The sequence below is a fragment of the Camellia sinensis genome, chromosome 4 (assembly GCF_055761805.1).
Source record: "Camellia sinensis isolate YWXY chromosome 4, ASM5576180v1, whole genome shotgun sequence".
NCBI lineage: Eukaryota > Viridiplantae > Streptophyta > Magnoliopsida > Ericales > Theaceae > Camellia > Camellia sinensis.
In genome coordinates, this window is record NC_138964.1 from 215,117,072 (window position 1) to 215,189,160 (window position 72,089).

General features: G+C 35.3%; 5 protein-coding genes, 1 long non-coding RNA gene and 1 pseudogene across 10 annotated transcripts in view; 5 read left to right on the plus strand and 2 right to left on the minus strand.

Annotated features, from left to right (window-relative positions):
- LOC114282086 (NAP1-related protein 2) overlaps positions 1-306 on the plus strand; it is an 8,708-nt gene extending 8,402 nt beyond the window's left edge. For all 3 annotated transcript variants that reach the window (XM_082867547.1, XM_082867548.1, XM_082867549.1), the window contains one exon: positions 1-306. This exon is cut by the window's left edge and continues 39 nt beyond it. In XM_082867547.1, the coding sequence (XP_082723673.1) occupies positions 1-18 (18 nt within the window). In that variant the 3' untranslated portion in view covers positions 19-306.
- A 2,610-nt stretch (positions 307-2,916) lies between these two features.
- LOC114282085 (cullin-3A) lies at positions 2,917-7,660 on the minus strand. The gene is made up of 2 exons (XM_028224724.2): positions 7,163-7,660; positions 2,917-5,090 (listed from the first exon to the last, which is right to left on the minus strand). Exons 1-2 carry the CDS (start codon positions 7,321-7,323, stop codon positions 3,050-3,052), a joined length of 2,202 nt encoding a protein of 733 aa, XP_028080525.2. The 5' UTR covers positions 7,324-7,660; the 3' UTR covers positions 2,917-3,049.
- A 2,232-nt stretch (positions 7,661-9,892) lies between these two features.
- LOC145824442 (serine/threonine-protein phosphatase 7 long form homolog) lies at positions 9,893-10,503 on the plus strand. The gene is made up of 2 exons (XM_082924101.1): positions 9,893-10,012; positions 10,102-10,503. The coding sequence occupies exons 1-2, from the start codon at positions 9,893-9,895 to the stop codon at positions 10,501-10,503; spliced, it is 522 nt and encodes a 173-aa protein (XP_082780227.1).
- A 20,803-nt stretch (positions 10,504-31,306) lies between these two features.
- LOC114296375 (transcription factor bHLH47) lies at positions 31,307-35,462 on the plus strand. Of its 2 annotated transcripts, none has more exons than XM_028240670.2 (5): positions 31,307-31,690; positions 32,603-32,703; positions 33,968-34,086; positions 34,235-34,362; positions 34,797-35,462. In XM_028240670.2, exons 2-5 carry the CDS (start codon positions 32,630-32,632, stop codon positions 35,247-35,249), a joined length of 774 nt encoding a protein of 257 aa, XP_028096471.2. In that variant the 5' UTR covers positions 31,307-31,690; positions 32,603-32,629; the 3' UTR covers positions 35,250-35,462. The 2 variants fall into 2 exon arrangements, with proteins under 2 accessions (XP_028096471.2, XP_028096472.2); XM_028240671.2 differs by having other exon boundaries at positions 31,513-31,774.
- A 428-nt stretch (positions 35,463-35,890) lies between these two features.
- Positions 35,891-37,862, plus strand: LOC114296395 (small ribosomal subunit protein uS4y pseudogene; annotated as a pseudogene). The gene is made up of 2 exons (XR_014365966.1): positions 35,891-36,287; positions 37,430-37,862. The product of XR_014365966.1 is annotated as a small ribosomal subunit protein uS4y pseudogene (transcript).
- A 13,682-nt stretch (positions 37,863-51,544) lies between these two features.
- Positions 51,545-54,142, plus strand: LOC114296372 (uncharacterized). Its single transcript, XR_003641182.2, has 2 exons — positions 51,545-52,249; positions 53,897-54,142. It is a non-coding gene; the product is annotated as an uncharacterized LOC114296372 (long non-coding RNA).
- A 914-nt stretch (positions 54,143-55,056) lies between these two features.
- Positions 55,057-57,077, minus strand: LOC114296371 (tubulin alpha chain). The gene is made up of 4 exons (XM_028240665.2): positions 56,760-57,077; positions 56,433-56,667; positions 55,982-56,352; positions 55,057-55,873 (listed from the first exon to the last, which is right to left on the minus strand). Exons 1-4 carry the CDS (start codon positions 56,850-56,852, stop codon positions 55,220-55,222), a joined length of 1,353 nt encoding a protein of 450 aa, XP_028096466.1. The 5' UTR covers positions 56,853-57,077; the 3' UTR covers positions 55,057-55,219.
- Between the last annotated feature and the right edge of the window lie 15,012 nt (positions 57,078-72,089).

Sequence of the window (72,089 nt, forward strand, 5' to 3'; positions counted from 1 at the left end):
GGCAGTGATGAGGAATAGGAGGACAGCTGAACTATCATGTCTGGCTTTCCATTAGCTTTCAAAGTTTTGTTCATGGCAGTGTCAAAGAAACTCTTTGAATTATAGTTTTTCAGTTATTTCAGATCCCTTTTTATATACAAAAAACACTTTAGCTTAGCTTGTAGTTAACTGACTGCCGCGAGAGCTGCTTTCTTCTCTGCTGTGCATGCTGGGCTTCCCGGGGGATTGATATCTATCCAGTGTTATTTTTTGGTTGGTGAAGCAAATGAAGTATTATGAGGGGAAAACCATTTCGTCGTGGGGCTATAATTATTGTTCAGGTGATGTATAGGGGGTGTTTGGCAAGTTGAATTTTACCTTTTTTTTTTTTTTTACTAAAATTCATAAAAAGGTAAAATAAGCTAAAGTAGTTAATAAAATAAAATATCACATCAAATCTATAATTATTTTTTTTTTCTTACAAATATTACATCCAATTACAAAAAATAAAAAAAATAATCATCTTTGCAAACACAAAAATTTTAACCTACTAAAATAGTTAAAAATTAAAACAGTCTAATAAAATAACAACTTTCCAAAAACTCAATCATTCCTTTTTGCCTCTTTTTTAGACTCCTTAAAAGGACTAGGGCAAATTACACAAATAGTTTTTATAGTTTGGGGTTTGTGTTACTTTGGTCTCTGACTTTTCAATTGTGGCATATTTGATTCTGAATTTTGAATCTTGTTTCAAATAAGGACAATCGAAGATATCATTAGATTTTTTAAGGATAAAATTGTCAATTTGATAAAATATAAACTAATTTGACAAAAATAAATGTCAAACAAATATTTTTGAATTTTTAAAATTATTTCTACTCATCAAAAATAAAATTATGTAAAATTGATAAATTTTTTAGATATTTTTTTTTTTTACCAAATTAATTTTTATTATGTGTTTGGATGATGAATCATGTAAAATTAATTTTAAAAAATTGATCATGTAATTTTTATTAATTTTACATAATTTTATCATTGGTGGATAAAAATAATTTTTAAAAAATTAAAAATATTTTTTTGACATTTATTTTTGTCAAATTAGTTTATATTTTATCAAATTGACGATTTTACCCTTAAAAAATCTAATGATATTTTCAATTGTCTTTATTTGGAACAAGATTCAAAATTCAGGATCAAATGTTTTATAATTGAAAAGTCAAGGACCAAAGTGATACAAGTCTCAAACTATAGAGACTATTAGTGTAGTTAATCCAAAGACTAAGAGTAGAGGGATTGATGGCTAGACTTTCATTAAATCTAAAAATTAGTGCATCTTATCCAAAAAAAAAAAAAAAAACTTTAAGAGTTTGACCTTTATAATAAAATAAATCTTAAAATTTTAATTTTATCAATTTAAATTTTAATATTTTGATTTAGATTGAAAAATTATTTATCTATTCCTGTTAAGTAAAATTGATTGAAAAATGATATTTTAATTATTAAATTCAATGTAAATATACATAAAATATTTAAAATATTATTTTTCTTGAAATATAATGATTAAAATATATTTTTCTAGTTAATTTTACTTAATAAAAATAAACAAATGATTTAATTTAAAAATAAATTAAAATATTATGTTTAAATTAATATAATTCAAAATTTAAAATTTATTTTATTATAAAGATTATAAATGCTAAGATTATTTTTTTTTTATAATCTCTTCAAAAATTAATGTCCTACTCCCATTTTGAAAATTATCTTTGTAATGTTAAAAAATAAATAACCCTTTGAAATGGTGCAATTAATGGCCTACTTCCCCATTTAAAAAAACCAGGCTACTTGGTCAAACAAGTAGAGGGTGGAAGAAATTATCAAGTGTTTATGTGTCTAATCAATGAAGGAAGATTATGTGTTTATGTGTTCAATCAATGAAATATTATAACTTGTCTAACATCTCTTTGTTATTAATTTATTGCTATTGGTTGAAGACACAATTAATATGAAATTCTTGAAAAATAAAATAATTACTCGTGGGAGAGAGTGTATGTACTTTGTACTATACAAACCACTTAACAGCATGCAATTCGGTTCCAACCACCCAACTCTAAATGAGAACTCTGTGCTTTCTTATGTGCCAAAAGTTTATAAATACCTGTCTACCCTTCAAAAGCCTTGCAGTGAAAAGAGAGGTCTCTTAAGTCAGAGTTGAAGAAAACTAAACCTCTTGATTAGAGGCTCTCTTTATCCCTTGTAAATACGGCTCAGTTTCCTCCAACCTCTCACCTACCACTTACTCTTGAACTTCAAATTTATATTTGCTATGCGTGTGTTCGATTCGTATGTGAGAATTGAAGGAAATCCAAGAGATTTATTGACGTTGCTAGTTCAAATCTGTTTGGTTTCCTCCAATATCCTATCTCCGACTTTGGACTATCATTTTTAAATGTATAATTGATATATATGAGTTTGAGTTATATGTGTTGAAATTGTATGTGAGAATTGGAGGAAACCAAATAGATTGATGTTGACTGTTTAAATCTATTTGGTTTTCTTCAATATCTCATCTCCGACTTTAAACTATCTTCCAAATTGCATCTCCCATGAAAGACGAATCCAATTCTTCTCCTAGTAGTACTTTGCAAGTAATGGATGAAGGTACGTACTATTTCACTGGAACTGAAACTCTAATCTTCTGTTCAACTTGGCTGCCTTAACTTAAAAGACACAAATACTGTTTAAAAAATATACCTAAATCCTAGAATTATTTACCCCTCTTGTAAGTTAACTATTTAAATTCTATAATTCAAGCCCAATGTATGATCTACCAATACTAAAAATGTTATTATGGAAAAATATCAAATAACTGAGAAATGAAAAAAAAAATAATAGCAAATTTGAGAGAGAGAGAGAGAGCAATGCAAAGAGGCACCGAAATGCATGAAGTAAAAATATTCAATCAAAACCCAACTGAGCCTGCAATGATTCAAGAACAACATTCAACATACAATTCCACCAGCCAAGACCACATTTAGCCACAATAAAATGAGACAATCACACAGTAAATTCTTCAAGCAAGGTACCGATACAACTTCCTATCCACTTTGTCCCTTTCCAAAAACTCTCTCTCAATCAACGACTCGATTCGCTTCTTTATCACAACAGGGTTTGGCAGAAATCGCGATTGCAGCTGCTTCGTGACCTCTGCCACGATATTGTTGTGATCCAGCACACGCCTCGATTTCATGATCCTCACAATCGCCGCCTCAATCTGGGGCTTCCTGTCCTCCTCCACTCTTTGCCTAGTCTCTTGCTTTTCCGGCTCAGACTCCTTTTGTGCCACAACTGTACCGATCTTTACCTTGTACAACTTGCTCGTGAACTTGTCATTGAAGAGAAATGCATCGTCCTCAGCAACTTCTTTGCTCATCGGTTCTTTTCGTAGGACGTTCTTCCCCTTAACACAGGCCAAAGATTGCAGAGACCTCTTCAGATCCGAGGCGGGTATTTCTGTTGCCTGCTCAATTTCTTTATAGCTTAGCTGATCAGCGCTATTAAATAACATAAGGATACACATCTGGTATGTGGAAACATTCAGCTCATGCTTCTGGCCCTTCCCAAATGTCGCTTTTAAATCAGCCGAGCCCATATTCGTCTGCCATGATAACCTCCGCCCAGTGTGGGTCCCAAGATAATACGTCCGAAACTTTTCGCATATCCCGAGGATTTCTGATGGAAGGTTGCACGTGGCACTTGACTGAGTTGGCCAAGAGCCCGTAGTCAGGACCTGAACAGTGAGTGTCGGGTAGTCTCCTATCTCAGCACCCATGCTAGAATAGAACCCTTGCATTGTATCCTGAGATGTCTTCATGTCAGTGAACATACCTTCCAATTTTGATGTAAACTGATACCCACATTCCGTTTTGAGCTTAACTATCAAACTTCTCTCTGCATCGTCAGAGACGGTTTTCCCAGATAGAAGCCTCTTTGCCAAATGTTGCTTGTAATACTTTTCGAACACATCCTTCTCTTGGAGGTAACGGAAAAGCATCATCACCTTGTCCAGTACGATCTCAACGTCCTCCTCACTGACCCCTTTCAGTCCCTTCCGGAGCTTATCATCCACAAACAAAGATATGAACTCCGGAGACCGAGGATTCAAATTGATAAAATATTCAAATGAAGAATTCAAAGCATTCTGGAACGTCTTGTCATTGGAAAATGCCAAACTGATAATCCTATCATGTTTATCCTTAACATCCAAGAGCCTCTGCACAAAGTCTACAGGGTCTTTTAACCTTTCTGGATCAGTAACTAGCTGCTTACCTGTATCCCGAATGTGAGAAGTCATGACATCTCTAATTATCGAGAGTCCATTAGATACTCTTCGGAACAAATTGTACATCCTTCCCAGGTCCTCATATTTGTCATCCACAATCATATTAACTAAGCCCGAGTTCTCCAAATGGACTAATCTATTCATATGACTTTCGATCATCTCCTTCTCCACCACATTAGTGATCTTGGCTTCACTTTTCACATCTAAGTAGTGGGAGACTCGCTCAATCTCTTCATTCAGGCGTCTCTCAGCTTTCTTTAGATAATCTCCACAATCACAGCACTCAATAAACTGTTGAGACTCACCACGATAGAAATTAGATGAGACTTCAAGAAAAGGTTTCTCAAAATCTTCTTGGTAAACAGAAGAACCTAAATCCATTAACATTTTTATGATATTCCTCATCAAACCCCGGTTTATAACTTCACCGGTCCTTTCTCTCTGCACAAGTTCAAGGAGTGTATCCTGAAGCCTTGGTTGGATTTTGCTAGAGTGGATAATGTTGTCCCTCCACAAATTCAACCCAAGCTCATGAACTGGGGTTTTGTGTGTACTAGGGATGAAAGTTCTGTCCATATACATCAATATGTCTCGGATCATTTGCAATGCCTTGTTGTGGTCTGCCCATTTCCTGTTTAGCTCTTCCAGAAATAAACCTCCCTGTGCAGCCTCAATTGATCTTGCTATTTCCTTTAGATGTGATGTCATAGTCGACACAAGTCCAGAGTACAGTTTCTCCCCAAATTTGTGCAAAACCATATTGTAAGCATTCCTAAATACATAACAAAATTATGAGAAGCACAGAGCATTCAGAGGCAAAACTGATGGAAGTTAGCAAAAAAGCTTTTTAATATGTCCTTGCCAACATGCAACATTTCACATTAATGTCTTGATGAAAAAATTCAAATTGATTCCAGGTAAATCACCACATAGACAACAAACTGCTTTTAAAAAATAAACACGAGCCCCTGGCTTCCACGAACTGCTACAAAGGGCACACTAGAATAGATGAATGTTCTCTTTAGTAGAGTATTGTTCATTCTATAAAAAAAGACATAAAAGTTTCAAGGAGCTTAAGGACTGAAATGTGAGACATTTAACAACTGGGGCAAAACGCTTGATGCGCGTATCACACAAAAATCCACCTAAGTTCTTCAGAGTCTTTCTTCAGTGGGCTTTATATGTTGAAGGAATATAGTTCTGGTAAGACCAGCTAAATAAAGCTGAATCCAGAATTTTAAAAAGAAAAAGAAAAGAAAAGAAGCCTTCCTTGTCTCAGCTACACCAAACAAAAATAAAATGACTGATAGATCATAATCAATGATCCTGGTTTTAGAAACATGGCATTACATTTATCCTCATTCATTGCATTTAATTAGGAAACCTTCCAAGTTCCAAATATCTAGTCATAATAGTACATTTTCAACCGGTCAACCAAAGACCAGGCATTTGAGAATGGCCACACTATGGAAGCAGATATTGAAATAAGTTCCCCATTATCTATAGCAAAATGAATTATGAATTCAATCTTCAAAGAAAATTCAAGAAAAAGATCATAACAATAAATGATAGGTACTCCTCTTTTCACATCTTCACCACACTTTGAGATATGGTTCCAATTACAAACTGACCCTAAACTGTATGTTTAAACAAAGAGAGAACAGATAAAACATCCTAGAGGGCACCACCAATGAAACAATGGGTCCATGATGAAACACAGTAATGGAAGGGAGCAGCTCCAGGGAAGGAAGAGAAATAGAGAGGAGAAGGAGAAGCAACAGTTGAGGGGAATTTGAGAAAAGAAGGGAAGGAAAGAAGAGGAGAAGGAGAAGCAACAGTGGGGGAGAATTTGAGAAAAGAAGGGAAGGAGAGAAGAAAAGAGAGTCAGGAAAATCACAAAATAAAATTGAGGGGAGGAAACAAAGAGAGATAACTACACATCTGACAAAAGAGAATTCTCACTTAGAAAACCCTGAATTCTCAAGTCAAAGAAAGAAGAGGGGAAAATAAAATGTGTGTATAAATGTTTATGCTAGGCAATCTAACCAACAGTCATATTCTAACAAACTAAATGATGAATATGTCCAACTCCTTAATTTCTAACAAACTTAAATTCTTCACCAATCAGTAATCTATTTAATCCACAAAAACATGTAGTTTAAACCAATTGCAACTAGCATTTCTAGAAAAACTATAGTACAGACACTACATGTTGAATGCTTTTCCAGTCATGCCCTCTAGATAAGTATCCACACAGTCAAGACTAAACCTCAGAGTCGCATACAATACCAACCCAACAAAATTTGTGAATTATAAATATATATATATATATATACTTCTTGGCTAAGTTAAAGGTTTGAGGTTGGCTGGGCACAAGATTGCATTGTTGTTTCCACATAGTTGAGTCATAACCAAGCATGCACGGCATAGTAAGCATATGCCTCACAAGTTTGTCTTCATTTTTTTATTTTTTATTTTTGTGATAACTGGATGTTCAGGCAGCTTGAGGATGCCTCAACTAATCCTTGACGATAGGACAAACCTCTAGTGGCCCTTGGGGCAACTCGGACTGAAAACACTTGAATTTTATCCTCTTAAGTGTTTTTGATTCCTTGCACACCAAAACTTCCAAAACCCCCAAACCAGAAAATTATTGAACTTCTTTTCGATTAGCGTTTTGGAGGTACATCTTGGTTTCATAGAGTATAAAATGATTCACAAAACAATAATTCCAGAGACAAACTCAATCAGAAAACAAGGAATCAATCATATCATCTTCGCTTTGCAATCTCAATAACAAAACACAGAAATAGGAAAATCTTAATACGAAGTCAAGAAATCAACCTGTAAAGCTCTTCAAAACTAAGGCCACTAGCGTTGTGATTGTATATCTCGTGAATCGCATGTTCCAAGATCTTCCAAGTCTTCTCTGCGTATTTTGGATCCACCACGACCCGATGTTTAAAAGCTTCTATCTGAAAATTCCTCTTCTTCTGAGCACTCATCGTCTCTCCAATTCCCCAAACCAAACTGATTGAATTTCGAAGATCGAATCTGCGTTGATTAGGGTTTGAAAATTCACGATTGTCAGTGACTTAGTTTATTGATGATATGGATAACGAAAGTAGTGAATTAGGGTTTGGAATGAAGAGAGTTGATGGAGGAATGTGGGAATTGATAGATGAAATGTGAAAGCAGCAAGAGATTGAACCGAATAAGAAGAAAATGGGGAAAGGCCCTTAGAAGTAATATGCAACTATTTTTGTCTTCTCATTTGAAGAAAAAAAAAAAAAACTGTTTTTGTCTGGTCTTACAATTTTCTTTTTTGCTTTTTTATTCAGTAATGTTACTTCTAATTGAATTTGGTTTTGTTAATTTGTACATACCGATCATTCGAGAGGTCGTTTGACCAGTCATTCGGGAGGATGTCAGTCATCCAGGCAAATACCAATTTACAATGATGACAGTTGCGATTGATAAGAGTGACAATCATAATTAACAAAGGCGATGCCATTCATTCAATCAGCCGTCCAGCCATGTCATTCAGATCGAATTAGACTCCCGCTATTTTAGTAAACCAAGCATTTTTCTTATTTCTTTTATCCATTTTTTATTTTTTATTTTTATGGGGAGCTTCTATTTGCACACACAATATACACTCTCTGCGCATCCTTCTACTACATACACCAAAAAAATTAATTCCTAATTATTTTACTCACTGCACACACGGTTCATTTCACATATACCCTCATACACACACACACAACCCAGACCCTCAAACCTAGCTCTCCCAACGGTGCAAATACACCCATTGAAGCTGCATCTCTCACATTACCTGTTTCACACATTATCCCGTAACTCCCTGCTTCACACAACTTTCATCCCCAAAGCTACATCCATCAAGACATCCCATTGAAGCATTCCAGCACATTTTCAATCCTCATTTCGTATTTAGGTGAGTTTACTTTTCAATCCTCATTCCTATTTAATTTGTAATGTAGAGTTTTGTTTTTATCATTTTCAAAACGAACGAACGGCCACGGAGTGTAAACAAGTGGTTCGAAACTGGTTTTCCGAAAGTAAGGAAGTTGTTCCGAAGTAGAAATCCGAAAATAGTCATTTATTTCAACAGTAGCTTTCTGAAATTTTTTCATTATTTCGACAGTCAACTTCCGAATATTTTAAATTCGAACAACATTCTACTTCCAAAATTAATTTTGTGTTTCGGTTTTCAACTTCCGAACAGTATATATACTTTCGGTTTTCAACTTCCGAACAGTTTGTTTGTTGTTTGTTTTTTTTTTCCTCCTTTCTTTTGTATATTCTTGTTACAATTGTATAGTCATTAAACATATTAATTTTTGCAGATAATATGGATTTTAAATGTCAACAACGTGTCCCACCTACTGCTTCAAATAGACGACGTCGTGAATTGGATGTTGACCATGAACGGGGACGAGGGCGTGGGCGAGGACGAGGTCGAGGTCGTAGTTGAGGTCGTGATCCAGTTTCGGTAGAATATGATATCCCCAGTGCCAGTCGAAGTCGAAGCCAAAGCCAAAGACGAGTTCAAGGTGATGATATGCCTGACATTGTTGTGGAGGATGCCTCTTTACTCGATTCTCCTACTCTCCAGGAAGAGTACCTTACTCATGCTTTTCCAGGTGGACCGACTGATCCATCAATACTGCGGAGTTTCAATAGTCATGTCGTTGCAGCTATTTGGCACGGGGAGGTAAACATTCCTGAGTAGAAGTGAAATTCATTTGTATATGAGTTTATTTTATTTAATTTTTTTGTATGTGTGTGTTGTATGGTAGTTTCTAATGAGATATCATTTGTGTTATAGGAATGAGGGCCCCTAAAGTTTCATAATCACTCTTTAAAGATCCTTGCATGGCCATGGTGGTCATTAGACAACAACACCAGATTTAAAGCCATTATTGAGCAGTCTGGGTTGTCACAGTTAGCTCGTTGCACTTATCGGTTCGTTAACAAGCTTCTAATCTCTAGTTTTGTTGAGAGATGGCAACCTGAGACGAACACATTTCACATGATAGTTGGTGAGATGACCTTTTCCTTGGATGATGTTGGCACTATTCTTAACCTTCCCATTGTAGGCAGATCAGTTAGCGTACCAGATGTGACGGATCATCATTGAGTTACACTACTGGTTTATGGCTTGGGATTACTGAACGTGTAGCACATGAAGAGGTTTCTACTGCTAGTGGGAATTCAGTCAGGCTTGAGTGGTTGCGAAGTCAGTTTGCTAGTGTCACAGATTCAGACCTAGATGAGGCTATACAGTGCGCTACTAGAGCTTATTTGTTGTTTCTGTTGAGATGTACGCTCTTCAGTGACAAGAGTGGCGATAGGGTTCCTGTTGTTTACCTTGCCTTATTGATGGATTTGGGATCCGTTCATACTTACGCCTGGGGTGTTGCTGCATTAGCATTTTTATACAGACAGTTGGGGTATGCTAGCTGGTTCGGTGTTAAGCAGATGGGTGGTTATATGACTCTTTTGGAGATGTGGATTTATGAGCACTTCCGAGCATTCTGACATCACCAGAACATGGGCTACAATAAAGACATGCCACACGTGTACCATTGGGCATCTAGGAGAGAGGCGGGTTCCTCCATTGATCATTTGAAATCTTTTCAAGTGGAGCTTGACAGTTTGGTAGCGACTGATGTAAGTTTACTCGTCCTGAGATAGTTTTAATACTTTCCATTTATCTTACCCTTTATATACTTTAATTCAAAAACACTTTACGTTTATAGGTTATTTGGGATCCATACCACAACTGCAGAGACTGGCATCCATGTAACCCAGTTACGTTCTACCATGGATGCTTAAAGTGTTTAGACGTGGTCGAACCCTATCATCCAAATAGAGTTCTGAGGCAGTTTGACAGGGTTCAAACCATCCTAGATGCACTGCTAGCTCCCAGTCGTGGTGCTCGAGGCAACATATCTGCACGATATACAGTCATGTATAGATACTTGGATATGATCTGGGAGGCTTGGGATAACCACGTGTTGTCTGAGCAGCGGAGGAACACACCAGTTCGTCAGCCTTGGGAATGTGTATCGGGTTACATGGATTGGTATAAGAACATCACGCACCTATATGTTGAGCACACTGATGAACCGCGTGTCCATGACCATCAGGATTTCAGCTAACATGCCGATGTAGTATATATTATTCTTTTTTATGCATTTGTAACTTACTTTTTATTTTCTGATATGTTTCCTAAAATGTAATATTCTTTTCAAATGCAGCGTATTGTACATGCACTACAGATTGCACATCCTATTATTCAGGTTGGTTATGAGGAGGGGATTTGACATCCTCATCGACTTTACCAGGCTATTGAGGATATGACGCATGTCCTTGAAGGTCAGCACATTAACGAAGCTAGACCTAGTTCTGCTGGACCTAGTTGTACTGGAGGTAGTTTTTCATCTCCGACATTGACATACAGTCGTAGGCCTAGGCGTAGGCATACAGCTGATTCGTGACATGATATTTGTTAGTTGATGAATTTTTTGTGGTGTTTTTTATAAGATGACATTGTTGTAATGGTAACAGTGGTTAATATTTTCTTATTAGAACATTGTTGTAATGATGACATTCGTGGCATTGTTGTTGGAATGGTAACAATGGTCGTAGATTTTGTAAATGATATTTTGTTATTAGAATGGAATAGTAACAATGGTCGATAACATTCAATCCATGCCACAGAACACATCAACATCAAAAACATATCCATTAATTTCTTCCATAATTCTAACGTTGTCAAATGCATACATGTGTCATGCGACATCAACAACATCAAATGTCTCTTGAGTAGCTGCAGTATCATGAATAATGTCCTTGAAATGCTGAATGCGGCGCACATATGCATCATCCCAGTCGGCAGTGCAAGGGTGATGGTATTTTCTCCAATTAGTGGCTATAAGAGGAACTGGATGGCTTGGTTGCTAAAAAACCTGCACCAAATGTCAATTGAGTTAGTGGTCATACCTCATAACTGCTTGTACATGCATAAATTGATAAGTTTCTGTTATACCTGGACGAAATGATTTCCATTGACAAACCCAATGACAATCTCACGTCTATCAAGTTAAGGTACTGGCACTGTTCTAAGAGGTAAAAAGGTGGGCCATTGTTGTAATGACAAGTGGTATAACACAAGATTGTAGCACGATGCACCAAGACGCCCCATGTCTGGCATAGTCATCCAATGTGAGTATCCAGGATTGTCTTCAAAGTATGACAATATGCTTGTCAATTCTTCAAACCTTTCGTACGACCCATAAAGTGTAATGTATTCCTCTTTGTGTGTGTGCAACTCACCCAAAAGATCACGCCTAACCTGAGCCCAATCATCTTCTGCATGACCAATTGAAACAGCTATAGCCCTGAAATCACAATTCCCATCTGCAGTTATATCCTTGACAAACTTAATGTATGGTTTCAACCCAGAAGGGAAAGCATCAACATATGCATCAGGTTTCACTGTTCTAGTAATGTACACCTTCCCTTTCGCATTCACCTTCTCATTTCCCTTAACAAGTCGCTTCTTCTTGGTTTCCAGAGTAGAAGCTAACGTAGTGATTTGAGTGTCCCTAGGTGAGAAGGAATCATGTCCAGATTGCACCAACTCAAATTTACACGGGTCACGAAGGGTAGAAACATTGATCTTCTTATGATCCGGGGGACGTGTTTTGGGCTTCACCTCCGACTCAACAAGAAAAGTGCTTCCTGGACATACAATCTCTTTCAACTTCTTCAAAAGCTCCAATTGCATGGTTCTATCACTTTCATTGAACTTTTTCACAAACAACTCTACTTCTACATGACAAGTCACATCTGTTTCCTCTTCTTTGTTGCATATGGAGATATGAAGTTGCCTCCACTGTGAGTATATGGTAGTAAGTGGTATAGGACAATCTTGTCTGATGTAGTCAACAATCTCATGGGCACAAGGTAAACCATGAGTGTGGTGAAGGACGCATCCACAAGCTTCATCATCAATACCAATGGAATTGGCTCTCTTACTCTCTACAAGCAAATACTCTAATGTAGAGAGAGACACACTACCCCGTAGCTCCCTAAACTGAGAAGGTTTAAATTGATGTTGCACAACAGTTAGACTTTTCTCAAATGAAGCCTTGATATCAGTGTGTTGCAACTCAAGCAGATTGTGTATTTTCTCAAATGATGCCTGAAATAAGACTTGACATGAACCCAATTGTCTTTGCATGTGCACCCTCAGCCTTGTTCAATTTAATGTAAGTGACATTAAAATCAAGTACATGGCACTTATTAATATATTGAACAAAAGCAATCTTACCGGTTGGTTGTAACATTACCACAATGCATACACGTGTCTGTCCATGCCGCCACAAATTTCTCCTTGTAAGGAACCAACCAAGTATCCATGACATAGTTTACTGCATCCGGATAACTACTGAATTCCTTAAGTAATGATTTAAGACGCTCATTGTATTAAATTTCAGAAGATGAATACACTAAAGAGTTCCATTCATGGTTGAACTTCTCTTATTTCTGTCGTGTCTCAAACATTTTCTTGCATTTGGTCAATACATTCTTACTGATATGCCAACAACAAAATAAATGTCTGCCACTTGGGAATATCTTCTGTATGGAATTCAACAAGGCTAGCTCTCTGTCAGTAACAATAATTGATGGCAAAACAAAACCATCCATGACATCACGCAATGTAGCTAACACCCACGCATAGTTATCGGCCCTCTCATACTGTAAGTATGTGAAAGCTACAGAGAAAGTCATTTCAGTTGATGTCACTCCCACAATTTCAAGAAGAGGAAGACGATATCTATTGGTTTTATATGTGCAATCCGTAATTAATATACGTGGGAAAGACCGAAATAAGTCCAAACTAGTAGGATGTGCCCAAAACAAGTCTGTCACAGTCATCATGGACTCTTCACGTCGATGGCGCTCAATGTAATTATACTTGGCCAATTCACCCAATAAGTGTTGCATCTGTGATCTTCCAGCTCTCTGTACCACCCTGTTTCGATGGCGTACATTGTAAATGGTTTTAAGTGTGCTTACATTGAGGGCATCTCACTGTTTCAAGGTTGCTAGGATTTTTTTTGGCTGAACCATGCTCTTTGACATATCCATTAACAATGCTTTCTTTTTCTTTGACAGCCTCCCCGCATATGAATGTCCCTCAAGGTGCTTTGCAGGTGGATGGTTATGCAATCCACATACTACGATCAATGTCCATTCATCATGTGTGGTAAACCTGTGAGCCCTCATATCAAAAGGACAACCACACTTCTTCGTATCGGTTATTCTTAATGTATTGCTGCCATCATATTTTAACTTCTTTGTCACTCTATATTGGCCACTCCTTTTACAAGCAAGATACATCCTGGGACTTTTTTTCCCTCCACCATAGTCTGATGTTTTGATTACAATGACCAAACCATTTCTCTTTCCAACTTCACGTACCCAGTTGAGCATTTCATCCATATTTTTGAATACCTACAAAGTCAAATAAATATTATCAAACATTTACATTTGTTGAGCAATTCGAAACATATTCATTATAATTTCGTAGAGTAAACCTGTTCAGTTGTGAATTAAGTAGTGTAATCCAATACACTATCTGCGCAAACCTGACTTCCTTGAGTTGACACATATTCCTACATGTTTTGTATAATATTACAAATTTTTAATGGCATTATAAAGATTAATTTGCAATTTAAAACTGTAAATTTGGTATGAATTTTACAAATTTGGAATATAAAATGGGGAAAAAAAATTACTTCATTCGGAAGTACAGTGTTGAACAAAATGCTAATTTTTGGAAATAGTTGTCCGAATTAATTTTAAAATTTCGAAAGTTGAATGTTGTAAAATTTAACTTATTTCGAACAACTTCCGAAATTAAGGCCTCGTTTGGGAATAGGCTAATTTAGTAACTTTTTGGCTATTTGGCTAAAAAGGTAGGTAAAAAAAACTTGTATGTTTGGGATGACTTTTTGGCTAATTACGAAAAGATGTGCAAAAAGTAGAGAGAAAAGAGAATCTTTGACTTTTTGGTATGAGTTATTGGCTTTTTGGCTAATTTAGTAACTTTTTGGCTAATTGGCTAAAAAAGTAAGTCCCCAAACGAGGCCTAAATACTTATTTCAGTAGTAGATTTCCGAACAAAATGATATAATTCGGCTCTGGTTATCCGAACGACACTGGGAAAAAAAAAAAGAAAAGACTTTTACATTGCAAAACTCACATTTCCTTGGCTATCTTTCTCATAAACATTTATTTGCTTCTGAAAATCTGAATTTTCAGAAGAGAAATCCTCCATAACAATGATGAATGAGGATGAGGTTAGTGTGTAAACTAATAGAAATGGAAAGCTACGAATGGACTTGGAGCTTCAATAGCTTCAACAACTTCAATGGACTTGGAGCTTCAACAGCTTCAATAGAAGAAGTAGCAGTTACGAACTTGGAGCTTCAACAGCTTGAGCAACAGATGGATGGGAAGTCTGGATGTGTATTGAGACGTTTGTTTATTTGAATTGGGTATGATGTCTAAAATAGTAATTTCACTTAGGGATAAAAATTGTAATAAAAATAAATATCATTAAGTGTGTGTATAGAGTAGATTTGGTGTGTGTAAATAGAAGCTCCCATTTTTATGAGATATTTATTAGGGTAAATTACATTTACCTCCTTTGAGATTTCTGACAAATACAGGAACCTCCCCTGTAGTTTCAATACTTACAGTAACTTCCCTTACTTTACCTGACAATGTCAAGATTCTCCCATTCCATCTATTTTGCACAAATGACGTTAATAGCCTATACAAAATGACCATATTACTTTTATTTTTGCCTGTGAAAAGACAAAAATGCCCTTTGTTCACAAAATCCTTAATCAGCTACATTCACAATACACATTGAATTCTTGAGAGAGAGAAGAGAGAGAGAGAGAGAGAGAGAGAGAGAGAGAGACGATAGTAAGCAACGTGAAGAAAGTTGATCTGTGTGAAGAAGACGAAGAAGCTAAAGAGAGAGAAAGGCAAAAAGAGAGAGAGAAAGAAAAAGACAAAGAGACAGAGGTGTTTTCTCTGTCTCTCTGTATATCAACGTATACACAATCTTCTCATTTAATTTCTATGTAGATTTTCTTTTTTATTTCCTTTTCAATCTTTCCTTTCCTAAATTTTCCTGGAAAATCTGCAATTTTCCTTAATCTTCACACTTTCAGTTTCAGAACCTATCATCCTTAAAAAACCTTACATAATACCGTTGTATATTGTAATTATATATATCTCTATTCTTATTGGAATCACATAATTCACAAACATTTTGAATGTAAACCTTAACAGTTAAGGGTACAGCCAGCTCGCGAATAATGGATCGAACCCTGTCTTGATCATTAACCAAGTAGAAAAAAGCAAGGGAGACGACCATTTGAGCATTAGGAGAAGCTTATTCTTTCAACAACCTTCAGCAATGGTACAACTCCACCTTCTTCAACCATCACCTTCTTGTTGCGATCGTTGTCTATATTGTTGGCGACGTCGAGGCAATCGTAGAGAAGATGCCCCATTTAGACGGAGACGATGGAGGACTAGAGCATGGCCAGGATGGGGTCGTTGCTGGCGATAGAGAGAAGCCAATTGATGTCAACGATGGATGATTCCAGAAGGCTGGAGACCTTGAGGAAGTCAGCGTTGGTAGTGATGACAAACACCTGTTGAAGAACGCCACTCCACTTGCACTTACAGACTAGGGTTAGGGCTCGTTCTAGGGTTTTGGAGACATCAGCGGCAATGTGGTGGATGGGTTCCTTATAAAAAGACGACTAGGTCGTGGTTGTGGTCATGGTGGTAAAGTGAACAGCGGATCCGAGCTTGAGGGAGGGGAGGCCAGCTTGCTTGGCGAGATCGGCATAGTCAGACTTGAAGGATTCGGCTTCTTTGGCAAATTTGATGAGAAGTGAAAGCTCTTATTGGATTCACTTCTCTTGCAAAGGCATTTTCGTCTTTTCGCAGGCAAAATCAATGTTACTATGGTCATTTTGTATAGGCTACTATCATCGTTTGTACAAAATAACGGAATGGGAAAATCTTGAAATTGTCAAGTAAAGTAGGAGAGGTTACTGTAATTATTGAAATCACAGGAGAGATCCATATATTTGTCAAAAATCTTTGGGGAGATAAGTGTAATTTATCCTATTTATTATTATGGATATTGTTATAGCATTTTCAATCCCTAACTCTTTTCTTTTTTTTATTAAATTTAAATTTAATAAAAAAATATTAAAAATAATTTCTATTTATTTTATAAAATATTTATCAAATTAATGGAGAATTTTTTTTTATCAAATTAAAAATTTATCAAATTGTTCGTCAAATTTAAATTTGATGAAATTTTAAATAAAAAAATGTCGAAGATTTTCTATCCATCAAATTTAATAAAAAGGAAAATTTGGGAGAAGAGAAGCTTTTTTTTTTTTTTTTTAATTGATGAATTAGTTTAAATAATTCATATCAAATTAAATTTTTACTCGAGTCTAAAATCAAATTAGATGAAAATAATAATAATAATGAAGAGTCAGTGATGTTTTTAACAAATGCCTTACATGACAAGATAACTTTAAATATATATATATATACATATTATTCTATGCATTTTTATGCACACTGTATAATTTATTTAAGGCCTGGTTTGGATTGTTAAAAAAAAAAAAAAAAAAAAAAAAAAGAAAAAGTTACTTAAAAAAAATTAAAAAATTATCACTATTTATCTAAAAAAAATATTAAAAAAATAATTTTATACATAATGCTTGTCAAACAACTCTGACAGCAAAGCAGCGAACTGACTTGTGGGAAAAATAGAAGTTATTTAGGTGTACAAATATCACGGTATTATTCGGCTTGTAGGAGCCTATCACGAGTCTCTTTTTAATAATCTGAACCGTTCAATGTGTAGAAATAGTCGAGTACTATACACCTGTAAAACATCACATTTATCAGATATCATTAACTATATGATCAAATCAAAAATAATTTTATAAAATGGATGGTGTCATTGTTAACGGTTGAAAACAAACTATTCCGATCAGATAGCTATCAATATCCGATTAATGTGGTTTTTTATAAGAATATAGTACTCGATGAGTTCTACATATTGAACGGTTTTGATTAGAAAAACGGGATTCGTGGTGGGCACCCACAGGCCAAACAACACCCCCAATTCAATGGCGAAAAAGTAAGGAATCATCTCCCAAACAACACTCTGCCGTCGCTGTAGCCTATTGTACAGCCTATTCCATCTAATCTTCTCCACTACATTAATTTATATAATTTTTTAATACATATTTTTTTATAAAAGTCAAAAAATTAACTTAAATATTCATATTTTTTTTTCTCAACTTTTTAGTTCAAAAAGATAAAAAGTATACTTATTTAGGACATCCCAAATAACCCCTAAGTTTCTAGTCATGCCAATTAAGGCTTCGTTTGGGAAGTCTTGGTTGGGGCTTTTTTGACTATTTTAGTCACAAAAAAACAAAATAGGCTTTTTAGTCTAATAAGAAAAAATATCACCTCCAACTCAGAATCATTACATTCTTTCTCTCACAAAAAAGTCAAAAAAGCCAAAAGCTCTTCCCAAACTAGGCTTTTTAGCCCCAGATTAAAAAAATTAAAAAGTCAAAAAATCAACCCACTTCCGAAACAAATCCTAAGTTGCATGTTAAAAAAAAAAAACTATATGACAAATTTTAATTTTTGTTGTTCGGCTCGTGCACATGCCAATAGGCACATAAGTCCCTTAGGCCTTTGATTGTTATTGAATATAAGAGTTTGAAAAAGATACGTAATATCTAAAAATAAATATAAGATATAATATATTATAAGGTATGAGATAAATTATATAAAAATAAATATAAGATATAATATATTATAAGGTATGAGATAAATTATATATATTGTCAGATCACTTATATTATATTTGGTTAAGATAAAATATAAGATGAGATTAGAAGAGAGTAATTATTTTTGACCTTTATATGAAAGATAAGTTATATCCGACGGTAGAGATATATAATACCATGAGGGAGGTGGTAATATATATCTCCCTTTTGTATCATATACTATCTGAACTCTCCATATCTGGAGCAACCAAACACAGGATATAGAAAGACAAAAAATATGTGAGACCCATCCCATATTATATCTGGCCTCACACCCATGTCCCGCCTTTATATCCGATAAATAAATAGGGCCTTATGGTCTATTGATTAACGAGTATCATCACTCAAGCAAAAATACTAAAATAGCTTTGTATACAAATTATCACAGTGTACAAATTGCATAGATTTTTTCATTTTTTCAATAAACAAAAAATTATTTATAATCCCTTATTGTTTACTTTAAGTAGTTTATCTCCCAAAATTTTAAAATCCGTACAAAATCCCTTAGGCCTGTTTGATTCTTGAATATGAAGGTTAGTTTGAATTATATACTGTGAGCCCTATATATCATGTGTTTATAATTTTTTTTGGAAGAGGATATAATATTGTAACAACCTCACCACGTATAATGATTAACACTTAGTTAATTAAGGAGATTCGGATTTTAATTAGTCATTATGAGAAGTATCAAGAATTATGAGATTTAGAATCTATGAGAATTATTGGGCCTAGTTGGCATATGGTTTTGTCAAGTATTTATTTTGAAAGTCTAATGGCTAAAGAAGATAAAATGAATGAGCTTAATTAAATATTCGATTCAGTTTAGTAAAATTAGGATTTAATTAATTGGGTCCGAATTGAAGTTAATTAAATTAATTAAATTATGAGAATTGAGGATTATGATCATTACGAATTAAATTTATTTATATGGTATCCAATTTGAATAAGTAATTTATTGACGGAAATTTAAAGTCTGATTAGGAATTGAAAGCCTAAATAGTTTGAAAAATCAAAATTGATGATGACAATGGGTTTAATTTAATATTTGGAGCCTCTTGAGAGTTTGATTAAAAATCTGATTCAGATTAATAAATTTAAATATAGTTAATTGGAATATAAAAGAAGTCAAATTTGACTAATTAAATTAAGTGAGATTTGTACTTAATCATGATTAATTGGGTTAGAATTTTTACATAACTAATTAAAAATTTATAGATGGTTAATTAAGCTAGATATAATCAAAGTTCAATCTCAATTAAGTATTTTAGGCAAGATTAATTAGTTAAAGAATTAATTAATACACCACATGGGTGTATATAATAAGGCCAAGTGTCCCACTAAATGAAAAGAATAAAATAATAATAGATGAAATCAAGAAGAGTTAGAGCCTTAAAGCTATCATCAATCTGTTCGGCTGGAAAGAAAAGAATCCGAGAGAGAGAGAGAGAGAGAGAGAGATGAAGCGTATTCAATGTTTTGGCCGGAAGGAATTTGATGGAAAGCTAGGGATTAAAGATAAAAGAAAGATCTTGAAGACTAATATGTATGAAATTCTAATCCAAATGTTTATCGGCAATCTCTTCAACACCTAAATTTATGAGGTAATTGAATTTAAATACATAATATGAGGGAATCAAGGAAAAGAATGAAGAAAATTAAGTTAAGTTCAAGAATTAAGGAATTGATTTAGAAACTCATCTTTGAGTATGATTTTTAGTCACCTTTGATGAATTTGAGTTCTAATTTCACATGCATCATTATTTTCCAAGGGTTTTGGTGCTTCAATTTCATACAATTAGAACAAAATTAGCAAGAAGATGATGAAAATTAAATTAGATTCATAATTATGGAAATTAATTTAGAAATCAATTATGTTGAGTTTGATTTTTGTACTCTTGCATGAATTTGAGTTCCATTTCTACATGCATGAACAAATTTTGTAAGTTTTAAACTCTAATTGTACATGCATCATGGATTTTGAAGAATTTGAACTAATTCAATCTCATATTTTGAAGAGAAAAAGGAAAAGCTTTGAAAATTAGGAATTTGTATGATTTTGATCTTTGATCCATTCATGTAATTTAATTTAAAAGTTTTATTCAATTTAAACACATTTTAGAACATCTGTGATTACGAATTAAGTTTTTGGTTAAAAGTTGAGTTAAGTGGAATTTCTAAGAAATTTATTTGTGTAATTCATAGTTAAGTGATTTTTGTTAATAATAAAATTGGGTTCTATTTTTACATGCATCATGAAATTTCAAGAGTTTGGAAAGTCTAATTCATGTTTTAAAATTGTGGGTTTGATATAAAGAAAATGAGTTAAATCTAAATTTGGGCAATTGAAGCATGATTTTGAATAAATGATTTCTAAATGTGAGTGTTTACTAAATTATACAATAGTTCTCCATATTTGTGTACCCAAAAATACAAGTTTTGAGGCTTTGAATATCAAATTTGAACTTCAATTACAATTCTGAAAATTCCAGAATTTACACTGTTCGCTTGAGCGAGGAAAGTTTCGCTCGAGCGTGAAAATCGAGCTCCCAAAAGTTTTGTAAAATTTTACAGTCCGTCCGAGCGACCAAAGTGGTGCTTGAGCGAAGATCCTATTTTTAGCATATTTTGAAAAATTGCATTTAGTTCACATTTTTATTCTCATCTCTTTCCAAAGCATTCTAGACATGATTTATGGCTCAATAAAGATTAATAAGCTAACAATCAACATTAATTAGTTGATTGAAAGAATAAGTCATTAACTTAGTAATACCTGACTAAGAAGCCAAGTAAGAATTGGTTTTTTCAGAAAAGAATGATTTAGTAACGAAAAGATATATGAAATAAGAATCCGATTCATTTGAATAAAGGAAGAATACACGTAGTAGAATCTCGAACTACTTAGACAGAAAAAGACAAGAAAAGTCAAGCTTGATCAAGGAATTGATATTGTGTTTCGATGTGTATATGTTATGGGTTTGTGTAGGTCACGCGCTATTGTTCTCCTGATCTATCTGAATTGTCTGCATTATCTGATCTGCTAGTGGAGCCATCTGTGAGTAACGATGTTGTAAAGCTATGTTAAATTATAATTACTTTCTGAATGATTAACTGTATTGTTTTCTGAAATGATATTGTTCACTGAATGAATGTTTGTCCTATTTTATGACCTATACTCGTGGCATCCATAGCAACTGACTGTTACTGCTACTGCTACTGTTACAGAGATCTCTATCAGTTCCTATCATTGGAACTATTGTTACTGTATTGATGGCCATCAACTGACTGCTCGGTCTATTAAGACCTACTGTACTGTTTTGCTATTAGATGTACCGCGTATGACTGCTATGATCTCTAAATGACTGATATGACATGAAATATGAGACACTGATTGAATGACTGATCTACAGATGCAATTGATTGTTTTAATTACTGAAAGAACATTCATTCTTAACCCCTTTACACATTCGTTATCCACTGGACTCTAGCTCACAGTTTATTGTATATATGTAGGTGGTCAGGCGCCGAAGCAAAGTTAGCGGCGTCAGTCTAAATTCGTTTTGCCAAGCCAACCTACTGTGCCTCACCACGAGATTCCAAACCGTTATTGTCAAGGCTTTGTTTGGGGTGGTCTAAATCCACTTCAAGTGAATGTTTCCTAAGTTGTTTTGGCTTTGGGATTTAATTTCCCAACATGTCTTTTATTTTGTACTTAGACGTGTTTTGGACTTCAGTTTTTACATATATACTGAATATAGACTGGGACTTATGTCTGTATTGGTATATGTATATATAAGTTGTTTGTGCATTTAAGTCCTCACAGCTCTTTGGACATCATATTTTAATATTTACAGGCTTCCGCCGGCGCCTCCTATTGTATAATTGTTATTACTGTTAAGCAGGCCTTTGGTAATCATGGACTACTGACCGGTTACGATGCTAAACCCTTAGAGGCGGGTTTGGATCGTAACAAATATACAATTGGATTGTATATCCTTTAAACAAAAATGCTTGGTACCTCGACACTTCGAGGCTCGAATGCCTCAAATCTCAACCAACGCGTGGGCTTCTTCTCTCTCTATCCTTATTCTCTCTCTTTCCTGTATTCAAAACCCATTAACAGTTGCAGAGATAGAGACAGACCTCAGATTCACCAAGAAAAAAAAAAAACAAAAACAAAAACAAAATAGCAAAACTATTTTGAAGAACAAAGAAAGAGTTAGGCTGGTCTGATTTGTTTGTTTAATGATAAAATGGTGTGATGGGTACAAAATGGAATGGTTTGAATAATGAGTATTTTATGATGAGTGTGGTGTGGGTGATGATTAATTGGTTGCAGATTACCACAGAGAGCAAATTTGTTCAAAAGATTGAAAAGGAAAGGTGGGATCACAATTTAGAAAGAGATATAGTGTGTAGTTGTGATGGAAACTACCATGAAAAAAAAATAAAAATAAATGGATACATACATACATACATATACATATATATATATATATATATAGAATCTTTAAAAGTGTGTTTTTGACACATTGTTATTGATTCATCTTTGCTTGTATTGTGAGAAAAAAGAAGAGAACAAAGGACTTGAAAAGGAATGGAATCTTTAATGTTGTTGTTTTGTTCAGCTTGAAACCTTTCTTTTTCTTTTTGATTTGTTTTCTCTTTCAGTTTCTAGGCATGTGAAATTTATAGGTTTGGTGCAAGTGGCCGACGCATGCAAGAAAGGACCGCTAGGTCATTTGAGCCATTCGCAGCAGACCTCATTCGAGGCTTGTAGCAGAATTGATCCCTCAAAATGGGTGGATATACAATACTCACTCCCCCTATTATATCATGTCCCATCAGATGGGATAAGAATTAAAAATACAATTTTACCCTTCTATAATGGGAAATCCGATTATGTTCATATATGAACTTTACAATAAGAAATTTGATTATGTATATGAAAAATCTGATTATATTTGACCAAAAAAATTATGTTCATGAATTTTATTTTTAAATTTTTACAGTTGAATTTTTTACATATATAAACAAAAACGTTATTTCCTTTTTGAGATTCAAAGTTTTAATTTAATTTTTTTAAATTTTAAATATAAAAAAATATATTTATAATTATTCTAATTTAAAAGGTTTTGAATTTTCAAAGTTTTAATTCAAAAAATATTTACCAATTTGAGAATTAAATAAATAAGTGCGCCAAATAAACCATGATATGTATTTTATTTTATTTTTTTAAATTTGGTAATTAAACTAGAATATGTATTTTTTATTTGTAAGAATTTAGAATACACAATTAAATTTAGAAAAATAATTTAAAATTTTTTAAATCTTAATTGATTCTAAATTATTTTTCTTATATATTTTAAAAAAATTTACATTATTATTTAATTTTGATTATGTTATTACTTAATTGATAATTTTTTATTTAATATACATATAAATATAATATATATATATATATATATATATATCAACAATGATACATCCCTAAAAAACTAGAGTTCTAATTGAGCTCCAGTGAGGTGGAGAGTAAAAGAAAAAAAAAAGAGCCAAAACATCACATCAAATGGGCTCCACGTGCACATTAGAGCTCACAAATTAGAATTTCAAAATATTTTTGTATATGTATTGGCAAATGATTGGATATAATGGACATACATATATATTACCTGTTGATAGGTATAGGGACAAAATAGACATTAATGTATGTTTGTTGCTTATATCCCATAATTCTTTTTGTAAAACAAACATGAATAAGAAATATTTAGTATTGTATCCTGAACTCAACAAATATTAGCACGAGATATGTTAGGGAGCTTCTATTTCCATACACTACTTCCTCTTTTTCAACACACTTAATGATTTTTTTAATTATATTTTTGTCCTAAAATTAAATTACCAAAATATCCCTTTCCCAAACCTCTAACTCTAACTCTCTCAAACCATCAGTTTCCACCATCACCATCCATGGCCGCCGCCTCTCCCCTCTTTCACTCTTCCCATCGCCTCTTCCCTACCACTATGACCCTCCTTTGCTTGAGAAAAAGATTGACACACCACTGCGATCTCCCTCCGCCTTCATTGCCCACCACCGCGATCTTCCTTTGTCTTCGTCTCTCCCCGCCACCAAGCAAATCTTCACCGCCTCCACTTTCTGCCCCCTTCGCAACTGTGAGAGAGAAAAGAGAGAGAGGGATCAATCTCAAGGGAAGAGGGTTGAGGTCACGATGGTGGCGCCAATAACAGCCCTATTTCGCGATTAGAAGAGAGAGAGGAAATCAGAGATCGATTTCGGCGATGGAGGTCACAGAAGTGGCGCTGACGGGTGGAGGGAGAAGTGGGGTAACGACTGGAAATGAAAGGGGCAAGAAGAGGTGTTGCCGCCGGCGGTAACAACGGTGTGGTATGGTAAGATGTGTATTGAGTGAAAGTTCATAATTTAAATTTATTTAGTGTGTGTATTGAGAAAATATGTGGAAAGAAAGGAAGTAATGTATGGAAATAGAATTTCCCCAATTTATATATATCCTATTCATTGCATATATTGAGTAAATCCCAAAGCATATTATATCTTTCATTTTATATTCGGACAATCAAACAAGGCCTATGTCCTAACAAATATTTTACACTTATGATTACCTTTGGCAGAATGCATGATGATGCATTTTAATCCATAAATTATAAGAAGATTATGCGATTATTTTTAAATGATAGGATATAATCAATATGTGGACAAAATTACAAAGGAATAAAATAAAATATATACAAAATTCTATTATTATTCATCTATAATAAAAAAAAAGGGGTAATATGAAATTTATCCAAAATTCTATTCACTTTATTTGGTTTTGATTGATTTTTTAAAAATTGAGTTTTTTATTTTTATTTTTAGTAATTTTTTTTAATATTTTAAGTAAATTTCTTACTTCTTAGATGCACTTTAAAAATAAAATATTTGTGAAAAATATTTTAAAAATTCAATAAATACACAAGAATTAATACGAAAATGTATTGAATTTTTATATATATATATATATATTTTGTATTTGATGAATTGTTTTTTAAAAAAAAATTCCGTAAATATTATACTTTTAAAGTATATCTAAGTTAAGTGCATCTATTTTTTTTTTTTTTTTAAATCTTAAATATTAAATTTTTTAGAGATTTATTAGGAAATCATTTTTCAAGTACGTGTATCCCAATTAGGGGGTGTTTGTTAACATGATTCAGCACTTAAAACTAAATATATTAAGTGATAATTGATTAAGTCTATTTGATAACTACAATTGATATCATTTAAAAATTTAAGTGCATCTTAAAATGTAGATTGAAACTTAAGTAAATTTTAAATCATACTTACTTAATTCTGACTGAATTTATAAATATTAAATATAAGTACTAGTATACACTATTATAAACTCACAACCACTACCACTATCATGCCATCACCGCCACCACTACCACCATCACGACGATCACTATCGCTACCGCTACCGCCACCACAATCGTTACCGCTGCCGCCAACACCACCACCATCATACCATCACCACCACCACCATCACTGCCACTGCCACTGCCACTACCATCACAATATAAAAATTAAAATATATAATTTGAAAATAATAAATTTCAAATTTAATCTTATACATATCAAACAATATATTTTTAGTTTAGCACTCAAATTTTTATCAAACAACTTTTTAACTTAATAAATTCAGCATTCAGTTTTCAATACTTCATTTTTAATTTTCATTTTTCAGTTTTCAAATTTATCAAACAGCATCTTAGTCCATAAAATATTTTTGTATTTCAATAAGTCGTATATTTGGACATTTGATCCATTAAATTTTAATTCTCATATTTAAGGTATTTTATGGATAATTTTACCTTTACAAATATTTTTTGAACGCTTAGTAATTTGATGATGTGAACATTTATATTTTACAGTGTGAATGTTCACATTGACGAGTGAATATTCACGTCACGGAATATTCATATTATTAATGTGAATATTATTATTAGACGTATTTTGATAATTATGTCACTTATAAGACTTACTAGAATATAAAAAAATAATTTGAACTAAGTGAAACATAAATAAGTGAAGAGAGATTTATGAATAAATGCCTCTAAATTTTCTGACTAAAAATAGAAAACACAAAAAATAACAACTCAATTTTTTAAAACTAAACAATGTGATTATTATTCCAAGGACAATTAGGCATTGATGTTTGATTATTGGCTTCTTTCTATCATATTAACTTTCTATTTTTTTATACATATTTTTTATAATAAATAATAAAATCAAAAAATAAATCATACCCAAAATAATTTTCTATTTTTTTTTTTATATGGTTGAGGGTCTAAAGCAGCCACAAAGAGGGGGAAAAAACACTTAAATATACTCTACAATCCAATTTAGACAAATGGCATACTAAAGACAAGCAATGCTCTCAAATTTCCTTATATGAAAGGGATTTCTGCATAATATTAAAATTTTATTTTGTCTTCTCTTATTTTGATGAGTGTTCGTACAAGAGGTTTATTGCCGATGCTTACATCATTTAATTGTTGGAAAACGACTTTTTGTATAATTTTATTTTTTTGGTTCACTTCGAATATTAATTAAGGTGAGATTCAAGCGTTATTTTTAACGTTTCTAATTTAATTCATTTTTAATGTCGCGTAGTGAATAAAATCGTATATTTGATTGCCCAAAATCATTTATGGATGAATGAGAATTCAATACACGTTTTTAGGTTCGTGGAATGGTTTTAGATGAGTTTCTTATTCATTTGTGAAATGTGCTTGTCCTACATTGGAAAGACTTAAGGTTTTAAATGGATTTATATACCTTAACTTGAGATACTTGGGATGGGCCCTGACATGGGTAAGCCCATAAAGGCTATAGCCCCACTATGAACAACCCAAGCCCACTACCCTAACCTTGTTTATGGCAAGGCAACTTTTGTGCATTGTTCAACTTTTATAATGCCTTCTTTTGAGTAATGAAAAGTTCATTTTGCCTTTACATTGTGCAAAGCCTTTAAATTGTTGTTGCTTTAATTTTAGCTTGTTGATTGCTATTTTGTTGCTTGTCTCCAAACTTGTGGCTTATCAACTGGACTAATATTGTGTTTGCTTGTCTTTGCAAACACTGGAGTGAGGGCGAAATCTACTTTAAGGAGATTGTGTTCAACTCAAGTTTCGACACTAATTTTTGTAAGCATTTAATTCAGAAAATAATTTGTATAATTATTTTCTGAATTATTTTTATTTTATTATTTATTTAATTTACACACATCTGTGTAATAACTTTCTATTTTATGAACAAATATTAGTGATTACGAAGGAAGAGCTACCAAGAAAGATAAGACTTAAAGGTCTTATGGACTTGGTTTTAAAAGTTAAAAATTCAATGCAACAAATTTGTGTATAATATTGGTTGTCAAAAGTTTTTAAGTAAGTATTTACAAAATCACAACCTGTTCACTTGGTCTACCAAGCAGAGTAGCTCACATATTTAGAGAAGTATTGTTCATTGTAAAGATGTTCTTAGGAAAGGTATTAAGTGGACCATTGGGGATGGAGCTACAGTGTCACTTTGGAAAGATTGGTGGTGTGGCAATCAACCTCTGGCAGACGCTTCTCCTGGAAATCACTGTGATGACACAACTGTCACCGCCATTTTTGATAATAGCTTGAGTTGGGACCTTGGTAGTGTTGAGAATTTTTTAACCCCTCAGGATATTACCAGCGTTAAAAGTGTGTTCCCGCCTAGACTCACTAACTTACCTGATAAACCCTGCTGGGTAGGCATTTCCACTGGCTCTTTCACTTCTACCTCAACTTATGATTTAATCACTGAGGCTGGGAACCCTGAAGTAAGTTGGAAATGGATCTAGAAACTCAAGTTGCCCCAAAAACTTAAGGGGTTTTTCTGGCTCATTTTGCAAAATAAATTGCTTACAAATCAAATAAGGGTTGTTAGAAGACTCGCGGAAAATGTTTTTTGTCCCTGTTGCAATATGCATTGCGAAGATCTACTCCATCTTTTTTGGGATTGAACATTTGGAAGATTGTTAGAAATGATCAATGGCAAAAGGAGGCTGAATCTACTACCTTTGAGAATTGGATTGTATCCAATCTTAAGGATAACAAACAAGAATTTAGAGGCATCCCTTGGAAGACTTGGTTTGCTGCTCTGTTATGGCAAATCTAGAAGGATAGAAATAATAAAGTGTTTGCCAATGTGGATGGTAATGCTTCTCATAGCATTTTCCAAGCCTTCCAATATGCCTCTAATATTCATGAAGCTTAATGTCTCCCCTTGCCACTGATCACCGTGTCCCCAAACTAATTGCTTGGTTGCCTCCTTATACAGGTAAACTAAAATTAAATACGAATGGCTATGCTAAAGATGAACCAGGTCAAGGAGGCTTTGGTGATCTGTTTCGAGATGAAAGAAGACAGTGGGTGTTAGGCTACACTAGAAAGCTGGAATCTGCAACTAGTCTAGAGGTAGAACTGTGGGCAATTTATCGAGGCCTCACCATTATTCTGGAGAAAGGTTGGAGAGACATCCAAGTAGAGACAGACTGTCAAGTGGCTGTGAACCAGATTTCCACCCCAGATGAACAGTTTCAGCGCTATCCATTTAGAGCTCTTCTCTTTGACATCAAGGCACTTCTCCAACGCACTGAATGTGCCATTGCACACATCTATCGTGAAGGGAACAAATGTGCTGATGAACTTGCCCGTTTAGGAGCTGCTCAAGCTGTGGACCTGGAGGTGTATGATGACCCTCTACAATCCCTTAGACCTTTACTTGTGGCTGATATGGTCGGCATCGTGTATGAGAGGGTCTAGCCCTCTTTAGCTCTTTGTTTGTTTTTGATCTTTCTGTTATCATTTCCGAACCATCTAAAAAAAAAAAAGTTTTTAAGTATCAATGTAAAAAGATCAACGTATCCTTAGTTTTGTACTGTGACTTGATTCTCTACTAAAGGCAATGAGAATTTAAGATAAAAAATAAGTTATATACGTCAGCTAATTACGATTTTTCCATACAATTAAAAAAGTTATTTTCAAATATTATAGCTTCTGTCCCCTTATAAAAAAACAAAAGCCTCTAAAAAGGAGATCCCAAACCATACCTACGGTGATGTTTGGTGTAATTCATTATAAGTTAAAAGTTGATAATCAGAAAGTAAAAATCAAAAGTACCCCTTTTTCAACTTTTAAATAATTAGTTTTTCTCAACTTATTTAAGCTATTTCTGCCTAAGAAGCTGTAAACAGAAACTACACCAAACAATTTGGCACAGATTCCTAAATTAAAATAAGGTATGATCATTCCTATAATCCACACCAAACATATGCTATGTCTTGTACATTGCAAATTTTTAACCTCAAAAAACCATATTTAACCAAATCAATCTCTTCGCATTGAGTTTTTTTTCTTCATCTCTTTTAGTTTATTTATTTATTTTTTAAAATCTTTTTATTTTCCCTCTTTTTCTAGGTTTAATCCTTAATCTTTACCATCAACATTATTTGGTTTAATCAACTACACTTATTATTACACATTGTCTTTCTTTTTGCTATTTTACTCTTGTGGTTTTTTATTGAATCACAATTTTTTCAACTATCATTTTTTTTTTTGATTAATAAGTGAAAAAAGTTAAACTATAGCAATCAACAATCACAACAGAGTCAATATAAATGTTGAACTATTCATCACACTTATTAAAAAGGTACTAAATTTTCATCCTCAAAATTACTGTTTGTTTGTTGGTACATCTTGAGAAATTTAGGACTCGGAGTGTCGCAAATCAAGCACAAATAAATTTATTTTTCATTTTCTATGTAAAAGTGTAGTTTGCAAATACAATATTTTTTTTTTAAAACTAAATATAAATACTTAGAAAAAAGATAACAGTTCAAATAGCATTGTGTTAAGTAAAAAGTTAGGAATTACAATATATAATTAAATATTTTAAAATTAATTGTGATCTAAAATAATTAAATTAAAATTAGAATAACAAAAAGAAGAATTACAATAAATAATTAAGAATTTATAATTAATTGTGATTTGATTGAATTAATATTAGACATTATAAATTATGTGTATGAGAGATGAGAGAGACAAAAAATAACAAAAAAAAGTATCATTTTATAACTATAGTTAACGGTGTCAACGGTTGCATTTTAGTTCAAAACTACATTTTCTATCTATATTTGAACCATAGGGAACAATGCTTTGGCCTCAACTATAAAGCCGTGTTTGTTTGGGTGAATAAGAGCTTGAGATGGGATTAATAGTCCAATAAAATTATTAATTCGATGTTTGATTAAACAATTGAAGTATGGCCTAACAATCCATCCGAATATGGTATCCTACATATGATGGACTATTCATCCCACAGAGGGGGGTGAAATATAAATTGGAGGACTAAGCCAAAATCTGAATATCCTTGCAATCCTAACTCAATCCAAACATAAGATAAGATACATAATTTAAAAGAATTCGTAATTCTAGGACGATTAGTCATGAGAATGCTAATCCAACCTAATCTAATCCGTCCAAACAAACATGACCTAAGAGGATAAAATAAATTTTACTTCTTTTATTTTGGAGCCTACAAAATTTAAGCAAAGTTAAATAATTTTTGTTGTTGTTGTTGTTGATTTAGCATGTGTTTGTGGACTAGACATGTTGTTTAGGTTCACTGGGGCTATCACAAATTCTGTATTGATAATTTAAATTGTTGATTTTTTTATATTACAATAAGTAGATTGTTCATAAAAAAAAATCAAGTTGATTAGCCAAGTTAGTTTTTCTTTTATTTTTTACAAATAAATATCACGAATGAATATAATTATAATTATTAAATCAATAAATTTTTTTTTTATAAATAATAAACACACTATAATCTAAAAAATAAATAATTTAGATAATTAAAATGGTTGTCGTGGTGAACACACAACCCAAACAGATCCACTCCACAAGATGGGAGGGTTTGTTTTTTTTGGTCACACTTATGGTGAATGATTTGTAAGTTACAGGAGGAGGGTATTATTGTCAATTAGCAATACGGCACCACAAGTGGAACACGTGACGTACTCATGTGGTTCCTGTAAGGAGCAGGCGGTAGACACACGCCGTTGCGTGGAATATATACTCCGGCCATCTCCTTTGCTGGTCCAAGAGCCCTAGATCCACACACACACACTCACTCACTCACAACACACAACCCTAGCTTTTTATCCAAGAAGAACAGTAGTAGTAGTAGTATCATCTCTCATCTTCTCAACCTCTCTCAACTTTGTTCTTCCATTCTATTCTATTGCTTTTTCTCTCTCAAATTCCCAAGGTATGCCTCACTGCTTTCAACTTCTTCATTTGCGATGCTAGGGTTTATCCATTTCTTCCATGCTTTGTCATCCTACATGAATACGTAAGCATATATAAATTATTTGTTCATTGTTTCCAAATCTACTTCCCAACGACAAATTCAATTTCACTGTGTGTGTGTTTTTATAGGAACCCTTCACCAATTTTTTCATCTGATTTGATTCTAAATTGAGTAAAAATTTGATTTGATATTAACTACTCTAATAATTTCAACAAATTTTCATCAAAATCTTTTTAAAAATTACCCTGTTATCCCAAATTTCCCTTTTCATCAAATTTTATGGGGGGAAAAAAATCATCTCCAATGCTTCATCTAAATTTGATGAAAAAAATGACTCTCCATTGATTTGATGAACATTTGATGAAAGGATTGGAGGTGATTTGTGAGTACTTTTTCATCAAATTTAAATTTGATGAAAGAAAAGATGAAGGATTGGAGATGCTCTAATTGCAGTCATGGCAGGATAGTTTTGTGAAAATTTAAATTATTTGTCCCTTTTTAAAATTAAGTTTCATTGTGGATGTTTGGTATTAAGGAAAGCTTGAAAACAAGCCAGTGAATTTTTGGAAATATTATTATTCTCATTTAATTATTTGGTGGGAAACAAGACACAAATCCAAAGGGGCTTTTGTATTTGTAAATGGTTTCTTTGAACTTCCTAATAGTTTCATGGAAGCTTATTACCAATAGATCAGAGTTTTATATAATGTGAATGCAAGTAAATTGATGGTTGAGTTGAGCATACTAAGATTTAGAAGGATTTAAGTTTTTCCCTGCTTCGAATTTTGTTTGGTTGCCTGAATTTCAACTGTATGTTTGTTAAGCTTCATGGGTTTTGTTTGCTCAGGGTGTTTCTTTGTTGCCATGTAGGAATTTGAATTTAGTTGGTATAGAAAGATGAGCATGGTTTCAGAGGCTTCTGTTGAATCAAGTGATGATAACAATGTGGTGTCAGAGGAACCAATTATCAGGTCAGTTGTTCAAGATATGTACTTCTAACTTTTTAAGGGCAAGCATTTTATAAAGATTTCCATTTACAAGTTTCAATGGGAAAGAGGAGAAAAGTGATCATTCATGGCAATGAAATCCTAAAACAAACAAGTCAAGGCTGCACTCATATTAGATAGTTGGTGGTTAGAGTTGATTTTCCCCTGACTTAGCGTGGTCATGGTAGGAGAGTTGAAGTTTTTGTTTTGATCTTTCATATGCATAGGTGCACCTTCGGAGGCTGAAGAATCTAAATAGTTTCAATATTAGAAACAATTTGGTTTTGAGGATTGAGGAACTTGAACGTTAATTGAAAACCACAGGTTACAAAGGCTGTATATGATATAAAACTACCTTTTGTAAAGAATTATCTTGCACAATACATATTATGTTGTTACATGGATTGAAATTACTTATGTATTAATTGACTGTCCACCTGTCCATAATCAGCACCATACATAATCATTTGTATAGGTTGGTGCATAGAATTTTCCAGATATTGATTTGTGTTCACTAGTCTAACCTTACTGAGTTCTATTCATCCGAAATTGAACGTTTGAGTTCTTCATCACATACAAAATCAAAGTTTTCTAGTGGTGTAAATAGTTTGAATCCATTAATGCTGAGGGTGTGGTGAGATATCGCCCTTTGTTATAATCTGACTTTTCTACCAACATCTAACATTTTATCTTGTTTGGGGGGTGGGTGGGTGGGGAAGCTTGAATCCATCAATGCTATCAATAACAGAATCCAGGAAACATTTGATGTGGATATCTACTTTTGTTTAAGTCACTATTAAAAAGATATATGGGGGTTTATAGACTTTTGCACATTCACATCCTTAGAAATGTCATCCTCCATAACATAGCGGAGTAGGTATCTTGGAGGGGTGTGCAACAAATTTAAGATTGAGAAGATTTGTACTTTGCAAGTTTATTCCGTAATACCTATTGATTATACATGATGCATTAAGTTTGTAAAATTAATATGCATTAGGAAATCATATAAAGCTAATTATTAGTGAGCATCTCCAACATTTTAACTGCAATAGATTAGGGATTAATATCACGTCTTTTAGGTTTTCCTCTCCTGTTTATCACCAATTCTTGATAAACCAAAGAGTGTACATTAAATAAGTGCATTACATTTATCTCCAATAGTCTGCTTTAGCTTAAATATGAAATTATACTGCTGTGAGTGTTTTTGTTGTCTGTTTTTTCTGTCGTTTTGAAAGCTATCATGTTTCAGGTCTTCATGCAGCAAAAAGAACCCAAGGAAAGTTCCAAAGAAGATTCATAAAGCTGAGAGGGAGAAACTAAAACGTGATCATTTGAATGATCTTTTTCTCAAGCTCGGCAACACCCTTGGTAATCTTTTCATGTTCAATTTACTTCTTGTTGCATGATGCTTAATGTTGATGCATCTGTCCAAGTTGATTAGTGCTGCCTTGTTTATAGTCCCCTACATGTTTTAAAGGGATGGTTCTTAGTTTATCTCGCCATCTTTGTTATCCAGACCCATCTCATGAGAACAATGGAAAGGCCTCTATATTGAGTAACGCTACTCGACTACTACGTGACCTGCTTGCTCAGGTTGACTGTCTCAAAATGGAAAACACAACTCTTTTATCCGAATCTCACTATGTAAGCTTCCTGAAATCTCAACCTGCTTTTCTCTGGCAACTTAATTTTCTTTTTCCTGAAGGAAAACATACAGGACCAAAATTTCCTTTTATTTGCTTCAAGGAAAATTTGATGGTTATTAACAGGCATGAATACCCCATGTTCTTCTATTGTTGTATGGTGGATTCTATGTGAGTTTGTTTCCAGTGGACTGAAGGTTTTAATCTTCATTGAATCATTGCGTTGTAAGAAGCCTAGACCATAGGATTTCAAGAAAACAATTTAGTTGCACAAGATTCCTCAAAATGATTGACAGAAGGAATTAATAGTTCCTTCAATACGCCTTAATGTGGAAAACTGGATTTTAGCGCATGAAGCAATAAATATTTGTATTTGATAAGTGCAATTATATATTGATTGTATAAGATATCAGTTGTTTGGATATTTGATGACAGGTAAGTACCGAGACGAATGAGCTGAGAGAGGAAAATTCTACCCTTCAAGGTCAGGTTGAGGAGCTGAATAGTGAGGTACAAGAGAGGATTCATTCTAATTCTGCGTGGGAGTTACATCACTCGCGATCACATCATGACACTGCATCACAGTTCAAGGAAGGTCAACTTATCATACCTGTAATTGACCATGCATCGCAGCCAGCAACTGTTTTGGGTCCTCTATATGTTCCCTTGCATCATCATGACCTCCAAGTATACCACAATTCTGATACTTTAGAATCTGTGTCTAAGCTTCCGTCAAACATAAGCAAACCACATGCTCGTTATCCATCATCCTCAGATTCTTGGCCATCACAAATCCTTTCCAAACAATCAGAACCCGCTCAGGTTGCCCAGCACAGCAGTAGTATCCCCAGCTCCTTAGCAGATGAGACTAGTTTTAACAATGTGTAAGGTTGTTATGTTGTAGTTGATATTGTTTTAGCTAAGTTTTGAGAAATTCAGAAGACAAAGTTGGTGTAAATGTAAATCATTCAGTCAATCACATCTTTAGGTGGCTATTTAAGCATGGAACAAATCCTTGTTTGGATGCAATTTTTTTACTAGTTTTTGTTTTTGGCTTGTGAACTAAAAAATCAAATAATGCTATCTCAAATTTCCTCTGAATTTTAGATCATTTCTGTGACAGAACTGTTTGCCCATCATCTTTTTCTCACTTTGCTTGGCTTAAACTAATGTTTCTCATATAAGTTATTTTGGGTGTACAGTGTAATGTTTGGTACCTAAAACCTAGCTGAAACAATTTAGGATGTACACTTGCACTACATGGCCATAAGGGGACAATGTTGTATTTTAATTTGAACTAGGCCTTTATGTGAAGATTGTACCTGGAGTAAATTGGAGTGTAATTTTTTAGATATATCGTAAGGTGTAAGCCCAAGAAAAAATTACTCCGATGAGTTATTTAGAAAGAAAAAATTACTCCCATGAGTTATTTAGCGATTTCTAGTAAAGCTATATTACAATTTTTTATTTTTTATTTATATGTTAGACAAGTTACTCTGCTTGGATTAAATTGCCTTAGTTATGGATAACGCTGGGTGCTTATTGATGGGAGGACTTTTAAGAAGCCTCGCCGTCCATATGAGAAGGAGCATTTGGATGCCGAGCTGAATCTTGTGGGGGAGTATGGGCTCCAATGTAAGAGGGAGTTGCAGAGGGTTCAGTATGCTCTATGCCGTATCCATAATGTGCAATGATGCTTCTCGCTCTCAATGAGAAAAATCCTTGCCAGATCTTTGAGGGTGGGGCCCTTCTTTGGAGGATGAACAAGTATGGGCTTTTGGATGTAAGCCAGAACAAGCTTGATTATGTCTTGGCTTTGACTGTGGAGAGTTTCCTTGAGCGCTGCCTTCATACAGTAGTGTTCAAGACGGGCATGGCTAAGTCGATTCACCATACCTATGTGCTCATTAGGCAGAGGCATATCAGGTACTTCGCAACTATTTCTTTCTTTATTAAAGCCAAGGTGCCTTACTATTTTACTCAATTTTTGAACCTGTATGTAACAATTATTATTATTTTTAGAAAAAAAGGCATTTTGGAAATTCTCATGTGTTGGTTTTGAATTATGCTGTGATTTAGGCCCCGTTTGGGAACTTATTTTTTTAGCCAATTAGCCAAAAAGTTACTAAATTAGCCAAAAAGCCAACAATTCATACAAAAAAGTCAAAGATTCTCTTTTCTCTTTACTTTTTGCACATCTTTTCGTAATTAGTCAAAGTCATCCCAAACATACAAGTTTTTTTTACCTACCTTTTTAGCCAACTAGCCAAAAAATTACTAAATTAACCTGTTCCCAAACGAGGCCTTAGTTGGATTTTACAAATTTTAAATTCCTTTGACTTGTATTCAATTCCAATGTTAAGATCATAGAAATCCTACTTAGGCCTCGTTTGGGAACAAGCTAATTTAGTAACCTTTTGGCTATTTGGCTAAAATATGAGCTAAAAAAAACTAGTATGTTTGGGATGACTTTTTAGCTTTTTACGAAAAGATGTGCAAAAAGTAGAGAGAAAAGAGAATCTTTGATTTTTTGGTATGAGTTGTTGGCTTTTTGGCTAATTTAGTAACTTTTTCGCTTTTTGGCTAAAAAAGATGGTTCCCAAACGAGACCTTAGTATATTGTGATTTGCTCGGTATGTTTTTTGAATTTCACTAGAAACTAGTTTCCAGCATGAATCATGTGGATTAATTGGATTTTACTTCTATTTTATTTAGACACGCTTCTATGATTGATGTACTGTGCATGACCAGATTTGGCATATGGCGTTTATGTGACAAAATAGCATTTGCATCAATGGAGCAATGTTCTTAAAATTTGACATTTTGACACTTAACATACCAAATTATAGCTTTGGCAATGACCAGTGGAGTTGCTCTTATGCATTATATAATGCTGCAAATTTAACTATTTTGTACGGGTTTCCAGTACTGTCCGCTAAGAGTTTCTCGCAGAAACATCTGGATATGGTTGTTTGTTATATGGTTTTCATAGTATTACTCTTTTAAATGTTCTGTAGTTTTTGAAATCTGAAGATGTTGCATCATAGATATTCCTTTCTTTCTGCCAGGTTTGGGAGGCAAGTGGTTAATATACCCGCCCTCATGGTGAGGGGGGACTCACCTACCCTCCTTCAGGTGGTTTCTCTCTTATAAGTCCTCTCGGAGGTGGATGCCCTGGAAGAGTCGAGCGAAAGAACCAAAAGGCTGTTGCTAAGAAGGCTGCAGATGGAGATGGAGATGGAGATGAGGAGGATGAGTGAATGGTACTTCAGCAATATATATCAAATGGGGTCTTGTTTGGTCTTTTTCATTCTCTATCATCACCTGTAAGTTTCCTTACCTGTCTTCAATTCTCAAAACTTCATTTGAATGGATGTCAGTATAAGTTTTGCTTGCTTGACATGGATTAGAATTCTGAAGTTTTGCTTGTTTTATTGATTTGTGTTTTGCTTTTAGTTATGAAATGAGTAGTTGATGCAAGTGGATTCCTTTCGCTGTTCCAATGCCTATGTACCCAGAAAATAATATCAACAATAGTATCAAGAATTTGAGATGTACAAATTATATTTATTTTGGGTGTGTTTCACTTTCACACCACACCAATTAATGCTCTATATGTTTTGGCAGCATGTATTTTCTAGAAAATATTTTTTTGCATTTTCTAGAGTTTGACTGAAAATGGTAGTCAATACAAAATATTTTCTACTATTAAAAGGTGGAAAAACGTTATTCAAATTAGAGTCTTACCAATGCCACCATTCTACCGTGACCTCTACCTCCACCACCCAACCACCACCGCCACCACTGCTAACTCCACCTCTACTACCCTATCACCATCATCACCATCACCACCTCCACTTGGGAGTACAAACCCAGCACCATAGATTTGAATTCTAAATATTTTAATAGTACATAACATTTCTAATATTCTAATTGCACCACTACAATCACCTTTGTGATGTGGTTAGGTTTGATGTTGGGTTGCTTTTTGTGATTTTGTGAGCCTTTAGGCTTATTTTGGGAAATAGGAAAAAAATGAACCTTGTTTTTTTAGTTTTTTTTTTTTTTAAAAAACATATAAAATAATAAAGAGATGATGTGACTTAAATAAATTAATAAGTCAATAAGCTAACTTTTTTTTTTTACTTGTCAAAATGGACTTTAAAATGTATTGTACCTGTTGAGTACGTTGAGGGTGGATTATCGATCCTTGTCAGTGAATCACAATAAATTACTTTGAAATTTACATAAAAATTAATTATATGTGGATTGAAAGTTATCATGACTTGATTTTTGGATTCTATCAATTATCATATGATGCTAGTATATGTGGTCACTTGTTTTGTGTACTTTGTTTTCAAATGTTGAATGATGTAATCAAATCCTTTGATAGATTGTTTTGGAAGTCCATAAAATTTGATGGAATTTCTGTGGAGTGTTTTGGGAAGTTCGTAAAAAGTTGACTTTTAGTTTTTTACCAAACTTTTATCTTTTTTAGAAAGTGATTTGGAAAGTTGATAAAAAGCTGGTTTTGATTTTTTTGTTTAATATTTGTTTATGGTATTACATCACATTAAAATGATCACAATACCCTTATCCAACTTAGGAAATTTATTTTTTGACCCTTTTTGGATCATTTAGTTACTTGTTGGACCAAAAAGGATAGTAATTTGCATACTTCCCAAATACTCATCCAGCTTTTTGTAGCTTCCTCAAGCTGCGTTTTCTGCTGCAAAAACGCAGCTTTTATTTATGTTGCCAAAAGACCACTGTGTGTTGACATGGGACGAGAAGAAATGTGTACAAAAAGCCTGCAAATTATATTTGTGCACGTGTTTGAGATGATGAGATGTGATGAAATCAAATAAAATTGAAAAATAATGTTATATAAATTAATAAGTTTTATAAATATTTTATTTATTTATTTGTATAACATTATCATACTCTTCGAATGAGTTTGGTTACAAATTTTAAAATTTTACTATTGTATGTAGTCAAATTTGTAGAAACTGAAAAAAAGAAAATTTTATTTATAAATTTCATCTTTAGAAATGGTGATCTGTTTAATTTTAAGAGTTTTTTTTATAGATCAATTAGTCCTATTGATTTTGAAAAGGAAGATTTAATATATTATTTAGAAATTAGATTTACGATTAATACTCTTATTTCTATTATGTTTTTTTTTTTCATTTTTATTTTTACTAAAAAGGTAAGATACACAATATATGTGAATCAAATTGGGGATTAATTTTTATATGAGAATTTTTTTTATTTGGAATGATTTGAAATATGAAATTTTTTCAAACGTTTCAAAAGTACTACAAATAATTTGAAATATGGGATTCTTTAAATGTTTCAAAAGAAATATAAAAACTCATTAATAAGTTTTCAGTAAACATATAATTTAAATTGTAATATTTTAATGTAACACTCAAACGTAATACTCTAATATAAGACTCCAAAAAAAACTCTTTAATATATTTTTTTTAAACGTAACATTTAATTAAAACACTCTCAAAAAAATTCATTAATGTAACACTCAAATATAAGACTAAAAAAAAAACTCTTTAGTATATTTTTTTTTTTCCAAACGTAACCTTCAAATGAAACATTTCAAAAAAAATTCCTTATAACATTCAAATGTAAGAATTTAAAAAAAAAATTCCTTAATATGCTTTTTTTCAAATATAACATTTCAAAAAAAACTCTTTAGTATATTTTTTCTAAACGTAATAGTCAAATGCAAGATTTCAAATAAACTCGTCAGCATATTTTTTCCAAGTGTAACACTTAAATGTAACACTTCAAAAAAAACTCGTTAGTGTAACACTCTAATGTAAGATTTAAAAAAAAACTTTTTATTATACTTTTTCAAAAAACTCAAAGAAACTTCTTAGTGTACTTTTTTTAAATGCAATACTTAAAGATGTGGGAATTTTCAAACCATTGGAAAATGAGTATAAAAAATTCATAGTAAGTTTTGGACAATTGTATATTTTCAAGCTGTGAGTGTTACGCTTGAGAAAAGTATACTAAGAAGTTTTTTAGTGTGTTGGAGTGTTATGTTATTAGAGTTGTACGGGGAGCAAATATTCCGGCAAGCCCGTACTCCTTTCTTCCAAGCTCCGTTTCTGTCCGATCACCTGCGAGCACAATAGCGGTGAGCTACCCGGCGGTGTGTGGCCGGAAAACCCCTCCGACGATCAAGTTAGAACACACACAGGGGATAGATAGAGAGAAGGGAGAGTGTTTAGTGTTTAGTGTATGTCTCACCAAATGTTCATCTGTCCGCGTATGGGGGGCGTAGACGTGTTTATATACCTTCTGCGCCCCAAATCTACTCCCAGTGTTCTCTCAACACGTGGCACTACTATTCCATCTGTCAGCATAACCTTGCTGAGCACCACCTAACCCAACTGCCTGCCCATTCTCCTAGGAGCTCGGCAGCCGGGCAGTACCATCTCGGCCATCGTCTGCCATGCTGCGCTTCATGCCCAAGTACTCCAACAGCTAAGCTCAGATGAGGACCGGACTCGGCGGCATCTCGGCAAAGCCGAGCTCGGGACAACTCACGCTTGTCTGCGGTCGACCTTCCTGCCGAGCAAAAAGGTACCTCGGTCCAACCTTGTCTTTCCTGGCGCTGAACCTTTCACCTGACCGGCTTCGTAACCACGGATCCTTGCAGCTCGGTCAATCCACGCGCTGCCTTAATCGAGCAGCTTCCTTCAAGGCTGGGCCACACAACTTGGCCCAACACCTGTTCGGCCCAAATCTGTCTGGCACAACTCTGTCCAGCCCAAATCTGTCCGGCCCAATTCCACGGCCCAATCCAGATCATAAATCTCCCTCTCAATTGCCCCTTAATTCCGTCCGCTCAAGCGTGACTGGGATTACCTATCTGACCGGGGTAACTCTTCCTCGGTTCTTAGTCTGCAAGACGGTGACCGCACTAAGAAGGCGAGCAAGGTTCGCTCCACGACTTCCTTCTTGGCGAGCAACATCAGCTCGGCAAGGAACTCCAAGGAAGGCGAGCAAGGTCCACTCCGTGACTTTCTTCTTGGCGAGCAACATCAGCACGACAAGGAACTCCAAGGAAGGTGAGCAAGGTCCGCTCCGCGACTTCTTTCTCGGCGAGCTACATCTGCTCGGCAAGGAACTCCAAGGAAGGCGAGCAAGGTCCGCTCCACGACTTCCTTCTCGGCGAGCAACATCAGCTCGGCAAGGAACTCTAAAGAAGGCGAGCAAGGTCCGCTCCGCGACTTCCTTCTTGGCAGACAAGAACAGCTCGGCCAAGGAACTCCAAGGAAGGTGAGCAAGGTCCGCTCCGCGACTTCTTTCTCGGCGAGCAACATTAGCTCGGCTGAAACTTCGGAATTAAACAAATCATCAACTCTTCAGCTGGAGTAAGACATCTCGGCTGGAACCTCGCAGTTGAGCAAATCATCAACTCTTCAGCCAGAGTAAATCATCTCGGCTGGAACCTCGCAGTTGAGCAAATCATCAACTCTTCAGCAGGAGTAAAACATCTCGGCTGGAACCTCGCAGTTGAGCAAATCATCAACTCTTCAGTCGGAGTAAAACATCTCGGCTGGAACCTCGCAGTTGAGCAAATCATCAACTCTTCAGCCGGAGTAAAACATCTCGGCTGGAACCTCGCAGTTGAGCAAATCATCAACTCTTCAGCCGGAGTAAAACATCTCGACTGGAACCTCGCAGTTGAGCAAATCATCAACTCTTCAGTCGGAGTAAAGCATCTCGGCTGGAACCTCGCAGTTGAGCAAATCATCAACTCTTCAGCCGGAGTAAAACATCTCTGCTGGAACCTCGCAGTTGAGCAAATCATCAACTCTTCAGCCAGAGTAAATCATCTCGGCTGGGAATTCGAAGTTGGACAAAACACCAACTCTTCCAACCGGAGTAAACCATCTCGGTTGGGAATTCGAAGTTGGACAAAACACCAACTCTTCCAACCGGAGTAAACCATCTCGGTTGGGAATCCGAAGTTGGACAAAACACCAACTCTTCCAACCGGAGTAAACCATCTCGGTTGGGAATCCGAAGTTGGACAAAACGCCAACTCTTCCAACCGGAGTAAACCATCTCGGTTGGGAATTCGAAGTTGGACAAAACGCCAACTCTTCCAACCGGAGTAAACCATCTCGGTTGGGAATCCGAAGTTGGACAAGACACCAACTCTTCCAACCGGAGTAAACCATCTCGGTTGGGAATTCGAAATTGGACAAGACACCAACTCTTCCAACTGGAGTAAACCATCTCGGTTGGGAATTCGAAGTTGGACAAAACACCAACTCTTCCAACCGGAGTAAACCATCTCGGTTGGGAATTCGAAGTTGGACAAAACGCCAACTCTTCCAACCGGAGTAAACCATCTCGGTTGGGAATTCGAAGTTGGACAAGACACCAACTCTTCCAACCGGAGTAAACCATCTCGGTTGGGAATCCGAAGTTGGACAAAACACCAACTCTTCGAACCGGAGTAAACCATCTCGGTTGGGAATTCGAAGTTGGACAAGACACCAACTCTTCCAACCGGAGTAAACCATCTCGGTTGGGAATCCGAAGTTGGACAAAACGCCAACTCTTCCAACCGGAGTAAACCATCTCGGTTGGGAATTCGAAGTTGGACAAAACACCAACTCTTCCAACTGGAGTAAACCATCTCGGTTGGGAATTCGAAGGTGGACAAAACGCCAACTCTTCCAACCGGAGTAAACCATCTCGGTTGGGAATTCGAAGCTGGACAAGACACCAACTCTTCCAACCGGAGTAAACCATCTCGGTTGGGAATTCGAAGTTGGACAAAACACCAACTCTTCCAACCGGAGTAAACCATCTCGGTTGGGAATTCGAAGTTGGACAAAACGCCAACTCTTCCAACCGGGGTAAACCATCTCGGTTGGGAATTCGAAGTTGGACAAAACACCAACTCTTCCAACCGGAGTAAACCATCTCGGTTGGGAATCCGAAGTTGGACAAAACGCCAACTCTTCCAACCGGAGTAAAGCATCTCGGCTGGAACAGTAGGCCCCTCATCCACTATTATTTCGGACACAACAAAGCTCTTCAGCAAAAGTAATTCACTTCTATTACATTGACAAAAAGAGTATTTGCATTCAGAAGTGTAGGGGAAACAAGTCCCTCAAAAAATTACATAAGGCCGCATTCCATGGCCGGGGTACGCCTTTGCCATCCAAATCCTCTAAGTGGTATGCCCCCTTGCCCGGTTATCTTGTAAGGCTCTTCCTAGTTTGCCCCTAGCTTGCCTTCACCCGGCACTAGTGCGTTGCCCATGACCTTCCTTAAAACCCAGTCGCCCACTTGCCCGTTGCCATTGAGGTTGTCTCCGCGGTGGACGTCGCTGCATCATCCTCTACTCGAATGTGCTCATTGATGCGTTGCATTAGGTGCCACATGGATGTCTGCTGGCTCATTGTAAGCGAATCCCTCAGCCTATGTCCGAGCGGGAGACCGCGCTTATATTGGGTGATTGCCAGGTTGACTAGGCAATCTAGGATCTCATTGTAGGTATCCCAGTACCTGGAGTTGTACGCCTTGAGAGTGTCGCTCGGTTCCATCCTGACACTGAGAAGGTGGTCAACTTCCTTTGGCGTTTTGGTGTTGGTTTTGAAACGCGTCACAAAGGCTTCGGCCAACTGATTCCACTGTTGTATACTCCCTTCTGGCAACCTCTCGAACCACTTCAAGCCCAGCTCGCCTAAACTCGACGGGAAGATCAGGCACATAAGAGCGTCATTTCGCCTACGTCCGGCCATGACCTGTCGGAAGTGGCTTACATGCATATACGGATCGGTCTTTCCGTCATAAAGCGTGAACTTTGGCTGGTGGAAGCCCGCGGGAAGCGGTGTTGTTTCTATCTCCAGGGAGAAAGGGGTGGCGCTCAGCCTCGTCAAGTTTGTATCTACAAGGAGTGGCTCCGCTAGGCGGGGTGGGGGCATTCCGGCCTCCTCGCTGGCATGAACCCTGTAGGATAGCCGCTGGAACGCCGGCACCCTTTGAGCCTCCCGCCGGCGAGCCCGTTCCTTCAAGACTGCCCGCAAGTCCTCTGAACGAGCGGAATAGGAATATTTCGACGTCGTCACCGGACGTGAGGGCTGGTAAGTGCTATCTTGCGCGCTGGACTTCTCTGAACGGCGGGATGGGATGCACTCCCTGTGGTCTACCACTCCATCTACACCCTTCCCCTTGACATGCCGCTTCAACTCCTCCATCTCCGCTGCCATTCGCCGGATGACAGCGTCTTGGTCCCTCAACTTGTGTTCCAGATGTCGGGCATGTGATTCTCTCCCCTGCCGATGACCGTCTGGACTTCGTGAATGACCATAACTTCTTCCGCGCTTATCCCGCGCGTCTCCTGACTGTCCTCCAGTGAACGTATCCAAGTTCGCCATTGGAAGGATGACAGGATGTCCTTCTCTCCGTCGGGTGAACTCCGGGGTAGCTCCATCGATGGCGGACAACGGAATCTCGTCTTTGTTCACCATGGACGGCGATCAGATGAGCCTGGAAGACAAGGTTTTATCTGTCAAGATTCCCACAGACGGCGCCAATTGTACGGGGAGCAAATATTCCGGCAAGCCTGTACTCCTTTCTTCCAAGCTCCGTTTCTGTCCGATCACCTGCGAGCACAATAGCGGTGAGCTACCCGGCGGTGTGTGGCCGGAAAACCCCTCCGACGATCAAGTCAGAACACACACAGGGGATAGATAGAGAGAAGGGAGAGTGTTTAGTGTTTAGTGTATGTCTCACCAAATGTTCATCTGTCCGCGTATGGGGGGCGCAGACGTGTTTATATACCTTCTGCGCCCCAAATCTACTCCCAGTGTCCTCTCAACACGTGGCACTACTATCCCATCTGTCAGCATAACCTTGCTGAGCACCACCTAACCCAACTGCCTGCCCATTCTCCTAGGAGCTCGGCCGCCGGGCAGTACCATCTCGGCCATCGTCTGCCATGCTGCGCTTCATGCCCAAGTACTCCAACAGCTAAGCTCAGATGAGGACCGGACTCGGCGGCATCTCGGCAAAGCCGAGCTCGGGACAACTCACGCTTGTCTGCGGTCGACCTTCCTGCCGAGCAAAAAGGTACCTCGGTCCAACCTTGCCTTTCCTGGCGCTGGACCTTTCACCTGACCGGCTTCGTAACCACGGATCCTTGCAGCTCGGTCAATCCACGCGCTGCCTTAACCGAGCAGCTTCCTTCAAGGCTGGGCCACACAACTTGGCCCAACACCTGTTCGGCCCAAATCTGTCTGGCACAACTCTGTCCAGCCCAAATCTGTCCGGCCCAATTCCACGGCCCAATCCAGATCATAAATCTCCCTCTCAAGAGTATTACATTAGAGTGTTACATTCTTGTTCGTAATGTGTTTTTTTCTAGAAAAAAAAAAAAAATCAAAACCTCTATAATGCGGATTGTCTAAATGTGCAATTTCACATTTAGAGAAACTCACTTTTGTCCTTAAAAAATTAAATCCAAACGTGTAAGTGGCTATCATTTTATATAATTTTCACTTTAATGAGATTTTTAGGTTCATAAAAAAAAAGAAAGATAAACAATTCACAAGATTATATTTTAAAATTTATTGATACTTCACCCTAAAAAAAAGTTAAAAATTATTGTCCCAACTTAAATAGAATGGATATATTATTTTTGTGTTGAAGTCATGAGTTTGGTTTCAAATTTTAAAATTTTACTATTGTATGTCGTCAAATTTGTAGAAATTTAAAAAAATTAAAAATTATTGTCCCAACTTAAATAAAACAGATATATTATTTTTAAGGTAATGCTAGAGATATTAATTTTTTTGCTAAATAAATGACTAAATGTCTCACATAAATGTGAAGTCTACAAAAGTGTGAGGTCCACACTCATGAGATATTTGGTCATTTATTTAATAAAAAATTTGAGACCTATAGCATTTTTCTTATTTTTATATTGATGCTTTGCTCAACAATCATATATCAATCATATTTCAGTTTGAGTAGATAACCCATTTGGGGTACTTATTAAAACAGATTATAAATTATAACTTAAAAGATTATAAATTATGATTTTAATCAGAAGTTGTTAATCTGTTTGGTGTAATTGTTGGATTATAAATTTAAGTTGCTGAGTAATATTTGTTAAATAAACTGTGAAGTAACTTTTTAATTAATTTTTATTTTTTGTTATTCACTACTTGTCTACATTTCTCATAAAAAAATAAATAATAATAATTTATAATCTATTTGGATCTTTTTCTATTTTTAAAAAATAAATAAAAAAAAATTAAGAGTATAATTGTAAATTAACATGTCCACAATAGAAATTGATAATAAAAAATAAGAGGTAAGCAGCTTCTTAGAATCAATTTTTTTAACTCAAAATAAGTTGTTAGAAACATAAATTATTTGAAATAAATTTAATCAAACAGTCTAAAATAACTTTTTAAAAGTTAGAAATTATAAATTAACTCAAAAAATTCCAAACAGATACTCCTAATTTCTCCATTCCCACCTGTTATTGTATCTCCCTTTCTTATCCTAGGGGAAGCAAGACGGGTTAGATTTCTCTCCTTACCTCAATTATATTGATTAAACACACACACACACACACACACACACACACACACACACACACACACACACACACACACATATATATATAATTTAATATTTTAAATATTATACTTATTTTTCATTATACATATTTTAATTCATTCATTATTTATAATATACACACTACTAAAGAAAGGGCCTTTTGAGTCGATTTTTTGAGTCGGCAAATTTTACCGTCGCAAAAGGTAGCCTTTTTGAGACGGCACAAAGTTACTGACTCAAATACCAAACCTTTAGCGTCGGCACCGTTGGCCGATACAAAAAATTAATATTTGATAGCATTACTTGAGTCGGTTCAATTTACCGACGCAAAAGATAGACCTTTTGAGTCGGCATAGACCTTTTGCGTCGGTAAATTTGTGCCGACGCAAAAAATTATACCTTTTTGTGTTAGCAACTGATGTCGTAGCAAAAAAAAAAAAATTTATAACCAAGATATATATATTTACTTGATTATATTTAATAAATATATTTATTTATACATTTACTTTTATATTAATATTGAATGTATATACTATAAATAATATATATCTCATTTAATATCTGAAAGAGGTATGGTGGTCAAATGGGCTTAGTGCGGTGACTTCGGGTCAAATTGTCCAAATGGAGTGTGTCCGAAACTTGGGAGCCTCAATGAGAAAATTGTGGGTTAAATTTTTTTAAAACATTTAACCACTTTTTGAGTCGGCAATTTTTTTAAAACATTTAGCCTCAATGCGACGGCATGTTGCCGACTCAAAAGTCCAGTTTTCTAGTAGTGACAACATCATTTTTTATCTTTATTAATATCATTATTTTTAAAATTACACAATTTACCCCTCCCACTATCGTCCTGTCCCGCCACACCTTTTCGATACGAAAAATGCTTGGGAGCACTAATTAGTACTCCCACTAATTAGGTGGCAGTGAGTCCCGCCATTAATGATGTGATGTTTTGGTCTTGGAGTTGTGTTTTTTTTTTTTTTTTTTTACTTTTTTAATGCATTAGTACTATTAGTGATAATGTTTTTAGTGGGATGAATCATTGTTGTTTCGATACACGCCCCTTTATCACTATGGCCTTATTTGGCAAAAGTTTTTTTTTTTTGGCTTTTTAAGTTAAAATTTATAAAAGAAAAGAAAAGAAATTAAAATAATTAATAAGATAAAATATCACATCAAATTTATAATTATTTTACTTTTTTTCTTATAAATATCACATCTAACTAAAAAAATTCAACCATATTTCAAAAATAAATAATTTAACCTACTAAAATAATTATGAATAATATATTAAAATAACTAACTTTCCAAACCAGCCCTCTTTTTAGTGTTGTGTGTAAAATGGGTCGGGTTGGTCTGAAAAGGCCAATGAATTTAATGTAAGGCAAGGCACACACGTGTAATGACTCCCACCATATTTTTTGAATTTCCTCATTTAGTCCGTTGAGTAAGGTGAAGCTTAAAAGCTATGCAAATCCATACCCCAAAAAGATAAAAAAATAAATAAAGACAAAAAAGAGAGAGAGCTGAATTTGACTTCAACATCGGATAGGGAATACCCAATTCACAAACAACACGCCACTTGTTTTTCAATTTCGTCCTCAGGCCCGTTTGTTTTCAGAGATAGAATGGAGGAAATTTATAGTGAGGAGATTAATAGTGAGAGGATTATTAATGAGGAGATTGATAGTGAGGGGATTAATAGTGAGAAATTGTTAAATTATTTTTATACAAAATAATAAAACAAATAAAAAAATATAAAAAATTAAACATTATATTTTAAAAAAATTCCCAATATATAAAAAAAAAAAAAAAAATTATAATCCCCTCACTATTTTTCTAATACCATCTCTACGTCCTCCTTACCAATCCCCCTTCATCCTCCTTACTAATACCAAGGGATTACTAATCCCCTCCCTATCTCTCAAAACAAACACCCCATTCTCAATTCACTCCTTACTACTAAACTCAATCCCCTTTCTATAACCCCAAACAAACGGAGTCTGGTTAAATAATTTATTTTGCACATAATACATGTTCCAATATCTCACGCACGCATGTCAATCCCTCGCGCACGATTTTGTTATGTCCAACTCCACTGTTTGGTATTTGATGTGATTTTAGGAGTTTTTTTTGGCAAACTAATTAAAAATTAACTTTTAACTTTTAATTTATTTTAAGTCAGTTCACTCTTCATATTTTTTACTTACAAAAAATAAAAAATCAAAAATCAAAAAATCAAAAATTAATTTTTTAATCAACTTTTCAAATCACCCTTAACGCGAATCTCATTAAGGCACTTTACCTATTTCAACATTCTAACAACCTTTTTTTCGTGTAAATAAAACTTATTTTTATAATTAATTAAAATAGTGTGATAATCTCATTTAATACAAAGAATCTCACTATTTCAATCCTTCATAAATTTCTTTCCTTCCACATAGTATGAATAAAATGAAATTCAATTAAAATAATATGATTAGTGCTTAAACCTTCCGTAAGAGTATAGGGATGGCAATTTGAAACCGGCCCGACGGGGACCCGACCCCCTGTCCCCGATAAGAATGGTTTTTCCTCGAAAAATACCCGCGATGGGCCGAGGATGGTAGTTAAAATTGAATCCCCAATCAAATTCGGACCGGGGACGGGGATCACTTTTATAGCCCCGTCCCCGGTTCTGTTCCCCGCCCCGTTTCTCCCCGATCTAATCTATTATATATCTATTATTATATTATATACCAAATCCCTGATCTAATCTATTATATATCTATTATATATCTCTGATCTCTTTTCTCTCTGATCTGTCTCTCTTCTCTCACTCTCTCACTCTCTCTCTTCTCTCACAGACGCTACGCAACGCAGTCAGCTCCTCCTCCTCCAGGCCACCACCGCCTCCTCCTCCTCCTCCTCCAGGCTACTGCCGCCTCTCCGTCACTTCCTCCTCCTCCTACGTCGCCTCTCGTAGCCTCCTCTCGTCGCCTCTCGCGGCTGTCTTTCTCCGCCAGGCCACCGTCAGATTTGAGAAAATCCGTCGGCTCGGCTCCTCCCTCCTACCAGATCTGTCTTTTTTTTTTTTTTTTGATGATGTTACCGTTGATGAAAATGATGTTGTTGATGATCGATGATGTTGGTGTTGATGATCGATGATGTTGTTGATGATGATAAGCTAAACAGAGACGGGAATTTTTCGGGGTCGGGAAAATCCGATCCCCGTTGGGGGCGGGACTGGGGAGGGTGAGGGGTTCCCCGCCGGGGATCGGGGCCGAGGACGGGGAAGTTTGTAGTTTCGGGGATCGGGAACGGGGAGGGTGATTCCCGGCCCCGCCCCGCCCCATTGCCATTCCTATAAGAGTACTGTTGTGATTATCACTATTTTATAATAAATTCGGTTACGAAATCATGTATCATAATTATCAGTTGCCATGTATCGGCACAACATATCAAAAACATGTAAGATACTATTTAATTATGCTAACATTATTTGTTACATAATCACTACAAAAATCTCTATTTTAACTTCTAGAAGGACCCATTCAAAACCCCCAAAAAAAAAAAAAATGCTAATAGGAAATCAACACAATTAATTTAGTTGGTCATTTTTATACTCTCTTATTGAATATATTAAAAAGTTAATTTTGCTTTCAATTATTTATTTATAATAGAAATTTTTTTCTTAAATTATTATTTCTATGATTTTTTTTTTTTTTTGATAATAATTGTTGGTGTTAGACTTACCGATAATAGGTAATGTAAATGTGCTAAGCCATTTAAATTAATTACAATTAAAATAATAAATAAATTAGGGCCTTAGAGTTTGGCACACAAAATAGATATATGTAGTGGAAATTGATTTGATGAAATGTGGGATTTATATACGGTAGTGTTACATGTATTAATTGGTATATTAATTAGTGTATCAACATATATTATGACATTAATATTGACCCTATCTATTATATAAATTATAAATATCTAAAATTTTTAAAACTATACCACATCATTTGTTAATATCCATATATAAAATGAATTTAAATCATTAATATAATATTCTGAATATTTTTTAAATTTTTATGTGGGGCTATGTAACATTATTGGTGACAAAATTACTCAATAATTGCACTTAAAGAGGACACAACATAAGTGACGTGGCATTCAGGTAGGTAGGAGGGAGAGAGAGATATAGTGACGTGTAAAAAAATAGATATGAACTTCTCCGGCAACTGTATCTGAACTACTGGGAATTATTTTGCGATACAATGGTCACACAATCTCGTGACCCTTACCTCAATAACCGAACACGTGTCGCAATAAAAGATCCCCTTCATTCATTCACGTAACTCAATGGTGTTCGTGTAAGAATCGTCTGCACTCTAATAATCTTAGCTCCTGTTTTAATTCATTCATAATTATTAAATATATTTTAAGATTTTTATATAATTTTATGAATTAATTATATGATTTTATAAATTAATTGAGAAGATTTCATTCATAATTATTAAATATATTTTAAGATTTTTATATTTTAAGATTTTTATATGATTTTATGAATTAATTGAGAAGATGAGAAAGTTATTTAGGGATTGAGAATCTTTGTCCCAAAACAAGAAAGTAGCGTGGACTCACAACACTTCAGCCAAGTATATTGCGCCACCTCAGCACTCCGTTACACTCCTTCCCCTATATATACACATCATCATCACCCCCATACAGCAGTCCCGTGTTTCTTCGGTTACTTGAAGCTAAATTGCGCTGCTAACGAGCGCCTTTGCCGCCATTGTTGTTAATCATCTTAGACCTTGTTTGTTTCTCTTAAAGATCGTCTGGTTTTTGAATCAAAATGGCTGTGAAAGACAACTCTCGCTCTGATCTCCAGAGATCGAAGGAGTTTTCCTCCGTAGGTAAAATCGGCGGGAAGAGATTTTCAGAACGAGAATTTGATCGGAAACTGTACACCAAGCCGAATCCGAAGGTGTGTGGTACGGAGATCGAGACCGATCAAGAAAGTGTTGGATCGTCGAAAGAGATGGAATCGCCGAGGTCGGTGGCGAAGTTTGGGCAGTGGACTCCGAAGAATGATGTCTACGTGCATAGCCAGATCTTGAGGATCAGAGAGGAGGATTCTCACCTCGGTGAGGACTTCGGTGAGGTCTCGGGCTCTGCTCATCATCATCACCTGGTTTCTTCGCATATGGATGTCATGATTTTCTCGAGGCCGATCTTACCTGCTTCGCCTCTCAGCGGCAAAACGTCACACTGATCCAATCAAGGTTCGTTCTCTTCGTTTTTATCTCTCTCTGACATTCATGTGTGTTTTTTTTTCTTGAATTTAATTGTGTTCATCGTTTGCCATTTTTTCATTTCTTTTGAAATTTGATTTTGTGATGTCTTTCAAAGATCGTAATTAAGTTGAAATTTGATTTTGCTTAAAGTTTCCAATTTGTTTGTTGATATTAGAGCATCTCCAATGCACTAGGCATATAATACTTGTTAGTTAAAATGCCTAGTGTGATTCACTTTTTTCAATTCCAACGCACTAGGCATATGATTAGGCATTTTGGCTCAACTCATATTCACTAGCTACATGTAGCTAGCCTTCAACGCTAGGCAAAATGTATTCAATCATTAGGATCATTTCCCTCCATCTTTGTTGTTGACGTGACATTCTATAAAATTAATAATATTTAGATTAATAGCTAAAATGAAGAGCATGGTTGGAGTAAAAATATAAAACAGTTGATAGGCAAAATAAAATATATCCTTTATAGCCTCCGTTTGGGAAGTGGGTTGGCTTTTTGGCTTTTTGGCTTTTTTGGCTATTTTAGCCTGGGCTAAAAAGCTTGGTTTGGGAAAGGCTTTTTGACTTTTTGGCTTTTTTGGCTTTTTTTGTGAGAGAAGAATGTAATGATTATGGGTTAGATGTGATGTTTTGTTTGTTATGGCTAAAATAGCCTATTTTGTTTTTTGTGGCTAAAATAGTCAAAAAAGCCTGAAAACCATCTTGCCAAACAGAGGCATAGTAATATTTAGATAAGTAAAATGCCTACTACCGTTTGATAGGCAACAAAACACACCACAAGGGAAAATTATTGCACCAAAAATACTGCATGCTCCAAAAATTTTAAAAAAATTTACCAAATATTTCATATGAGTATAAGATCTATATGAAATTCAAATTGTGAGGGTCCCACACGAGACATTTGATAGAATTTTTAGGATTCAGTGTGTTCATGAGACTTATTTTGGGTCATATTTTGATGATCCGAACCGTTGAAAATTTAAAAAGTATTAAGAACAACATACTTGTAAATCAAGTTGATCGAGTATTAATAATCTCCTCATCAAATAACATTTGTATTTAATTTGATATATATATATATATATATATATATTAATTTTTTATTATTATATAAAGATGTTATTTGATGAACAAGTCATTAATGTTATTGTTCTTGATATTTATTAAAGTATGAACGATTTGAATCATCAAAATATGATACAAAATGAGTTTCACAAGTCGCATAACAATCACTGTTGTACTTCACGCGCAATAGTGACACTGCATACAAATTTTTAAGTGTCTACCATTATTTTTGTTGCATTCCTAAAGTGTTACGTGTTGATATATTTACAAGTTTGTTATGGTCTTTAAGTTTCATTATTTGAGATTCTCCTGTGTGAATCTTGATCATTCATCAATCTTGGATTTTCTACTAGTTTGAGTTTTGTAATTTTATTATTTTTTAAAAAAATATTTGTGTAAATATTTTTTAATAATTTCTATGGCAATTATTATTTATGGGTTGGATTCAGGTTCGGGTTAAATTGAATCTCATTTATGTCATATATTATATATAATTATAATTTATAATAATTAGTCAGACTAACTTATTCTTTTTACATTTCATTTTGGGCAGGAGGATTGGCATCAGAATTTTAAATCGGGCATGTGCAAAACACTGAAGTTGGAGTGAATTTGGTGGGTTAGGTTAGGATTCTCAAGTGTTCAGCTTCCTTCCTGCTTAGGAGTATCTACTGTACAGTTAGGAAGAACAATAGAGGATCTCACGCAGTCCGTACCTACTGTGAAATCACAAATTAGGCCCTCTTTTTTGTTCTTTTATGAAGGGAATTACTATTTACACTCTTCTTTTTCATAGTTATACTAAATTTTGTCATTTAATTTTTATTGAAATTGGTGTTATTATAATTTTTAACACCAGTTTGAAAATTATACACAGTAATAAATTTCACAAAATTAAAATAATTAAACCATTAATATTGAAGTAAATAAAACTAATGCATGTAATGTAAAAATAAATAATTAAAACTAAAAAAAAAATGTTAGTATTATAAAAGATGTGATTATTGTTATCTATTTATATAACTAATGAATGATGGTAAAGTAAGAGGCTCGTGTGATACTGTATTTTTAAAAATAAGGTTAAATTAATTTAGCCATAATTTTTTTTATGCTAACATAGCACAAGAATATTTTTTCAAAGAAAAATTTTCTCAGCATCTACAATTTGAAAACAACACAAGTGAGAGTTGGTAATCTTTTTCTTTATATTTTCAAATCCCTCTCCTATTTACCGATTAAATACAATGTTGTTTATGTTTGATTTCTCTATTGTGAGTATGGCCGAAACCCAAACCCCCCCAAAACCTTGGTTATATTTGCATATTTATTTTTAAAAAGAATCAAAATAATTGGTGTTAAATAAAAGCTTCGTAGGTAAAAAAAAAAATAGGGATTCAATAGCCCGACTTATCTCTCTCTCTCTCTCTCTCTCTCCCCTCTGCCTCTTTTTTTGATTCCAAGTTTATGGAAGAGGAAATGAAAAAGGAAAAAAAAAAGGAAGAACAGATCTAAACACAGAGGAAGAAGAAAATAAAAGAAAAAAATTGTTTTGGTACCTCAGCCATTCAAGCCTAGATGAATTTGAGCTACCTAGTAAGATTGAGTGGTGTTTTTGCCATTGGTGCTTTTCATATTAATTTAGTTTTTCATTCAAATTTCAGTCATGATTGCGGATGGCCCCAAGAAAATATAGCAAACAACAACACATCAATATAATTCAAGATCCATAGAACTATCCTTGGATTGATCAGAACATTAAAAGAAACAGAGTCGGTTCAAAACAAAAACACAGAGACAAACACAATCAAGTCCTAATTCCATCTCCAAATTGTACACCAATTGAGTCCATTGGCTTTCCATTCAAAAACACTGCCATCTAATACTCATCACCTTCATCATCCTCACCTTCAGCTGACTCTGCCCCAACCTCCTCATAATCCTTCTCCAGCGCCGCCAAGTCCTCCCTCGCCTCCGAAAACTCACCCTCCTCCATACCCTCCCCAACATACCAATGCACGAATGCTCTCTTCGCGTACATCAAATCAAACTTATGATCAATCCTCGAAAACACTTCAGCAACACTTGTTGAATTCGAGATCATACAAACCGCTCTCTGAACCTTAGCCAAATCACCACCAGGCACCACCGTGGGAGGCTGGTAGTTGATTCCACACTTGAACCCAGTTGGGCACCAATCCACAAACTGGATTGTCCTCTTCGTCTTGATGGTTGCCACTGCAGCATTCACGTCTTTGGGCACCACATCGCCTCTGTACATCAGACAACAAGCCATGTACTTGCCATGGCGAGGATCGCATTTCACCATCATAGAAGATGGTTCGAATGCGCTGTTTGTGATCTCTGCAACTGAGAGTTGCTCGTGGTAGGCCTTTTCTGCGGAGATAACTGGGGCATAGGATGAAAGCATGAAGTGGATTCTTGGGTATGGGACTAAATTGGTTTGGAACTCGTTGACATCGACATTGAGAGCTCCATCGAAACGAAGAGACGCAGTCAGTGAGGAAATAACCTGAACACGTAGAGGGTTCAAATTCAATCAAATCAGACCCACAATCCCTTCACTTCACTATTGACGAAGAAAAGAATGAATTGGTTGTGAAATATTAAATTGTAGTACCTGAGAGACGAGCCTGTTGAGATTAGTGTACGTAGGCCTCTCGATATCAAGAGATCTACGGCAAATGTCATAGATGGCTTCATTGTCTAGAAGTACTGCAACATCAGTGTGTTCTAGTAAGGAATGAGTGGATAACACACTGTTGTACGGCTCAACAACGGAGGTTGAAATCTGAGGAGAAGGGTAAACAGTGAAACCCAGCTTCGATTTCTTTCCGTAATCAACAGAAAGCCTTTCGAGAAGCAGAGATCCGAGGCCAGAACCAGTCCCACCACCAACAGCGTGGAAAACCAAGAACCCTTGAAGCCCAGTACAGTTATCAGCAAGCTTTCGAATTCGATCGAGGCACAAATCCACAATCTCTTTCCCAACTGTTAACAAAAAAACCCAATAATAAAATTATTACGAGTCTCAATTATCACAGAAAGAGTACAGAGACCAATTTTCTTACTTGTGTAATGGCCTCTGGCGAAATTGTTTGCAGCATCTTCTTTACCGCTGATGAGTTGTTCGGGATGGAACAACTGGCGGTACGTTCCGGTCCTGACTTCGTCGATCACAGTGGGTTCCAAATCGACGAAGACAGCCCGGGGGACGTGTTTTCCGGCGCCGGTTTCGCTGAAGAAAGTGTTGAAGGCGTCATCGCCGCCTCCGACGGTTTTGTCGCTTGGCATTTGTCCATCAGGCTGTGAAAAAAATTGTATGTAAATGGATTTTATCCAGAAAAAAAGAAACATTAGAAGCGAAAGGAAAATTGGGATTTGTTTGGGAGATTGACCTGAATGCCATGTTCGAGGCAGTAAAGCTCCCAACAGGCGTTTCCGACTTGAATCCCAGCCTGGCCAATGTGGATCGAAATGCACTCCCTCATTTTTGATTGTCTCGATTGCCTACTACTACAAATGCAGAGAGAGAGAGAGAGAGAGACGTATACAAAGACGTCTGGTGCTAGAAAATGATGAATGAATGAATGAAAGAACGGTATTTTGAGGAGATTATAAATATCGAGAAGGTTAGGCTTTTTTGAAACGGCTCTCTCATTGGAAACCGTTTTCAAAAAAAATTGAAATTTGAAATTTGAATTGCATCATCGAGCTGGTTTTTCGACCGTTACTGCTTTTATTGCAAATTTTAAAATTGAATTTTCCTTGGGCATTAGAGACTTGTTTGGTTTGGTTTTTAGATTTTTTTTTTTTAAAAAAAAATAGAAATTAGTTTGATAAAAATAATTTATTTTTGATATTTTAAAAGATAAAATTACATAAAAATGATAAGTAAGAATTTCTTTTCTTTTTTTATAATTATTTTTAACAAATTAATTTTTCATTTTTTGGAACTTATTTTAAAAATAAATTTCTAAAAAATTAAAGCAAACATACTCGAAATATTTTCATAGGTTGAATCAATATCTATTTAAATGGATAATTTATCACAACTCAATTTCATTTTTGATATATGTTAATTCAGTCTACAAACACCGCGGATGGGTTCAGCTAGTTTCATTCCTTGATTACCTCGAATGGATTCTATTAAATTGCTAAGAAACAATAGTTCTTGACAAATATATAAAGTAACTTATTTGCATATCAATTGTCCTTGTTAAAAATAATAATAATAATTCTCAAGGCAATCCTGGTCTTATTGTTAGCCTTAGCCAAACTAGGCATTGGCAGCTGGGTTGGAGAAGCAGCGACTCTTGCTTAGAGCATCTCTATCAGCATACTTAAATTTAATTTTAAAATATTATTAAAAAATTTATTTTTTATTTTAAGAATTACTTTTTCATCTACCTTCTCCAACAAGCTCCCTAATCTTCCTCTATTCTATTAAAATAATTATTTTAATTATTTTTAAATTTGAATATTTTTTAATAATAAAATAATTAAACAATATCTTGAAGTCAAGAATGGAGGCTTTTTATACCACTAGAGTTGGAGTCAATCAATTACAAAAAGGAAAGCAGCAAAAGCAAACACAAGGGCTGGACGTTCGGGTGCTCGGCCGGTTAGGACATTTTTGAGCATTTTTTTTCTTCACTCATTGACATACAGCCGGGACATTCAGGGGACTTCTTATTCACACCTTAAGCGAAATAAAATTAGAATTTTTCAGATATAAAAGAGCAGCAGTGACTCCCTATTTGTAGGGAGTCACTGTAACATTCCTAAATTTAAGAGATGATATAAGGGATATGTTAAGGAAATAATTTCTGAAAAATTAACCCTTATAATAACAAAAAACTATTATAAGCGAACTGATGGAGATAATCTTACTGGTGACATTGGGCTAGTCCAACATCTAGAAATCTATCCATCCGGGTAAAAAAATTCGGATAAAAAGTCCAGTGAGAAAAGCACATCAAGCCCAAGAAGCCCAATATGCTACCCCCAATTATTAATCACAAAAATTATGGAAAAGCTATTCGCTGCTCTTGGGAAAATTCCCAAGGGCGTCCAAAAAAATGATTCATGTGAGCACATAAATTTAATATGTAAAATGATTTGTAAATAAAAAATTCATACAAAAATTACCTGGATTTTTAAATAATAAATCACTTTAATAGACATTTTGATTTGAAATGAATATACACTCATTTGTCAACTCATTGTGTACGAATTTTTTACATCACTCATTTAACAATTATGGAGAAGTTGCCAAATTTGATTGGAACCTCCCACCATTTTACATTTTGGCCCTGTTTGGAAACTCATGTTAGGGTTAAAATAGTTAATAAAGATAAAATAAATAAATAAAAATAAAATTAAAAATAAAAAAAAATCTAAAAATTAAAAAATCAATTAGAATAGTCAAATTCTCAAAAGAAGCCGAAGCATAAATTTAACCATTAAATAGGGTAATTAGAGATGCTTTCACATCTTTTTGTTTTTATTGATGGCATGAAATTTTTTATATTCATGATTAATGAATGTGAGAGATTCATATTAATGGCCTTATTTAGGAAGTTGATTATTTGGATTTTTGGCTAATTTAGTCTTGTTAAAAAAATTATAGTTAAAAAGTTGATTTATTTTTTTGTAGTTAATTTGATAATTGTGAGAAAATAAAATAAAATAATTATGCATTAGATATGACATTTTGTGTTATTGACTATTTTATTTTATTCTATCTTTTAGTAAATTATTTTAGTTTAACTCCCTTTTCAAATAAAGCCAATATTTTATTTTGAACTTCAAAATTAAATGCACAGTCATAAAAAACATATTTACAAAATCATTTGTCAGAAACATCATGTAAAGAAAAATGATTGTAATAAGTTTATGAAGTTGTTGCCAGTCGGGGTGGCATTAGGGTTGTTTGGCAAAGTAGTTAAAAAATATTTTTTTAATTATTTTTAAAAAATGTGTAAAAAAATAAAGATATGATGTGACTTAAAAAAAAAAAAATCAAAAAACTAGATCTCCCTCCTCTCCAGCCCTTTACAGTCTAGCTTCCTTCAGCCATATCCACTAGATGGAGACACGTGGCGACGACAGATCCGACGACGAGAAAGGAGCCACGTATGTGCAGTTCAAAAGTCGAACAAAATGACGCCAAGTTTTGTCATTTTGGCCAAATGGAGGTGAGTAACGGAAAGTTTTTATTTTTTATTTTGAATTACATATCCCAGATTTAAATCCCTTCCCCTGCCTTTTTCATAAATTCAGAACCAATTCCTCCCTCCGTCTCTCTCTTTCTCTCTCTACACCTACATTCTTGTGCCTCCCTCCTCTCCATCAGCAAACCCATCAACGACAGTGGAAGGCTTTGGCATCCCTGGACTACATCGTTTGAAAATCTTTGTTTATCCAAATAATTATAGACACCAAAGGTCAGATTTGTAGTATTTTATTTTTTTGTTCAAATCTATTCCAAGTGTATGATAAAATGCCTCAATGAATCATGGACTTGCAAACATGGGTGTAAATCATGGTGAAAATCTGGTAATTTTAAAAAACTCACCTAATACATCAATATGTAAGTTAGATGTTCATTTATATATGTTTGCTAGTCTGTTTGGTCCATAGGTTATTGTGTCTTTGTAATCAAAAAAAGAAACAGAAGAAACAAATATATATGTATATATTTTACTGAGCCTCCGTTTGGGAAGTAGGTTGGCTTTTTAGCTTTTGGCTTTTTGGCTATTTTAGCCTGGGCTATTTTAGCCTGGTTTGGAAAAGGCTTTTTAGCTTTTTGGCTTTTTTGACTTTTTTTGTGAGAGAAGATTGTAATGATTATGAGTTGAATTTGATATTTTGTTTTTTGTAGCTAAAATAGCCTATTTTATTTTTTGTGACTATTTTAGTCCCTAACCCACCCAAACCTTCTTGCCAAACACCACCTGAACATATTTTTTTCCATTCTTAAACAGAAACAGATTTGGCTAATTGCTACAATTGAAGCAATAGTTTTCTATTGCAGTGCTCCAATTATGTATATTTCCTTGGGATAGTACCCCTCCACCATTGTTCAGTGTATTCTGAGTTTTGTTTGATTTTATTATTTCCTTTGCAGGCAAGGACCTTAGCCTTGAATGGATCATATTTCCTGAAGGCGGGAGGCCATTTTGTCATATCAATGAGGGTTCGGCTTTTAGATTCTTCTGTAAAGTTTTTCTATGAATTTAGGAGAAGACAATTGTGAAATCCCGTATTTTTATATAATAAAAATAATATATATTTTTAATTTTCTTAAATAATTATTCATAATATTTTGAATTTAATAGTTTGTATATTTTTATACTAAAAATTTATTCAAAATAAAATAAAATAAAATATATTTGACTTATTTCTGAACCTTATGATATTTTTATTATATTCTTCTCTATATTTTTTTGTAATCAAATTATACTAGAACCTAATATTTTATGTACCAAAACCCAATAAAAAAAACAAAAAAAAAAAAAACAATGGGCTTGCTCTCCATGTTTTCTCACCTTCCACATGCACCCCTCTCTCAGTTATCATTACCAAAACAAAACGTGGTGAACATGCTGATGCCATATCACCAGGTGTTCAATTTCTCCTCTTTTTTTTTTTTTTTTTTAAATTTCTTTTCATCTTCCTCATTTTACTTCTCTTCCAATTTGATACCTCTCTCTATCCGTTTCATCTCTCTCTCTCTCTCTCTCCCTCCCTCCCTCTCCCCCACCACCTCTCATTCTCAAAACTCTCTTTCTTCTTCTTTATCTATGTTTTTCCTCCTCACCCCGACCTCCATAGCCACGGCCTTAACCTATACTATCACCAACCCGCGACCTTCTCCACCATCGGCACACCGTCGGACCGCCACCACCACCATCACATAATTCCATTATCATCTAGAACCACCATTTACTAGTGTTGTAGGTGAAGAAAAAGAAGAAGAAGGAAGATGGAGGAGAAAGAAACAAAGTTAGAGAGGTTTATTTTGAATTTCAAAAGTTGGTTTTTGGCTTACTTTCGGCATGCCAAAACCATCCATTCCAGGAAGAAGTGAGAAAAATAGGTCATGTAAGATAAAGTATGAAGTAAGTTGAAGAGATTGGCGAAAGAATGAAGTAAAACCGTTAAGAATTAAGAAAGTTATGGAGTCCGAAAGATGGTTCAAAGAAATGTCCGAGACGGTAGGAAAAAAAAATCTAATTTTTTCGTCAAACTTTAGAGATCGGATGGCATGCAAAAAGAGACAGAACGAGGCGTGTGAGTAATGAACCAAAAACTAGGCCGTGAGGTAAATCCAATGATAGAAAAATAAGATAAAACAGAGTTACGAGGAAGAAGATACCAAGTATTTAAACCAGTGGCATTGAAACTAAATTTATCGGTCTTTCTGTCATGCATGTTGCGCCTGTTGGGGAAGATGAATTGAATTTTATCTAGCGTTTCTCGGCTCATGGAGCAACGGTGCATCTTAGTACATTTGGGTTAATCGAGTGGTCCTATGACTTTGGGGATGACTACCCGTAGGTTTTTCGACGTGTAGAATCCATTTTTGGGGTTAGATCTTGCAAATTCTAAGTCTAAGATGATGATCGACAACTAAAAGTTTTAAGATAATCCAATGGAAGATCAATGGTGAGATCGCGTCTGATTAATGTGAAATTTCAGCAAGACGATCATGGAGCCAAGACGGTCATATCTTACGATCAGAATCATAAATCAAATTCGGACGATAAACCGTTAACAACCTAACATCGTAAGAAAACTCTCTTTAACCCTCTCATTTTTTTTAATTGTTAATTTTTCATATTTGTGATTTGTATGTTAAATATTTGAAGGTTATTTTTTATTGGTAGCCTTAAAATCATGATATAATATTGGAATTAGACTTGCATGTGCAGTTTGTGCCATTAAAGAGATGATTAAAGATTTTATTTGGTTTGATTATATAACTCTTCAATCTACCAGAAACTTGTACGAATTTTTAGACAATTTTATGCTCAAAATTTTGAAATGATTTGTTCTATAAAGTTGTTGAGAATGATGTCTAGTTCATCAATGAATTTTTGCAACAATTATTAAGCTTTGTACGAATTTATACAAATTTTTAATTAAATCTGAAACTATAAAACATATTTTACTATATGTTTGAAAATTTATTAAAAATTCTATGTTAAGCCAAATTTGGTAATTTCTAACTAAAATATGAAATTTGATAAGTCTAGTTTCATAATAAATTTTTATATTATGGAATGGATTTATGAATTTGAGTATGGAATTAATTTAAGAAAATGTGATAAATCTGTGTCATAAAATTTCTGGGAATTTTACAGAATTATTTATAACTTATTTTTGGGAAATTATTTCTTAAAAATGATCTAAACATATTTATTGAATATTTTGTACATTTTCATGAATTTTAGAATTTTATAAATAATTTATTTATAATTTTTATTACCTAAAGTATAACTTGAAAATTTCTGGACAGGTTTAAGATCATCACTTCAATTATTTATTTGGATAAAAATCAATCATTGTGTTGGTCTAATTCATCAAATATTGTAAATTAGTAATCCATGTATAGTTGTATTTTGGTTTATTTAATATTGTGGTAGTCTAATCTTGTAAATTAAAAATTCATGCATGTGTGTGATTATGGTTTATTTTCTTTGTATCTAAATTATTATTTCATACCATGGTTTAAATAAATTGTTTATTTAATTTCTGTACATTTATTTATTATTGTGTGACATGTGTAATATTTTATGTTGGGAATTTTAATGAGTTGGTATAATATTACTTGTGATTAAAAATTTAGAATTATTTGTGATTAATATCAAAATTAACTGAAATGATTAACGGCATATACAAAGTTAACAATTGACGGTTAATACAAGTTGTTCAGCGTGAGTCTTGGTTTTAAAGAGTGTAATAAATTAAAGGTTGACGGTTAATACCGGTTATTCAGGGTGACCCCTGGTTTTGAGAATTCTCGTGTAAATTGTGTCGTGAAATCCTAAGATGGCATGGGACTTATTTGAACCATTTTCGGTATTCGGTTTTGGAATAAGGATGGATGTGCAGGTGGCACACAGGGAGGTTACGTACCCCTGGCAGACCATTTCCTTGGGACAGACCACGGATGCCACTACTTGGGTATATAACTCCGGACGTGGGCATCCCTGGTAGTTACGGTTAGTAGCACTTGAATATTTGACCAAGGGAGAGTTTCAAATTAACTGTTGCCATGCTTAGTGGTTGGTAAGTTAAATCTCTTTGATGAGATTTCGAGGGTCGCCTAATTTATTAAAATTATTGAAATTATTTTAATGGTTGTAATTTATGTTTATAATTATATTGTTATCTCATGTTTATAATCTCATTATTTTTCTCTTAAAAAGAATGATAGGTTGGTTATGTTTTCTTACTGTGTTGCAAAACTCATGACATATATTTTTGTTGCCCTTGCGTTTTATGCCAAGTTTTGGCGAGGAAATAATTGAAACTGAAATGGAGTTAACACTAACGTAGAGCCTTGGTTGACTTGAAACCCCGATTAGAGCCGAATAAATTATATTATTTTATATAATAGCTATTAAGGACTTTATAATTTCATTTGATGTTGTATTTGGATAATTTTAAATTTTTATCTATTGTTATTTGAACATTTGGTTATGTACGAGAGTTGGATTGCTGTAATAACCCCGATCTCTGATTGACGTTAATCCATGATTAAGTATGCCTAATTAGTAATTAAGGAGAAATTCTGAATTAAAATGTATGTGTGTGTTGCATTGTTGTGTTTATATCTGTTAGGTGTAGAAAGATCTATTCACGTTTTAGTTTCGGTTTGCGAATTGAAAGCCTTATCAGCGTTCGAATAAGAAATTGACTTGATTTATGTGCTAATTAAGATTTATAAAATTTTATGGTAGGTTTAATTAAAATTCGGTTCGGAGCGATTAAATTTGATTAATGTCATTTGATTACTTTTGACCAATTGTTACTTAATAGGCCTGTAGACACCCCATTTTTGACCGACCTTAAGATTCAGACGTTACCAACTGAGCGCTCGGTGATGTTGCATATTGTGCTCATTCTGAGGTTGCAAAATCTCGGCTGAGAGCCTTGCCTTCAGGCTTCGGAACCTTTTCGTGCCTTGCCTCAGTTTGCGAACCAGGTCCTATTTTCTCTATTTTCTCTTCCTGAAGGGAGGGAGAGGTCTTGTAGACCATCTCTCAGTGGTCGTAGGATACGTTTCGTGGTCGTAGGCCATTTTTCCCGTTTGGAGACCAGTTTCCGATTTTTGGAGCCGTCAGCCGTGTGCCTCGGTTCGGGACCGCATAACTACCTTTGTTTGCTCCGATTTTTGGCACACACCTTGTTTCCTCTCCTTAGAGAGACACTGTGGCCCGGGAGACCACCTTCGTGGTCACACGCCACTTTCGATGCTTAATAGTCAATTTTCGGGGCCTTCGGCTGCGCGTTTTGACCCCCGAACCTTCATTTCACATCGATGTGGGTTCATTTTTGGCATGGACCTAGTTTCATTATTAGGAAGGTGGTAGTAGGGTGGGAGACCACCTTTTCTCCTTGGAGACCACTTTTTTCGTGCCGGCCGGTTTTCTTGTCAGGTAAGTGGTCTCCCTCACTTTTGAGCCACAATTTCTAGTCTCCCATACCACCACTGAGTTATATTCACCTAGGAGACCACCAATATGGGCTGGCCAACCACCTTTCAAGCTTGACCCTTTTGAACCTGGTCGGCCGACCAGAGGGAGTGGTCGGCCGACCACCTGAACTGGTCGGCCAGCCATCTGCTTTTTTGTCTCTCTGAGTGTGTTCCAGTTGTGCCAGCTGGGAGGCATTTGGTGTATCCTCCATACACGTGTATGGAGGATGTTTGACCTAGCCTTGAAGCTTCTTGGAGAAGCTTTAGCCTCTCCTCTCTATAAAGGAAGCCCTCCCTCTCCATTGTAAGGGTTCTGAAATTGCTGGGGCAAAAACCATACACTCTCCCTTTGTATCTCTCTCATTTGGCCTTCAAAACTCCATTGTTCTTGCACCATCATACACCACCTCCTATCCTAACACCTCCACCATCACTCTAAGCACCTTGGAGCTGTTTCTCAGAGGTTGAAGGTTTGCTACATTGGTCCAAAAGCTGCTGGTTCTCTTCTCTACAAGGGTAACACTTCTTTCCATCTTTTTGTCTTCGATTTGCTTCATCTCTTAGCCTAGTTTTCAAGCATATTTAGGCTTTGTCATAAACTGAAAAAATTCTTGTTTTGAGCTTCTAAACATGTTTGTTTAAGACCTTTTTTATGTTGGGGATCATCTACCCCCTTGCATGTTTCATTTCCCATTGTTTTGAGCTATGCATTAGGGCCTTTGTGTTGAGCTTTGTTGGCCCTTTTGACCACTGAAATCCAGCAGATTTTCAGTGGTTATTATGTGTTTTTGAACATCAAAATCAGAGAGGGGTGACCCTTTCACCCATTGTTTTGTTTACTAGCTTTGTTGGCCTTACAAAGGAGCCCCTATTTGCATGTTTCAAAGCCATGTTTCAGGCCACTTTTTGTGAGTTTTGTGACCTGCATAGGCTCTATCCAGAGCCCTTTTTGCCATGTTGAATGTCTATTATACATGTGTAGCGTAATCCTCTTCAAGGCCTTCCAAAGGGGCTTACTTGCATGCTTCCTAAACTCATTTCAGGCCCTTTTCAGTGAGTTTTAGGGCCCTCATAACCTCTATTTAGAGGTAGTTTTTCCATTTTGTGTGTCCATCATACATGTGTAGAACAACCCTCTCATTGGCCTTTCAAAGGAACACTTCATTCTAACATGTGTTGACTGAGTTTCAGTGAATTTTTGGTCATATTTTGGCATGCCATGTTTTTGTTTTTGGCTGGTTTGGTGACCCCTCATGTGCTTTATATACATGTAGTGTAAACCATGCTTACTAGCCTATGTTGCATGTTGTTTTGGCCCTTCATGTTAGCACTTTTTGGCCATGCCTTAAGCTGATTTTGTGCATTTTTTAGATTGCCTTAACTCTGTTTTTGGGTCTCATGGTCGAATGATGCTTGTTTTGCATGTTTGTAGTTCAATATCCATGCCTAGCTTTGAGATTTGAGGTCTATTACATGCATATACTGAGGTGTTTTCATGCTTTGGGGTCATTATACATCATATTTTAGAGCTTATATGAATGTCGTATTCCCATGATTTCCACTCTTTAAACGTGTTTGAGAGTTGTGCATAAATGCCTCGTTTTCGGACCATTGCATGAGCTTCGTTTCTTTGCATGTTGAGTCATTATTTTGGACCATTTTCCCACTGTTTCAGACCTGCCTAGGGTCTGTTTAGGGCTGGTTTTACCATTTATACATTGCTTTGTGTACCTCTAGTGTAACTCGCTTCACTAGTTTCGGTATTCGAGCCATCTTGCATGCATTATGTGACATATTTGCATGATTCAATACCATTGTACATTATGTTTCAGAGCTGAAAAATGTGTGTTTGCATGCCATACTTCATCATTTTCCATGCTTAGTTAGAGCTGCATGTTGTGCCTTAGGATCGGTCCTTTGCATCCGTGCATGTTTGCATGTATTTCAGTTGTCTCATTTCCATCATATGGCCACTGATGTGAGTGTGGCTGAGGTCCACTCATATAGGTGTAAGTTGCATTTGTATATGCGATTTAGTTCATGTGCGCATGATAGTCTTCGTAAGTGCATTGTGTATGCCATGTTATGTCATGTGCATTGTGTATGCCATTTTAGCCCATAGCATTGCGTATGCTAGGTTGCATGTTAGTCGCATTGTGTATGCCATCTCATTGTTTTGTGTTTGGAGTAGGGTTTAGTCCGAACACGGGAAACGAGGGACGTTTCGTACTCCAAGTGACAAAACGTGCCTCGATTCTCGGTCACCGACACTCTTGACTGTCTATGATAGAGTTGTTGGTTTTACTTGCTTGTATGTGCATTCATTTCATATCGAGTCGTGCAATTCGACTTCTCGGCCATCATGTATCAAGATGTGTGATTGGTGGCGCGAGGATCGAGGACTACACTTCCTTGAGCTTGTGCAAGGACGGGGAGAGTGGTCATGCATACATTTGTTGAAAATACATTACCTTTTCTCTCTCTTGCCTTTGTTGCAGAAAAATCAGAAACCAGAGGTGGAAACTGGTCGGCCGACCAGATTTCTAGCAGGCCGACCACCCTCTTTGGTCTCCATCACAAAGGGTGGTCAGCAGGTGATCTCCCATGCTAATAACTGGTCGGTGGCCTTCCCAAGGTGGAGTTTCAGCCTTCTAGAGCTTTGTGCAAGTTTTTGAGATCAATTGCAAACAAAGGCAAGGCGAGGCGTCGCGATGGAATTTCCTGACAAGGCGACCCGAGTATGCATGCATCCTTCATCATTCGGAACAGCTGAGGCAGTCCATTGCACGTAGCATAGCATGCTAGTTTACTTTGCTTACCTAATTCATTTGTTAAGTAATTAGTATTGTGTAATAATTTGTTATTTATTTTGGTTGTGTAATATTCTTTCAGACCATCCGAGAGAGGGCCAACAATTGTAATAAGTGTGCGTGTGCGTGATGTATGTCTTCCAACCCCACGTCTTTCTCCCTTTTATTTACCAGCTTATGATGGTTAGATTAGGACATGTTTCAATTAGCATACTTATGCTTGCATGTTTGCATCATTCATCTGCATTGCATGAACCGGGCTCGGCGCATCATACTAACTGTATTGTATTTCAATTCCGAGTTGAATACATGTATCAGTTGTTGCATTTCATATGCCATTTTAGAATAGCCGAGCCTGTCTTAGTTACATTTTTGCATGTGTTGCATTAGCCATCTTAACATGAACTAGGATTATGCATTGATCACTAACTAGTTTCTGTTTTGGCTTGGAGTACTCGGCAAATATTTATGCTTTAGCATCCTTGCATGTGTGTGAGTGACTGCCATGATAGTATGCTTACCATGAGGCTATGTGCTTATGTGATATAACTGTCTGAATGCTTGTAGGTGAAGGTTGGATTATCTGAATTGGAATAATGCATTAACTGTGAGTTTTAAGCCCACTTGAGAGTGGCAAATCATCTTGTTTTCTAAGCCTAACTGAGGGTGGCAAATTCGCATTTCAACCTACTTACGAGTAGCAAACCGTTTCAAAAGCAAACATGAGGTGTTTTGTTCCAATTCAGGCGATCCAATCTACACTTGTGTGCTGTGTGCATCACGTAGTAAATCTAGGCTAATAACCGGAATAAGAGCACATAATGTTTTCAAAACTCGATATCATGGTTAGTAGAGACTGATCTTTGATCGGGCAAGCGGGAGTGCTCACGAAGTGACCTTCCCCAATTGTATCCAAGATCCCGAGCCGAGGCAACTTTGGTGATGACGGACACATGACCTTAGGCAAACGAGTCAGGGTTTCCTAAATTGTCCAAAATAAAATATTTAGATGGCGACTCTATATCTGGTAAAGCAGTCTATGTTTGACACTTCTTTTAAAAAAATCTATTTTCAAAAACGATTTGCCGGATTTGAACTCTTTGATGATTCATCGGTCTTGTATTGCACTCTGCAATATCTGATACAAGACCGTGACATTTGAGTCCTGAACTGTAGTGAGCCCATATGAACAAAACGGGATTTCCCTCCCGAGACGTCTACAAGGCCATTTTGACCCCACTATGTTACCTTTTTCATTTCATCTCTTCCATTTTCTTGATGCCCAACGTGAGAAAGAGAGAGAGAGTTGGGAGAAATTGATTCAACAGGAAAGTTGCTTAGAAAATTAGAGGAGTTTGAAGAAGACTTGGGAGATTGGGCCTCTACACTTAGAATTCAAGGCTTGAGGTAGGAAATTCACCCTCTTGATTATGAATTTATGTTGTTCATGCATGAATTCAAGTAAATTGAGTTATAAGATGTGAGAATCAAGCTTAAGGACTAGAGGGAAAGGTCAATCCATGCATGTATGCATGTTTCATAGCATTTTGAAGGATGATTTTCAAGAATTTTCTCGTGCATGTGTTGAGTTCACTTTAATTTTGGGAAAACAATGAGTTTCATGCTATTGAATAGCTTTTGATCTTGTTTAGGGGAGCCTTAGCTCAAAAATGTGCATGCATGTTATGTTCTTGAATTAACTTTGAATTCCAAATTGAATTTTGTATAATTGGCGTCCTTTTGGGCCATGATTTCTCGAAATGATTTTTAATACATATTGTTTTATGAGTTATTATGTGTTTCCTCAAGTTTTGGCCCAGAAAAATGAGTTTTGGATGTTCAATGGTTGGATTTGAGCTTGGTGATCAAATCTGGAAATCCCAGAAATTTGATCCATGCTCGAGCGGGAAACTCCACGCTCGAGCGTGCACTCTGAGTGCATGCACTTCCGCTCGAGCGTCGATGTTTACGCTCGAGCGTGAAATGCATATACCCAGAAGTTCTTGTGTTTTGCAGTCCGCTCGAGCGAGGGAATTTACGCTTGAGCGAAGGTCTGGGTCTCACGCTCGAGCGGAGGTCGAGCGTCCGTCGAGCGTGAAAATCATGCATCCAGTACTTTTTAAGAATTTACAGTCCGCTCGAGCAGGGAAAGTCACGCTCGAGCGGAGTTTCATTGTCTGCATGTTCGCTTGAGCGGGAAAAGCCACGCTCGAACGTGGACCTTATTTTCAGCAAGTTTCAAGAAATGTTTTCCAATGCATTCTTGCATCCTCATTCCATCTTAGGCATTCCTAGGCCATGTTTAAGATTCCATAATAAGACTTAAAGGGTAGAAACACACTAAGAGCCAACGAAGTAAGTCATGTACAATTAGAACGTGTGTTTCAAGTGTGTGTCTGTTATGTGTTATGTAGGTCACGTGCGGAGTACCGTTTGACCAATCTGCTCCGTCTACTTGTCTCAAGGCCAATTGTGAGTAATAACATAGTAAAGTTATGTTCAACTTTATTTATTTTCTGTGTGATGAATTAAGATCTGTTTTCTGAAATGATATGTTCTGTACAATGAATGATTGTCCAATTTCTGATATATATTCGTGACATCCTTAGCATCATGTGATATCTGTTGGCTGTTACCCGGTATCGGAGGTTCCATCATGGAACTTAATCTGTCTGCACTCTGTTACCCGTACTGGAGGCCCCGTCATGGGGGCTCAGCGTGTTTATTTTCTGTTACCCGGATCCGGAGGTTCTTTTATGGAACTGGTTATTCGTAACCCTCACGTGTCTGTATCTGTTCTGTATCTACTCTGTTAATACTAAGGGATGTATCACGTATACTTAAGCATACCTTATGATTTCTGTATATGATCTGGACAAATTATGAATCTGATGTGAAACTAAATTATGATTTTTAAATCTGTACAGACTCATTCATTGATACCCCTTTACTCTGTTATTGTTCACTGAGCTTTCGCTCACAGTTTATATTATGTATGTAAGTGAGCTGGCGCGTGATCAGGGCTAGAGTTGATGGCCTTCATTTCTGTTTTTGTCAGCCAACTGTTGTGCCTCATGAGGAGGTTCCGATCGAAGTCTGGTTACATGACTATTTTGTATTTATACTAGTCTCTGTCTGTTTGTAAAGTCAGGTCTTGGGAATTACACCTTTGTAAATGTTTGTAAATATTGATGTCCTTTGACTGACATGCTTATGTATATATGTAAGTTTTGAAATATTATGTCCCATATATATTATCACAGCTCATCGGACCTTGTCTATTATGTATAATTGCTTCCGCAGCCCCTTATTATATGCTTATCTGTTAAGAGGCCTTCGGTAATCCACGGATTACTGGCCGGTTACGGTGCTAAACCTACAGGGGCAGGTTTGGGTGGTGACAATTACCCTATTAAGATGTCAACTTTTTGGTTTATTAAGTCATTTTGTTTATTTAATTTCCCTTAATGTTCCAAAAATTTGGGGCGTCACAACAATCTTTTTTCCACAAATCAAATATTTAGAAAAAGAAAAAATTGATTTTGTAGATAGTATGAAACAGAGCATTAATGTGTAAAACAGAGCCTCAATATCATTTAAGAACATTAAGCCATGTACTGCTTTCACATATTTCTTACATAAAAAATCATGTTTACTTTTTTGCATTTTAAGTATTGCATATATCGAAGATGGATGATTTAACAATTGCTACCCAAATGGATGTTCATGACGAGGATGATACACAGTGTAAATCTATACTAGGTATGTAATTTGACTTTGAACAATCAGCTTATGATTTTTATAATTCTTATGGAGGAAGAGTTAGATTTAGTATTAGAAAAGAATACGCTCACAAAAGTATGACCGGTGAAATTACTTCAAGGACATTTGTTTGTTCTAAGGAGGGTCTTAGAAAATTTAATAAAAGAGATTTTGCTGTAAGGATTCCTAAGGTGGAGACAAGGACCGGTTATGGTGCTTTGATGAGCATTAAATTGATAGCAAATTGGGAAGTATAGAGTTATCAATTTTGTTGAAACATACAACCATCCCCTTGTAGTAAGTACATGTGCTCATATGCTTCTTTCCCAAAGAAAAAATTTCACTTCTCAATATATTGAAATAGATTTGGCAAATGACTGTGGGATACCTCTTAGGTCATCCTATGAGTTAATGGGTAGACAGGCAGGTAAAAGAGAATGTATTGG

Bases quoted from the DNA above. Each gene is read 5' to 3' on its own strand.
- LOC114282085 (XM_028224724.2), bottom strand. From the start codon at position 7,323: ATGAGTGCTCAGAAGAAGAGGAATTTTCAGATAGAAGCTTTTAAACAT. The intron at 5,091-7,162 runs GTTGATTTCTTG...TTATGTATTTAG, and splicing joins AGTTTTGAAGAGCTTTACAG to GAATGCTTACAATATGGTTT.
- LOC145824442 (XM_082924101.1), top strand. From the start codon at position 9,893: ATGGGCTACAATAAAGACATGCCACACGTGTACCATTGGGCATCTAGG. The intron at 10,013-10,101 runs GTAAGTTTACTC...TTACGTTTATAG, and splicing joins ACAGTTTGGTAGCGACTGAT to GTTATTTGGGATCCATACCA.
- LOC114296375 (XM_028240670.2), top strand. From the start codon at position 32,630: ATGAGCATGGTTTCAGAGGCTTCTGTTGAATCAAGTGATGATAACAAT. The intron at 32,704-33,967 runs GTCAGTTGTTCA...ATCATGTTTCAG, and splicing joins TCAGAGGAACCAATTATCAG to GTCTTCATGCAGCAAAAAGA. The intron at 34,363-34,796 runs GTAAGCTTCCTG...ATTTGATGACAG, and splicing joins TTTTATCCGAATCTCACTAT to GTAAGTACCGAGACGAATGA.
- LOC114296371 (XM_028240665.2), bottom strand. From the start codon at position 56,852: ATGAGGGAGTGCATTTCGATCCACATTGGCCAGGCTGGGATTCAAGTC. The intron at 56,668-56,759 runs GTCAATCTCCCA...TTTTTTTCACAG, and splicing joins GCCTCGAACATGGCATTCAG to CCTGATGGACAAATGCCAAG. The intron at 55,874-55,981 runs GTACTACAATTT...CTACGTGTTCAG, and splicing joins TCAACAGGCTCGTCTCTCAG to GTTATTTCCTCACTGACTGC.